The 72,089-nt window shown below is 33.6% G+C and overlaps 1 protein-coding gene across 2 annotated transcripts; it reads right to left on the bottom strand.

Moving 5' to 3' along the window:
- Positions 1-7,245: 7,245 nt before the first annotated feature.
- On the bottom strand, positions 7,246-34,192 carry OGFRL1 (opioid growth factor receptor like 1). Of its 2 annotated transcripts, XM_074310558.1 has the most exons (8): positions 34,112-34,192; positions 33,115-33,401; positions 27,716-27,802; positions 26,614-26,695; positions 23,216-23,294; positions 23,049-23,115; positions 22,733-22,878; positions 7,246-8,851 (listed from the first exon to the last, which is right to left on the bottom strand). In XM_074310558.1, exons 2-8 carry the CDS (start codon positions 33,370-33,372, stop codon positions 8,086-8,088), a joined length of 1,485 nt encoding a protein of 494 aa, XP_074166659.1. In that variant the 5' UTR covers positions 33,373-33,401; positions 34,112-34,192; the 3' UTR covers positions 7,246-8,085. The 2 variants fall into 2 exon arrangements, with proteins under 2 accessions (XP_074166659.1, XP_074166660.1); XM_074310559.1 differs by lacking the exon at positions 34,112-34,192 and having other exon boundaries at positions 26,614-26,692; positions 33,115-33,790.
- Between the last annotated feature and the right edge of the window lie 37,897 nt (positions 34,193-72,089).

Raw genomic sequence — 72,089 nt, forward strand, 5'->3', positions numbered from 1 at the left:
TTTTTGGCATAACACTGCCATACAGTTACAGAATTATAAAATAAGCATTTTATAGTACCATACAAATCCAGAAACTGGTTACAATTCCTACCACATACATATGGTATTGGTGCTAACAAACATGCATGGCATTCTGTAATTTTATACTGCAAAAGAATACAGAGTACAGAACAGGCCCATCGATCATAACACATTTGCCACTGCAAAATGAAAATATGTACATTTAAAAAAATAATTACACCACCATTTTCCCTTGAAATACATAAATATGATATAGTACCATTTCCAAAATAGAAAAGTAAATTGATTGTAGCCTGCCATTTATCTCACTTAGGGAACACCCTTCTTTGAAATCAGTTGAAGAGTGTAAGTAATTTATCCTTATTTACACCTCGAATTTTGATGGTAAACACAATGATTTAGATCTGTCCATTTTCCTATGCATTTGACTCAGAAGTGTGGGGGATAATTCTTTAGTCTCTTAACAAGCACTCTGAACAAGCATTTGCTTAGGATCACAAGCCTTGGGGCTTAAAAGAGTGTTTGAGGTTATCAAGTTTAACTTTTTCTTTTTACCAGTGAGAAAAAATGAGGCCCATAAAGATTAAGAAATTTATTCAGTCACAAAAGTGTTAAGTGCTACTTATAAGAAATGAATCCAAAACTAATCTATGACATCCAACTCTCTTAATTCTTCCTCCTTTTTGTAGACAGTTTTGCCTACAGAAATATGTGTTAATACCTAAGCCAATTGGCTGACATAGGAATAGAGAAATGAAACTTGTCTTAGAGAAGCTGGTTACTTAATAACTATAAGAGGGGGTTGGGGACGGAATGGGACAGGTTTAACAAAATGAGATTATAAATTTCTATTTCCATTATTTCTCAGACCAATATCACAATTAGTAAAATCACAATTTGAAAAACATTACTCAATAATGATACCCTGGAGGAAGATTTTCCAGATTATTCTCTTTTAGTTCTAATAAATGCAGCAATTACTTCCAAGCATTTGACTGGCTATGATGGTTAAGTATGTTTCTGTATTAGGCTTGTTTGTGTTCCAAAGAGAACCACTGAATCTCAGACTGGGAAAGAACATTGAGACCAGCTACTCCAAATACTTTCAGTTTCAAAGATTCCTCTGAAAATATCCAACAATTGGTCATTCAAACGTTACTGGAAGATGTTTCCAGGGGGGAAACCCATTAAGTCTTGGGGAAGTCCATTCAATTTTTGGGTAGTTTCTCAGTGTTAGAAAGATGTTGGGCTTTTTTTTTTTGTTTCTTTTTTAAAATGTGAAGCATATAATTACTCCTCGGTAGCTTTCAATCGTGATTCTTTCTCTAATCATCTGAGACCAAATGAAACAAATCTAACCCCTTTTCTATATTCCTATATTTCAAGTAGTTTAAATAAGAGCAACCATTTCTCCACATCCCAGAACCACCCACACATCAGCAAGTCTTCCCCTCTCCTGCCTCATCATCTTCATTGGAAGGATGCCTAAACTGCAATCTGTGAACCCTCAAGGAGTCCATAGATTTCAGAAAGTTTTAACTTGGAGAGTTAAAAAAAAAACCCTCTATTTTCTCTAACCTCTGATTGTTATTATTATTATTAATTATTTTGCTGAGGCAATTAGGGTTAAGTAACTTGCCCAGGGTCACATAGCTAGGAAGTATTAAGTGTCATGAGGTCACATTTGAGCTCAGGTCCTCTTGATTTCAGGGATGGTGCTCTATCTGCTGGACCAATTAGCTGCCCCCTCTAATTAACATTTAATATTTTCTTCAATACCTTTTCTGAGAAGGAATCCCATGGGCTTTGGCAGACTGACAAAGGAGTCCCCGACACACATACAAAGGTTAAGAAGCCTAATTCAAGAACAATGATTTTAAAGGTAGAGAACCTAGCTATGCATCTCAGTTCTAATGCTTTCTAACTTTATGACTATGGTAAAAATCACTTAACTCCTAAGGACTTCAGTTTCTTGATGAGGATAATCATATTATTTACCTCATAGAACCAATATGTAGAAAATATATTGTAAACTTTAAAAGTTCCATATAAATATGAATTAAAATGTTTCCATATTTAGTGGTTTCTTTGTCCTTCCCTCCCTATTAGATTGTAAATTCTGCAAGTACCCAATAAATCCCAAATGTCTAATTCCACATACTTTGAAAAAGTTGGGTTTTCCTGGAGACAGAAAAATTTAAAAGAAGCACAGCTTTAAGGTCTTGCAAACCATCTTCCTTGTATTAACACTAACCCTTCCATGATTTTAAGAATGAAGAATAAATCTCAAGGTTTAAATATATCCTATAAAGCATATATCCTTTAAAGCACTGTGATTAAATGCTGAGAATCCACAGCAATTGCAACTTTTGTCTTTCCACTTCTATTTTTAAAGCACATTGAATCCTTTTACTGACTTAAAAACTGCAATAGGACTGCCAAAATAATTTCTGACTCAGAAACAAAAAAAATTATAGGGCCATGTATTTCCCAGAGAATAATTATTCACATGCAATTTTAATTTGTAAAACAGGAGTCACATTGATCTCAGGATACTACACAACAAAAAAGATGATGACCAACTACTTATCATTTTATATGATATAAGAACAGACATTCACTTCAACTGAGTCAAAATTATGTTGTCTTGTATAGAGTGAAATATATATATATATACATATGTGTAAATATATATATATATATATATATATATATATATATGAAATCTATACTTTTAATGGGATGGTTTTAATTCAGGAAAACATTTTTCATCATCTTGCATATACTCACTAAAATAAATAATTTAGAGGGAGAAAGAGATAGAGAGACAGAGAAAGAGGCAGAGAAAGGTCAACAAGTCAGAAAAAAAGCAAATATGTTAGTATTTCTTTTATTAGTAGTATAATTATCTTGAAAAGCAGGATTCAATCATGCAATCATAATATGTCAAAGCAGTTATTAAAGTAGCGTTAAGATGCCTTGAACAATTTAAGAGTCAAACTTCTAACATATTAGTCAAAAGAGGTTTCCTTTCTGACCTCCCTGAACCATTTATCAGCCGGTACAAAGGTGTGATATTTATCTAAAATAGGTGTTGAAAGCTAAAAATAAAATATGCTAATTAATAGAAAACAAAAAATAGTTTTTAACAACTATTTCCCCCAAAACAATGTATTTATTTAACTTTATGGAAAATAAATTTATTTTCCCATTCCCTCTTTGAAAGAATGCAGTCTCACCAAGAGGCCATTTTTCCAAAAGGAAAAAAAAGAACATGAACTTGCATAGAAACCAATTTCATTCAAGATATTAAATATTATAATTTTGTATCACAATATGGTTTCTTATAATTTTTAAAGGAATGAAAGTATCAGCTTCTTAATAAAAACTGCTTACACTATGTAAGGCACATCTGGAAACCTCTAGAAATGCTTATTTATAAGCAAATCATTACTAGTTTCAATCATATGTGATTTTTAAAAACATGGAATATTCCTGTACACATTTGCTGAGTAGGTGGAATATTCAGAATTGGGAAAGAGTAAGCAGAGAAAACCTTACTGTCACCCAGAAATTACCCACATGAGTCAGTGCTATAAGCAATATAGAATTATAAGTTGAAAGAAGAACGAGTAAATAAACATAAAATCCCTCATTTGGGGGTTCCCAGATTTTTCATGTTTCACTGAAAGCCATCTTTATTTACAACTGCAACTGAAATATTAGTCACCCTAATTTTAAGAGCTTTTAAGTTGGCATTTTGTATCTATTTCCTTGGCAGAATTTTAAATATTACTGTATTTATAACTTCTTTTATCATGGTATTTAGATCTGCTCTGATGAGAAAAATTAAAATAATTAATTTCAACCTGGACATTGCCTAATAGACTGCATGTGTTGTTCAGTATGGAGAGATGTTATTCCTAGAATCAAAAAGGGGCCTCCCTCTAAGAGACGAAGCCTAAAATCACAGCTACAGGTGCAGTCAACAACCAAGACAAAGCAAGACAGGACAGTTCATATTGTTCTTTCTTTCTAGGGTAGGAGGAAATACTTGAAAATGCTTTAAAATGTGATGACAGGTTTACTAACTTTAGTTACTGGAGATAAGTCAATTGACAAAATTTTAACTTAGCAATATTTGATTTTTAGAGAAACATTAAATTTCTTTTATCAATTTTGTTATTAATATGAAGCTTTTTCTTACTAATCTTATTAAAGCAATGCATACATAATATGCTACATTGGTTTTTATTCCTACCCACCACTCCAAAAAAACCCAACAAAACTGCTCTTCAGAAAAGAGCTTAAAGGAAAATACAGATTTTACTAAATAAAATCTGAATCCATGATGACTAATAAAAAATGCTAAATGGAAACCTTCCTATTGGCAAAAAAAAAAATGTTGCTTAAAACCTCCCTAATGATTTTATTAATCTGTGGTCACAAGATTTGTTTTCTTCCATAGACTGAAAAAAAAAGATACCCTAAAAACATGAATTAAAAACAGAGTTAAAGTGGTTTTTTTTCCCCGAAGTGCATAATACACTTGGATTAAAGAAAACTGATATTTTCACTTAAATCTCTAATAAAATTCCTTGGAACTTTTTTATGGGAACAATCACCATAGCTGTATGGTGAATGGAATAGATTTTTAATAGTATAGATTTTTTTTCATTTCCAGTACAAAAAAATTGAAATGGCAAATTATCACAAATATCCTGGAATAATCCATACAGAATTACATCTATTTGTCCTGAAATAAAGTTAGCATTATATCAATATCTAAATGCATATCCATGTAGCCTCAGGTACAGGGTAAAGACTATATATCACGAAGACTCAATAATGTTCCTGGCACTTTAGACATGCTTCACTGAATTTTTTGGTAATAATAGCTTTTCAATATGCCTTAGTAATAACAATAGTTGTGTATTTATTTTAATATAAGATGACAAAGCCAGACCTACAGGACTGATTCCTGTTTCAAATACATAGAAATGAGTTTTTGCATATTTTATAAAACAAGCTATTAAATTCATAGAGTATTTTTTTATAGAAAAACAAATTCAAGATACTTGGCACTTTGTACAGCTGGAAAAAAAATAATTCTATTCTCTCACTAGCCTTTATTCTCCTCTCAAGAACCCTCTTTTACCTTAACTACATATTTCAAAAAGCCCCTAGTGTGAGGAAGACAGAGTCCATATAGAAGAAGCTCAGTTTTCTCTATAGCACTATGTGTTAGAAAATTTCATGAAACATGTTAGACAATATAATATACAAGAAAAGGAACTCTTAATTAGAATTTTTCTTTTTTTTGCTGAGGCAATTGGGGTTAAGTGACTTGCTCAAGGTCACATAGCTAGGAAGTGTTGTGTCTGAGACCATATTTGAACTCAGGTCTTCCTGCATTCAGGGCTGGTGCTCTATCCACTGCACCACCCAGCTGCCCCAACAAAAATATTTTTAAAGAGTAATGGACAGTGTTGGACTTGGAATCAGGAGAGCTTAAGCCTGAATCCCGTCTCTGATATTTTCTACCCATGTGAATATGGATAAATCATGTTCTCTCAAGGAGCTTCATTTTCCTCATCTGTAAAATGAGAATAAATCATACCTGTAGTTATCTAATTCACTATGTTTGTCATTGAGACTAAATGAGATAATTTACTATAAAGAGCCATTTAAATGTCAGTTATTGTTGTTGCAGTGGACAATGTAGGATCTATTTCCACCTCAATGAGTTATGGTATGCTATAATTACTAAATAAAAAATTATATTCTGTTGTAAATGATTATTTAATAACTTAGCTGTGATTACTAATATTAGATGATTACTTGATATTTTGAGACCACAGCTATAAACACTGAGTATAGAAGCATAAGTCCAAAATGCAAAGGTACTTTCAACAATTAAATAAATCTGTTATTTTTAATAAGCTCTCAAAAATTATTCCTCATCAACATTGTCCTTGTATTATCTATCACTGAACAAACAAATATGGGAGCTTCTTCTATCCCCCAGTTCACATCGTACAGCATTTATGAGGTACCCACAAAAGCATGGTGCTATGCTAAGCACCACACATTATTCTACATATTTCCTGCATAGAATAAAGAAAGGGATATGTAAAAGCTCAATATAACCATAGGCCCATTGCATAAAACAAGAGAAAGCAAAAATAGGCACTTTACAAAATTTAAACAAAATGGTCAAAATCATACTTATCGGCATAACATTAAGAACTATCATTTTTCACCTTTCAGAAAATTATGACATCCTTCCCTGATAATAGTCATTGATATGGGGTTTCATTTTGTGTAAAAACTCATAATTAAACTTTGAAAAAACACAAACATTACAAAAAATATCAAACATATCTCTAATGACCCACTGAATTTAGGAGTTGGGTGGGGTAAGGAAATAGTGGCTGAATGTTTTCTAAGATCACCAAAATGTAACACTGAAAGAAAGTAGAAACATATAATAGAATTCAAAATATATATATTAAAGCATTTTCTGGATTTATAACTTTTAAAATGCCCCTAGTCAAAAAAAAAAAAAAAGAGAGAAATAAGAAAAAAGCTTTTCCCCAAAAGAAATGAATAAAACAAAAATGTTATTCCCATTGATAAGGGAAAGTTCAAGGTGTGTGCTTTAAAAATCTTACTAACGTGGTTATTATTCTCTCTTTTCTACTCACATTTTCTACAAATAACCCAATTAAAATTGTCATACAGATTTTTGAAGCTAAGATACACTAAAACCTCCATGAAAAGCTTACTTCAATGACTTCCTTGGCTTACTCTTAGATCTTCAAAAGCTAAGCTAGTGCAGCTCAATCTCTGGCAGATCTTGAAGATGTGCTTAAAGGCTTCAAATATGACTATGTGTATTGTGTGTCTGTTATATGTGACGTAATCTAAGTTTGGAGAGGTTTATCACCAAAATGTTGACCATTATGATTTTTTTTTTAGTCTATAGCAACTCATGTTACCAATCTACTAAGGTCTACATTGATGGCTTAAATGCTTGCAGAGATGAAATCTTGTTGTTGGTGTCCTGCATTCTAAATATATTCAAACCAAATGCAAATAATTTCAATCTTTTTTTTTGTTGTCTAGTTCTAAAACTTTACCCTTTGGAAAGGGGAATCATATAATCTTTTTTCACTATATTTAGAAGACCACATCACTGTATCAATCTTATAAGGCACCTTATAGAGATATCTGTCTTTATTTTTTTAAATGCCTTACAAAGAAAAATAGGCTTTAAAGAATTTTTTAAAAATCCCTCCCTCTTTATTCCTTACATTTTTACATAATTATTAAAGTTACAGGATCAATGCCTAAAAGCAAACACAACATCCTCAGAAATAATGCTTCTCTGTGTCTTTGGCATCCAAATTTATTATTAAGTGTTTAACTCAGGAAAACATACCTATGATTTGTTTAAGAGAAAATCTACAGAATTTAAAGTTACACTCCAGCCAACATTCTATTTTTAACTCAAGCTGAAGGTTATCATAATCCTTTATTTGGAAAGTTCTTAATGCTCCCTGGCAACTTATCTTATCAATTTACAAAGATTTAAAAAGTGGGATTTTGATATATCAGTGTAACTAAACCAAGAATGGCCTTTTCATTTAAGATTTTCAAAATAAGGGGGTTTTTTTTTGGAGGTACTCCCCAAAGACAAAATTGCTTTTGGAATATGTCTGAGAAGACCAAAGACCTCTACTTTCTTTTATTCTAAAAAACAAAAACAAAAACAAAAACAAAACTAAGGATGAAGCAATGTAACACAACAGAGCTATTTTGGTTTTCCCTATATAGAATGCAATCTATCCTAAAAGGAACTATTTCTATGTTAAACACAGACAGTTGTTTCAAGGTACCAAGTATGTTATTTTAAAGCTATTATAAACTGTATACAAAACTGAATTTGAAAACCCAGAACCTAAAAGCATTATCTGATGCATCTTGTCTTAAGACTTCCAAAATTAAAACAACAAAAATTGTTTACAACAGGAGTCACAAGCAGACGTCTAGATCCCAATTTTAGGATTTGATCTCATCTTTATTCTTTGGGATGGGCTCTATGATAGTTTTTTCCTTATCTAAACTGATTTGCGTATTTTCAGAACAGTTACTAGAACAGTTCTTATTCTCATCAGAAGAGCTTTTTCTTGTAACTCCTGAATTTTCACAATCTGGGCTCTGACATTCACTGTCCTCACCTTTTTCAAGAGAAGCAGAAGTCTCTTTTTTATCTAAGAGATTATTAATAGTTTTTTCTGGCTTACAATTTGGATTTTCAGCACTGCTGTCCTTTTCACTATTTTTCAGCTTAGCAACTTCATTACCAGCCTCCATTCCAGGCCTATCTGCATTTTCTTCATTTTCCTTCAATTCTCCCTTATTTTCTTCAGCTGCTTTGCTACTTAAATGAACAGCTGTGGGGTTATTCTTAGATTCCTTGGATTTTTTGTGCATAGAAGATTGAATATTGTGGCCAGAGACAGGAGATGTAGGGGTCTTTGCTGCTTTGCTTCCTTCAGGCTTTTGTTTTTTAGCAGGGCCCCAGATAAAATGTTCTGGAGGGATATAATGATGTTGAGCAAACCGAAGGAGCTTCCTTCTTTCTCTTCTGTCTCTAATAGTATAAACAAAATATTCCAAAGCACTCTGCTTGATATTTGGAAGAGTGTTCTCTACAAGAGCTTCTTGAAGAATAAATTTTACAAGAGGGGATTTAAAATGTTCATATCCGAGCTCGCCAAGGCTTTTTAGAATCCGGGTAATTCTTAAGTAGTTGTGCTGAGACCTGGAAAAGATTATTAACAGCAATAAGGAAAAGAGCAGACAGAAAAAACAAGAAATTAAAACCATAAGTTTTATGGCAAATGAGAAGAAAAAAATGTCAAATTACCTTAAATAGGAAAAGGATCCTTAAAGGAAAAATAAATTAGGGCCTTTTATTTAGAATAGTATGAGAAACAAAATGGAATAGTGGGTAGTGTTGCCTTTCAAGCCACTGTCTGAGTGGCTAAATGGATAGGACACAACCTCTCAGTGTCCTAGGCACCTTTTTAAAACTAAGAGACAGAGCTGTTGACTTGGGTTGATAAAGTTTCCTCACCCAATGAAGCCAAAGTCCTTACTCTAACAAGGTATAAAATACAGATTTAGAACTAAAAGGAATATCAGAGATAACTGTGTTCAACTTCTTCAATTACAAATGAAGAAACTAATGCCTGAAGAAGCTATATTTGAACTATGATTCAAATCTTAAGTCTTGTGATTCCAGAACCAACATCTTTCCCCCATAACATACTACAAAGCCTTGATATCAAAATACATTTTCTAATTTGTGTGAAAAATCAAACAAGCTTCTGTTATAAAACATATTCTTTGTTTAATGATAATGATTTTCATTATAAAAACATACAGAATAAGAATTATCCCCAGTGATGTTGAAGGAATTAATATTTGTTTATTAAATACTGAGAATCAATAGTATAACTAACCACTTAATTGTAAAAACGCTACTGTTGTTGTAATTGTGATTTGTATAAGCATAACAAGGGCTGACACAGTTGAATGCTGCCAGCTGCAGTTTTGAGGAGTTGATCAGCAAAATCAGCAGAATTAAGCAATTGGAAAAGAATAAAGAGGGAAAATCACTTCATTTTCTGAGCAATTCTAATTGGTTAGCAAAGAAAACAATTAAGAAGGAAAAAAGGATCACCTTATTTGCATCAGTTGCAAATCCAATGACCTTATTATTTTCTTTTATTCTTTGTTATTCTCTTCAGCATTCCCCAAAACTAGCGATCACCACTATTTTTTCCACATCTCAAAGAGTGCTCCCATTTAAAAATCTAATTCTTCTCTTTTCAACACCAAAGTCTTTTTATATAACTAAGCATACTTAGCTTTCAGACGTTTAAATACCTCAGCATACTTTTTTTTTTCCAAACATACTCTGTCTTTCTATGCTCTCCTTCCCCAATTCCACTTAGCCCCTCCATGTTATTCCTAATGGCTTTTCCTCAAAATATTTTCAACTGTTTCAATCAGTACTTCTGCACACAACTATGTTGAAGGAAACCTTGATGCTCCACTTGATATGAATAATGGTTTTCTGGGACTGATTGTATTGAACCATTTAGAAACAATCATTCTATCCATGAATTCTACAAGTCAGCAAGTATTTACTGTCTACAATGTGCCAATTAAGCAATATTTTTTTTTAAAGTAAAAACAACCCCTGCCCTCAAAGAATTCAGATCTAATGGAGGACATAATATGCAAACAGCTAGTTACAAACAAGATATATACAGGATAAACTGAAGGTAATCTTGGGATGTGGGGAGGGGAGGCATTAATATTGAGGACCAGGAAACAGTTCTTGCAGAAAATGTTATTTTTACTGAAGCTTGAAGAAAACCAGGAGGTGGAAATGAGCATTCCATGCATAGAAGACAGCTAATAAAATATGTAGGGTTGGGAGAGGGATTGTCTTTTGCAAAGAGCAGCAATGCTACTGGATTATAGATATATAAAGTGGAACAAAAAGACTTGTTTCTAACATGTTGTTTCTACAACTCTGTTCTATTTTAACACAGCTCAAACCTACAATTGGGAAAAGAGCAGACAGATGAATGAATGGCATAACTCTTGAAGAAATACATCAGAAAACAACAGTGACTATTCTGGGTTTCTATTTCACTGTGTAAATGCTGAGTCTCAGCATTAGTTAAAAAAAATAGTGTGGGGCAGGGGGAGGGAATTCTGAAAATAGTTGTTCTCTTTCATAAGTAATAGTGAAAATAAGTCTAAAACATTAAATAGATTTGGCTCTCAGAACCACAGTTGATGTCCCTGATTCAGACCAAGAGCTATGTCAAAGAAATTTTTAAACAAAAAAATAAGTAGATGTGAATGGAATTTATTTTTTTAATGGACACTCTGCCATTTACTTTATAATTGTACATTTTCCAATCTTTTTCTAATAGTGTGTGCATTAAATTTTTCTGGGCACTACTAAATTAAAAGTGTATCATGCCTTTCTACCTTCCAGCCAGTGACAATTATATGGTCCAATTTGAATGCATCTAGTTTAACTTATTAAAAAGCAAGTAGAATTTGCTTGCAAATAAATTCAATATAGGCAACCATTTCTACCATGATTATAATGTTTATCAGTAAAATATAAGCTGTATGAGGGTAGGAAGAGTTTTTGTGTTTGTTTTTCTATTCCTAATATATATTACAGTGTTTAACATATGAGAAATACTCAACAAATCCTTATTGAAGTAAAGTGAAGTTAATAATGGCAAATCAATTGGACTTTGAGGAATTAACCAGACTAAGAGTATTTGTAAAGCTGAGGTTCATATAATATGGGAGATGGAGTTTTGTGATCTGCCAAAGCAGAATGGAATCTCACTGGATTCGTAATATTAAGAATAAGGGGTTATTACTTGATTCTGTTTATTTCACAAAGTTCTCTTCTTCACCATACTTTATTGCTAATGAAATGAAAAAATGCAAAATAAGAAATCTTTTCTACAACTCAATTCTTGGTACACATTTGTTCTCTCACTCCTCAGGTGTTAAGTAAATATGCAAATATCTGAATAAATGCTATTTGAGAAAGAATGTGATAAAAAAAATGACGAAAATGATTTTCAAGTTGATGGTGGCTTTCTAGGATCATTATAGAATTGTTTTATAGCTGCAAGAATCCTTAGCGATCATCTAATCCAACCCCTTCATTTTATAGATAAGAAAACTAATAGTCAAAGAGTTTGAATCATTAAGTGATCTTAAATTTTTAGGATCCTATAGCTAGAGCTGGAAGATTCTTCAGAAACCATCTTCCTTTTACAATAGAGGAAATGGGTTTTAAGAGATTAATTGACATATCCAGCACATGTGCAAAAATGTTTGTAGCAAAACCATTTTTCTAGTGTCAAAGAACTGGAAACTAAGTGGATGCCCATCAGCTAGAGACTTGCTGAATTAAGTTTTGTTATACGAATGTAATGGAATATTATTGTTCCATAAGAAATGATCAGCATGATTTCAGAAAGGACTGGAAAGATGACTTACATTAATTGATGCTGAGTGAAGTGAGTTAGAATCAAGAAAATATTGTACACAGCAACAAGAATATGTAATCAACAACTGTGATGGACTTGGCTCTTTTCAACAATAAGGTGATTCAGACCAATACCAATAGACTTGTGATAGAGCTATCTGCATTCAGAGAGAAGACTATAAGGACTGAATGTGTATCACAACATAGTATTTTGTTATGGTTGTTGTTTGCTTGCTTGTTTTTCTTTTCCTCTTGATGAGGTCTAGCCAAATGATGAGGTCTAAATAAGGGATACCTAAATATAATTAGGGTTAATTGAGGTCTAGTGGCAGGTTCGGGGTACAGGGAGTCAAATGGAGCTCCCCTACAATCTCTTTGGATTCGGGGCAATGATACAAAGTTAAATGAGTTCTAGCGGAAATGCAGAGTCCCCTGTAAAGGAATTTACAGTCCTGAAAACCTAGATTGATTTAAAAAAAGGTTTATTGTAGGGTTTGCAAGCAAGGTTAAAGTCTGGTTAATAAAAGTTATTAGATGGAGAAAGAATACACCATAAGTGGCGGACAGAGAGTCTGATGCAAAGCATGCTGCTTGCATGTTTCGACCCTCTGCAAAGAAATGATTCCAGCTTGGCTCTTTTATTTAGTAAAAGGGGCCTATGGGTGGAATCCCAAGTTGGTTGCTTGCTGAACCCAGAGAGGGCCAGAACCCACCAGGTGGGGGTTGGGAAACCTGAGCACATCATTAGAATGGGGACTGAGGACAGCCCAAGTTAGCTCAGATCCAGATATCTCTCTTTGGAATACAAAAGAGTGCTTTCAACCAGGTCTTGTAAATCAAAGGTCAGTCATAGGGATTGAAGATCAGAAAGGAATCTTAAAGGGGGCTACCACCCACATCACTCTCATATTTTTTTTCTTTTTGATCTAATTTTTCTTGAGTAGCATGACAAAGGTGGAAATATGTTTAGAACAACTGCACATGTTTAACATATATTGAATTACTTGCTGTTTAGGGAGAGGAGAAAAATGTGGTACATAAGGTTTTTCCAGGGTGAATGTTGAAAACTATCTTAGAGTGTATTTTGAAAAATAAAAAACTATTATTTAAAAAGTGACAAGTCCAAGGGTGTATAAATAGTGAATAACAGATCCAAAATCAGAACTTATTTAAAATCTAGCACTTCTCATTATCCAATCATTACATTTAAATCTCTCATTTCTTATATTATTCACATATCTTTTACCAAAATATTTCAAGTACAGCTATTTCTTTATCTGTAACATTGTACTTCTTTATGAAAGGTCATAGTCAAAATTAATTACCATTTGATGGCCAACTTTCTGGTGATGTCTCTACAATCTTACTTAAAGACTGATCTCTGGATAACAAACATAATTCATTCTTCCATTTTTTCCATTTTACAGATCTTTTCTGTTTTTAAATTAAAGCTTTTTATTTTCAAAATATATGCATGGATAATTTTTGACATTTACCCCTATTAAGCTATATATATATATATATGTATATATATATATATATATATACATATATATATACACATAAATATCATGCTGCACAACAAATCAGATCAAAAAGAGAAAAATGAGAAAGAAAACAAAATGCAAACAACAACAAAATGAGTGAAAATACTATGTTGTGATCCATATTCAGATCCACTGTCATCTCTCTCTCTAGGTGCAGATGACTTTCTTCATCACAAGACCATTGGAACTGGTCTGAATTACCCCATTGTTGATGAGAGCTATATCCACCAGAATTGATCATAGCATAATCTTACTGTTGCCGTTTCACAGGTCTTTTCAAGCATAACTTTTATAAACCTACAGTCTCCTTCATGCCATGATACATGATAATGAGACTTACAAGAAGTCCTTTTTTATAGGGATGATGATACCCAGTTGTGTCATGTAGGCATTACACCTGTTCCATCTTGTCTGGACCTAGGTTTGAATTTGCCTCTTATATTCTGGTGTAAGGCTGAATGAGGAACTTGGACTAGAAGGCATGTAAAGGTCTTTTCAGTTCTAAATTGAAGATTCTAAAAAATGGAAGATTCATAGAGTTTCAGAACTTATGAAACACTGTACTTATTATCTCACTTGATACTGAAAACAACCCTCAGAGTCAGGTACCACAGCTATTATTCCCCAAACATCCCCAAATAGAAAAAAAAAAAAAAACTAAAGTTCAGAGAGATAGGAGATTTGCCTATAATAGAATTTATTATTAAGTTGCAGTTCAGTTATTCAAATTTTTCCTTTTAGGTCAATCCTTATTTCAAATCCATATCATGTTCCCAATCTAGAACCTATATATCATGTTGTTTCTTAAAGAAATATAATAGAAAAGTAGGGAATAAAAGCAAAGGGGAAATCCAAACAAAAGTTTTCTAGGAACATCTGAAGAGAAAAAAAAAAAAACTTCAGTTGGAGTGATGGGACGCTGTCCTAGTATAGTAGCCAAGTGAGTGGAAAGAAGAGTTTGAATATGAGATGTCAGTAAAAATTCATAGGAATTGGCAAGTGATTACATTAAGGGCATGAGGCTGAAGGATGAATCTAAGATGTTTCTAAATATTTGAATCTGGTGACTTAAAATAGTGGTACCATAATATGAAATTGGGGGAAGTTTTGAGAAATGAAAGAAATTGGGGTTTTTTGGGAGGAAGAGGTAGTAAATAGTTAATTAAATTTGAGACAGATCAGATTTTGTTTGATACCAATGAGACATCCAAGTTAAAATATCTAGCAGGCAGCTGGAAATGTGGGACTGCAATTCAATAAAGAAATCAGACTAAGATGTATAAATCAGGAAAACTGTTGCATTGTAATATGTCATAGGAGTTAATGAGAAAAGCCAGGAAAGGGCCTGGAAGGATATTCTCCCTTAGGGGGCAGGAGATGAATGATGAATTAATGGAAGAAACTGGGAAGGACCAATTTTAATACTCAGAAGAGGTTGGAGACAAGTATATTAGAGAAAAAAAGAAAGGAGAGAAAGGGGCTGATCAATAATGTCAAATTTTGAAAGGTGAAGAAAGTAAAAAAGGATAAAAATTGAGACCATTTAACTGAGCCATTAAGCAATTAGCAGTAATCCCTATGGAAGCATTTTTTAGTAGAAGCCACACTACAAAGGACTGAGGAGTGAATGAATGGTAAGGAAGTAGAGGCAAATGCAACATATAATTTTTTCAGAAAGCTTATCAAGAAAGATCAAGACAAATGTAAGACAACAGCTTGAATGGGTGGCAGGGTAAAGTTAAGGGCTATTTTTCCTCCCTTACTGTATTATAAATTTAAAAGTGGGAAAGATATAGGTATAAATACAGATAGCAGGGTAGAATCCAATAGTTTAGGAAATAGTGATAAAAAGAGAGGGAAACATATGATGAATAGAACAAATGCATAATGTGGTTGGGCACTAATATGACCATGGGTTCAAATATACTGACTAGCTTTGGAAAGGTGAAGGATCTCTTTATCCTTTGTGTCTGAAACAAAAAAGAATAGAATATTCAAAACTATAAAGTTTTGTGGAATGGATAGGATGAAGATGTTCAGAACAAGTGGTTTGGGTTCTATCAGGAAGAAAAAGGTCACTTGCAAGGAATGTGGGAATGACATTTGGAATATGGAATGGGGGAGAAGGCTTAAAAGATTTTCTGTGTAGATTACAGCAAAAAGTCAATCATATATGAATAAAAGGATAACCACATAGGAGTAAGGATTCACTCTATTTTGGACCAGCTCAGCATTGTTTCATGATATCCTCTAAGAGCCAACTTATACCCAAAATAACATTATAGAATATTTGTTCATGTAAAATGTATAGTTTACTTCCTCTAGTACTTGTTTATACAATAAAACACAATTTGAGACAACATATTTAAAGATAAACAGTACAAAGTAAATTGAAAGGAAGAAGAGGATATAGAAGCTTTTATGCACCTAAATTGAGCAGAATAAAATATTAAAATGATAAAATTAGTCCTAAATTTTCTGCCAGGTAAGTAAAAAAAAAAAGGGGGGGGGAAAGACTGAATAACAGATTTTTGCTTTTTGGAAACAGAAAGCATGTGAATTATCTGAAGAGAGAAATTTTTCTCTTTGAACTAAAGCAGGAATTTATTATGTGAGCTCTTTTATCCTGGTATAAAGGACATCGAGCAAACAATATTTTAACTATGATTTTTTAAAAATCTTTTGAACTAAATACTTTCCTACTAACTCTCTCCACAAAGGCAGAAAAATAACACAAAATCATGGCTCATTTAATGACATTTCTACAAGAAGTTTTGCTGGTTTGGTCTAGGTATTTTGCTTTCTGGTGGTCTAATATTGTAGGGAGAGATCTGGATGAATGGATAATTAACATGTCTCTCCATTCATTCCTCCCCCCCCCATCTCCTCTCTCCCTTTCCCCTTTTCCTTTCTTCTCTCTCTCTCCCTTTCTGATATTAGTTGTTTTAAATGAACTTTGAACAAAAGCAGAATCTCATTCAACTCACAGATTAACTACAATAGTTTATAAGATTTAAAAATCTACCCAAAGCAAGGAAATCAGGGGCATTTTCTTCGACTGAATTAAATTGAATTGAAGCATGATCCACTTTTGGAAATCATATGTTTATCAATCAAAATAGCTAATCTATCACTCAACAAGCATTTATTAAATATTTACTATGTATCAGGCCCTTATTGGCACTGAGAAGACAAAGAAAATTAATGAAATATTCCCTAACCTGAATTCAGATAAATAAAAAGTTCTAGACACTTTACTATACAAGAAGACTATAAATACAAGCAAATACTATAGCCCCTTCCTTCAAGAAGTTTATATATAATGGAATACTGAAACTGAAAGGAACACAAATGAAGAGAGAAATATATGATAAAATGTCCTAGAAACTACATGGAATGGGAGGAATAGGCCCTTCCAAGGTAAGGTAAAAATCACTTTTCAGAATCGAGAGATCCAATGAAAGTCTAAGACTCTTATGGAGATGATCAGAGAATTAATCCACAATGAGGATTTAGCCAGGAAATAGTCTCCCTCAAGATTATTATTAGTCCTAAGTAGAATTTATATTTATTCTATTGGTCTAAACAACAGAATATGCATACATATGCATTTATATATACACAAATATTTTTCTATGTGATATTTATACACATAGACATATATGTGTATACTAACACACACATACTAGATATATATTTAAATTACACAAATACAAAGGTGAATTATATATATGTATGTGTGTGTGTACATGGGTTCACCTATATACATACAAAACAAAAGTAGCATGGACAGAGCGATAGATATCCAGGAAGACCAAGGTTAAAGTCCTATTTTTGACATACTAAACTAACCTCTCAATACTCTAGGAGACTTTGTAGGACTATATATGACAGAGAAGATGCCAATCTCAAATAGAAGTTTACTCATCTGAGTATTCCTAATATCAGTGAAGTCACAGGTCCAGAACAGAACTCTAGCCTCTACAAAATTAATACAAGGTTATTTTGGGACAGAGAATATATGAGCAGCTAAGGGAACTAGGAAAAACGTCATATAAAAAGTGACATGTGTGGCTGAGTCTTAAAAGAAACTAAAGATTCTAAATGTGAAGGTGGGAAGGAAGGAGTATGTTACAGGCATAGGGAGCATCCAATGAGAAGACACAGAGATGAAAATAGAATGTCAAGGGAGGAACAACACTTAGTTAAGTCTGAAAGTCTACTTACATCATCTTGATCTGTTGAGTCATCAACCTAAACTTTGTTTTCAAAAGCTAAAAGCATCAAACAACCAACTCAATTACCTGCATGGTACTGTTCATTTTTCAATTAACTATAGCAAGTAATTTAACAATAGCAGATTTCTCCCTAATACCTAGCAAGTTTCTAAGTTGCAATCTACTTAGATTAATTGATGTATTTATGGGGAATGCAAAATCCTATTTTTTTTATATCAATCTAGGCAGTCTAATTGGAGTTACAAGTTGATGCCTAACAAATATTAAACATTCCCCCAAAAAAAGCCCTTATAGAGACAAATTAATTGATGTTTTGCACCAGTGATTCTCTCTAAAAGCAAAGATAATCGAGAGCTTAATAAGTACACTCTCCTCTCCCAAAATATTTAAACAAGACCAGGCCTAACCAATACCTAAAGTGTATAATATGCAAACTCATCAAGACAGGAGTTCTTATGGCAGGTAGAATCATTAGGGAGAGGATAATATACAGCAAAGGTTCTATTTTTAAGCAATTCATATCATTCAAAGGCAGATTTTTTTTCCTTCAGTAGCACAGCACTTTCAATGAATTATTTCATAAAGCTTCTGAGGTAGAAGAGCCTTGTTTTTCTGCATATTTTGACATCATTAAAATTCACTCAAAAATATCAGATGGGCTTCACTATTCCCACCCTCCAAACCTCAAAGATACATGTACACACATATATAGTCACACACACATATGTACACATATACACATTTTCTGTCTTGTCGATTTCTTTGGATCAGTAGTTATGCATGGGGGGGAAAAAGGAACAGTTCCTTGAGAAAAATCGAGAAGTGATAACTTTCAGGATAGCAATGACAAACTGTAAAGTTTACTAAATAACTATATGTAAATCACGTCAGTATCTTTCAAAATAATTAATTCATAAACCAGAATGTAGTTACCAAGAAAATCCCAATAAAAGACCATTTTTCTAAAGATTTTTAATGACACCTTAATGCCATTTTAAATTGTTAGAATGTTATTAGTTTAATGTCATATGGAGTACATTCCTGATTTAAATGAAAGGATTAATATTTTAACAAAAAAAAATCAATACTTTAGTATGGCTGTACTGATTTTAAAGTATCTTAAATTTTCCTAATAATTTATACCTTACTCCTTTCATTTTGGACAATCATTTTCATGTAGAGAACTCCTCATGTAGTACCCTCCACTGATCCAAAGCAATAACTGGTCTATGGGCTTATAGCCTTAGAAATCTTAAATGATTTGCCAATGATCACAAAACTAATAAGAATCAGGAGAAGGCCTTGAATTCAGATCTTTCTAACTAAGTATGGCCTTCTAGACGTTATGTCAAGCATTCTCCCATATATATGTTTGTATTTGTTGTTTTGTTTTATCTAAACCTATAAATTTCACCAGATATGGAGAAGCAACTAGTCAGCAACATAATCTCAAAGTATTCCATGGGACACTAAAAGATTAAAGACTTAACTGAGGTCACACTGCAAGGACGTTATGAGAGGCAGGATATGAATCCAAATTTTTTTTTATAAATTGGCTGACCCTTGGAAAAGGAGGAAAAGGAAGAGAGGAAGGGAGGAGGAAAAAAGAACAGAAACAAGAAAAGAACAACAAGAAGAAAAAGAACAAGAAGGAAGATGAGGAAAAATATGGAGAGTCAATAGAAGGTATTCTCAGAGGAAAGGCTATTCAAGTATGCTCTCTAAAATTTATTTAAATAGCAAGTTATGATTATGCCTTTCTTATAATTTATCCACTAATAGCTAACAAATAGATTTGATTTCATAATAGTTCCTAGCAATACTTAGTGACATGTTTTTGCCAAATCTTTGGTATTTTTGACTATGAAAAAAAACAAATTAATAAATTTTAGAAATTAGTTTTTTAAGTGTGTGATTATTTGGGACCAGACCAGTGGTTCATTACTTTGGGAAATTCTCTGTACAAATGCAGATTAGCATTCTGTCTCCTTCGCCTCTTCTGTTACACATGCAGAGATGCCCTCCTTTCACACTCACACTCCCCTCATTGTCTCTCCCTCTATCCCTTTCTCTCTCCCACCCACCCCCTCCCCCTTTAGCACTCTGATACTTGCCCAACCTTATTTATATCTTGGTTCCACCTTACATCTTCAACTTGTTCTCTTTACTCCCCAGTACAAACCCTTCACTATAGTCTAGTCAATTTCCTCACTATTCCTCACTCACATGCTATTCATCTCACCTTTGTTTATGTTCTTTCCCCTTGTCTAAAATACCATTACTCCTCTGCATCTCTGCAACTCCTTTTTGTTCATCCTCCATATCCCAGTGCAAGTCTCCTCTTCTCCAAGAAGCCTTCTCCAACTATTCCAATGAAGACTGAACTCTCCCTTCTCTTATTTCCTACTGTACTACTTATACTCAATAACAAACACCTTCAGAAAATCAGTAAGGATTAGTAAAAGGCATAATGAATAGATAGCTTCAGAATCTGGAAGACCTGGTTTCAAGTCATGCCCCCCCAAAAATATCTTGTAACAATTTCATATATATTCCCATAAGTACATATTGCTCCCCTAAAAAGAATATAAGCATCTGGCACATTCTAAGAATGTAATGTTTATTAACTGATGAGACAGTATATTAAAATATAAAGTGAGGATAATGAAATAGCTACCCTATCCATGGTCCCATAAAAATTTATATTATTTAATATATTTTCTTCTCCCATTTTTCCTTTCTTCTTTATGCATTTACTCTAAAATTGATTTAACATTTTATAATTTAATTTTAATTAAATAATTCAATTGAATTTAATTAATTAAATTAAAATAATTTAATTTAACTAGATTAGTACTTATATCTAAATACAGATATATAGATATGTCTATATATCTATATATACACATACACATGTAGATAGATAGGTATAGATTTGCTTTTCTTTCAAGTTTTGGATTTGGAAAAGACTCCAGTGGTCCTCAAACTTTTTAAATAGGGGGCTAGTTCAGTGTCCCTCAGACTGTTGGAGGACCGGACTATAGTAAAAACAGAAACTCACACTCTGTTTCCGCCCCTCAGCCCATTTGCCATGACTGGGTGGGCAGCACAAATGTCCTCAGCGGGCTGCATCTGGCCCTCGGGCCGTAGTTTGAGAACCCCTGACTGACATCATGCCTCTTCTGACTCATACAAGAAAGGGCTTTGCTTCCTAACACTTACTTTATATACTTCATTCTAGTCAAGATCTGCCTAAAAGTCCAGAGAAGATGAAAGAAAAACATAAAAGTTGAAATATGGGAGGGACAGCAAAGCAGTAGGGATAAAAGAAAAAATGTTATTATAATAATTCCTCTTCCCTGGACTATAGCCAATAAAGAGTCACCCATCGCTTCTTCAAAGTATAGTACTTTGTATAAAGTATCCCCTAAATGAAAAATTCTTCCTCCAGCAGTGAAACTGACAGAGGCTTCTAAAGCCCTGAGGATCCTGGGCTGATGACCATAGCAGTTGATTGAGAAATAGGAAGTTTTTGTTTTTGGTTTTGGTTTAAAGTGCTTTTTGCCTGAGGAGAGGAGGGAGTTATGAAGTCTAAGGAAAAATAATTCCCAAACAATATTTTGGATTTTGGAAACAGGGAAGGAGTATTTAAGAAAGGAAAATTCTTCCAGATCTACTTCAAAGAAGCAATTTTATTTTTCACAGTGCTGAGTCCACAGCCTGACACAGCTAAAGAATAATAAATTAGTTCCATATAACTCTTGAGTTTTCTACAAAATTAATTAAAATTTCATAAGGAAGACAATTTGATCCACAAGTAACTAATTCCATGACAGGCAGAAATATATACTATGTTTTAAAAATGCTAAACAAATCAGATAACCACATTAACAATTCTTTATGCTGCATATTTTTATATATGCTTAGCAAGTTGTAAGCACTTAGCAAGTGCTTTTTCATTTATTCATTCAAATGTACTTGTAAGTTCCTAGTAGACAGGATTGTTTCTTTCTTTGTACTTGTATACCCAGCACATAACACAATGCCAGGCACACATTAGGCATTTAATAAATGCTTGCTGATCTTCTAGTCAAGATCATAAAGTATTTAGATCTAAATCTCCAAGGTTTTTTTTTAACTATATGAAACTTTCAAAAATGAAGTTAATTATATTCAATAATGCTACATAAAGGAGCTAATAAAATATCTTGCATATGCCCATATTTAATAAAATCAAGACCAAACACATAAAATAAAGAGCCTAATAAAAACTTAATTTAATGATGCATAAAGCTCTAAAAGTGTTTTGGTAAAGAAAAAATGTTTAGGTTAGTGTTAATGGGTGTTTTTTTTCCCCTTTATCTCTACTTGTCTAGTTCAGCTAATTATAGTGTTCTAAAAATGCTTTAAAGCTGTTTTGCAGTCCAACAAAGATGTCATCCTCCAATTAACAAGAAAAATCAGTTTGCAAGCAGACCAAGAAAATATTAATAAAATGGCTTTTGGTTATAAGAATTAATGACAAATACTAAAAATCTCAGCCAAAAAAATTTTGTCAACCTGTCCCAAATATATTGATTTTTTACATGTTTTAAAAAGAGTTTTGAAATTAACAGGAAAAACTCTTTTTTGGTTTTTTTACATAAAAGGGAAAATTTTCCCTGTATTTGGTGGAATATGTAAACAAATAACAGACTATTAAAATATTTTAAATGAAAGAACTGGCTGTCACCAATGCAGATTTTCAAGGAGCAAATCATTACAATGGTTGGAAAGGATGGGGCCCAAGATTTATAAAGGACTGCTTTACTTACTCATTCAGATGCTGAAACCGTTCCTGCCAATTAGTAGCCCTAGCCACATTTCCAGTTTTATCAGTCAGCTTCATTCCAAAAAATTCTAACATCATTTTATAAGCCAAGAAGAACCTTCTAGTTGCTTCTTTTGTTTTTTTGAATTCCTATTAAAGAAAAACAAATTTAGCTAAAATTACTCTGGAGTACATATACTGTACAACTATCATATGTTAACCATGTATGTATGTATGTATGTATGTATGTATGTGTGTGTATATTTTTAAGAGAAATATAGAGAGAGAATGAACATCAAAAAAACTTTCATAAATATTACCTCAATTTCATATGTGGTTAGCTCTTTAGCATAAAAGTTCAAACCTTGTTCTCTCAATGGAAAAAGCCTGTTTCAAAAAAAAGAAATAAAAATTGAAGTTTTATTTTATATAATTTGGTGAACACAAATAATTAGTCATGCTTTAAAATAGCCAATAAGTAACCAACCATTGAATATAAGTGTGGTTATGCTCCAGTTTTTCATAATCTCCTTTCCATTTATTTAGGACTTCTTCAATGTAAACACCTGAACATAAATATTTAGGAAACTAGTCAGATTCATTTGGAAATGTTTGAAAAATAAACTGTAAGATTTATGTCAAAAAATAACTGAACAGGTTTCACACTTAAACATAGTATCACTATACAGATAGATATAGTTATATCTTTCTATATAGTTACATAGTTATATGCATATGTAACTGTAATTATATATATAAATATCATAGATAGATAGATAGATAGATAGATGAAGTTAAAGTTACAAAATATGTTGGCAAAATGCTACATTTCATTGAATGATAAAATAAGTAATTTTGTAAATGTTGGATTCCCCCCCCAAATAGATTTTAATATGTAAATCAATTTAATTCAACAAAATTATTAAGTGCCTATTATGTGTATCACATACTGTATTAACACTAGTGATACAAAGATAAAACTAGTTTCTTCCCTTAAGAAGCTGACATTTTTACCAGGAAGAAGCCATATGTAGATAGATAAATAAATATAAAACATATGAAAAGATACTAAAAATAATTCTCCAAGTGATCAATATGCTATTCAACTGAAAACATATTTTCTGATATTAAAAAACCTCATTCATTTAAAAATCTTTTTCATATGACTCATTTATTCTCTCCCACCCCCGCTGATGTCTTCTTTTTCCTTTCTCCAAATATTTTTGAGCATGTTCCCTCCAACCACCTAAGTTTCTCTCCTCTTTAACTGTTGTTACTAGCAGAAACAATTCTGAATTTCTATAGTTCAAGACATGCTAAAAATAAGGAGGAAAGCCTTTATACCTATCTTTGGAGTATTTTTCCTTTGGAATACCACCATTCAAAAGGTAACATTTACAGATACAATGTTTAAAAAAAAGTAAAGAGCATTATCATGTGAATTACTTTATATAATATATGTACTGATATCCAGGGAAATGATTTATATAAAATTTCGGCTGAAAACATATGAGTGCACTAATACTTCCATGAGCCTAACTTAGGTCTTTACTATAAGGATTACTTAACAACCCATGTAAAGATTCTCTGATTATCATCAGCCTAATCAAAAACTAATGGATGAGACAAAAAACAAAGTTACTAAATCCAAAGGAAAGTGCTATAACTATTTTCAAGGGTTTTCATAGAACAATTTCCATAAGAATCATTAAAATTTATGGAATCCTTACCTAACCTAAATTAAACATAGCCTCCCCTTTTTTCTGAAAGAAGCAGATAATAATGTAAAAACCACAACAAATTATCCTGAACCAATTCTACAATGGCAAAAGAATTTCTAAGAATGTACAGTTAAAATAAGAACAAGTAAATGTGTCCAGTATACCAATGTGTCTAACTAATACACTTAGGAAAGATGCTCTAGAGCCTATATGTCAAAACCACTTCTTAAATTAAATTAAAATTAGATTAAAATGCAGTTTGGAGGTGTTTAACAAAATAAATAACAACACAATACAGAGAATGTTAATTTAGAATTTTCTAAATTAATATATGGGCCACAGGAATCTATTTCTATTTGAGTTTGACACTACTGCTCTAGAGCAAAAATTCTTAACTTGACATCTATGAACCACCAAGAAGTCTAAATAGATTTCAGTGAGTCAATAAACCAAAGTTATAACTAAATATATATATATATATATATATATATATATATATATATATATATATATATATATATATATATATATATATATATATATATATATATATATATATATATATATATATATATATATATATATATATATATATATATATATATATAATCTCCAATTGAAAATAAGAGGCACCTAAGTGACAAAGTGTATAGAGCACAAGATTTGGAATCAGTAAACTCATCTTCATTGAATTATTCAGCTTCAGACATTTAGGATCATTGTGATCTCAATTCTGAGAAATCCATAGGTTTTTACCAGACTGCCAAACACTATCCACAAACCAAAAAAAAAAAAAAAAAAAAAAAAAAGGTTGGGAACCATCACTTTATAGGCTTAAAATAAGATTTGAAGAATACATGTCATCTAGAGGGCTCAGGACTCACCTCTATCTACCCCCATCCCAATCATCCTATTTCTGTCCACATACTAGAGAGTCCCAGCTATCACAGCAAGAAATACAAGTTCTCCCTCCTTTATGGGACTTTGAAGAATAATTCAAGCCATGATGCAGGAACTAGCTACATTCTTGAAAACTGATTTAGATTTGTGATAGAGGAGGAAGAGAAGGAGAAAGAGGAATAATCATTAGTATTACTCTTATTCTCATTTTCTCATCTTTGTTGTCTTTATTTTTATCTAGCAGTATATTACATTATAAATATGTAATAATAATATCAAATTATTTACTTGCCAAACATCTTTTATATTTGAACTCCAATGAAAAAGGCAAAGAGACATTATCATAACATGTTTTAGGATTAATAAAATAATTATATATATATATTTCATTTTATACTAACAATTGTCCTGTAAGGTACATTCAATAAGGATTGTTTTCTCAGTTTTATAGATAAGAAAATAGAGGTAAAAGGATCTGAAGGCGATTCTAACCAGGTTGTTTCTGGCTTCAACTAAATCCAACATTTTCCTATTACCATTAGATTTCCATTGCATTACCAATAAACTTGGCATCATGCCCCATTTTATAAATGAAGAAATTGAGGTTCCAATATGTAAAATTATCTGTCCCAAAGTGACATAGCTAGTCACTCAAAGAGTTAGCCTTGGTCTTCTAACATTCAATTCAATATACTTTCTAATATATCACAGCTATATATATATAGTGTGAGATTATTAGTTTTAGGATAGTGAGACAAGATAAATATCATATCTTTCTTCTGTCCTTCCCTGTTTCAAAAAAAATACCCTAGGGAATTATGGCATGATGCCTTCTGGAAACTATTACCATTTAAACAAGCTTCCTCAGAAATGATGAGAGCAATTCTACTCAAAAATATACTCAAGAAAAAGTCAGAATTGTATACAGTGCCCTGAATATGGTAGGCACTAAGTAAATGTTTCTGTAATTATTATATGGTAGAAATGGATGGGTTCAATTTGAGACTCTCTTTAATCATTATTACTCTATAACTCTCAACTATGAGAATAACCAAGATAAGCAATACACCCTAATGATATTTGCAAATGGAACAACTCTCTCAGCAAGGGCATTTGGGATAACTTATGCCACATAATTAAAAAAAACAAAAAATATCAAATAAACATCTTTTTTTAAAGAATGCATGATGCAGATAAACTAATGGATCATCATCTTTGTTGTTACTTAAAATTTGTTTCATATCAAAAATATTTGATTACTTACCATCTGGTTTAAAGGGAATTTTATTCTTATAAAAACGTAGATTACTTAAGTCATTTTGATATCGGAGATCTTTAAAATTCTGCTGAAAGAAACAATAATAACAACACAGTAAATAAATAGGCACCTCTTTAGTTAATTAGTTGTAACATAAGAAAAAGGAGAAATATTATAGTAAGTTATGTTAATAACTTAAGATTTAATAAATAACATAAAATGTAGAATGAACAAATAGTAATTTATGTAACAAGATCTATAGCTATATAAGGACTATAAGCTCAAAATATATTATTGAGGCAGCCAAAAGAGCAAATGCATTTTTAGGTTTTAGTGATAGAAATTTCATATTTATAAAGGGAAATTATTAGCAATGGCAAACTCTACCCTAGTTATTCTTAACCTTTTTTGTGTGTTCTGGATCCCTCTAAAAGTCTGATGATGCCTAAAAATTATGTTTTTAGACTTCTACTGAAGTCTAAAAATATTTTTAAATGAATAAAGCAAAAATGCATAGGATTACAAAGGAAATAAATTATATTGAAATAGTTTTTGAAATATAAAACCACTTTAAAGAACCCAATGCTCTATCCCAATAAAATCACCTCTGGAATATTATATTTAATACTGCATATCATATATTATAATCATATTTGATTACAAGTGGATCCAATTTAGAGAAGAATAATCCCTGGGTGATGAAAGTAAATAAAATCATATCATATGTAGATTAAAGGAACCTAGGAATGTTTATTCAACAGAACAGAAGACTTTGGGGAAACAATCTTTAACCAACTATTAGAAGAACTATCACTTTAACTTATTTATCCCAAGAGGATCAACTAGGATTGATATGATTCATTTATAATTTATAATTTAGAGGGAAGCAAATTCTGGTTTGATGTACAAAAGAAATTCCTAACAACTGGGACATTCCCAATTAAGGTTGTCCCGAATAATAGCATTCTCTATCACTGGAAGTATCCATGAAGTTGAAAACAAAAACATTTATCAAAGGAAAAAATAGATGCCTCAAATTGAGTTGGCCTAAATAACTTCTAAGTCTTTTCCAACTCAGATACTCTAGAATTCTATATAACACTCTTACTGGATATTGATGTCTGTATTTGTACAAATCTCTTGCAGCATAAAAGCTTCTCTTTGGTTTTGCAGCCGACTCAGTGGAATCATCATTCTGAAATTTAAAAAGAAGACCTATTTACTGAAAGAGAATATTGGCTTATGTTATTAAATATCGTCACATTTATTTCATTGAATAATTTCCATAATTAATTTGAAATAACCCTATACACACACACACACATGCATATATAGGTATATTCACAACCCTACACACACACACACACACACACACACACACACACACACACACATGCATATATAGGTATATTCACAAGCTCATTTTGATTCTTAACAGCATCTAAGAATTCTTCGCTAGTCAATGTTTTTCTAATTTGGGGTCATTATGAATTTCACACAAATTTCCTGTTACATAATAAAATTTCATAATTACCCAAGAGAAGCCAGAACCCATGAGGCCAAATGTGACAGATCAATATACAACAGAAATGCAATAAATAAATAAATCACCACATTTTTTACTGCAGGTAATATAACTGGTTATCTGAAAAAAATTATTTTTGGTATTTCATATAACTAAAGTCTCTTAAGAAAATGAATTGGTTCTATAAAGAAAATACTTATTAAATTTGTAATACTTAACTGTTCTTAACAAGATATATTTATGAAAGAAAAAGAGGCTTTTAACAAACCTAAACAATATTTTAAGCTGCATATTTTATAGCACCACAACAAGAAAAATATGAAGGTATGAACAATTCTTAATCAATTATACTGTATCATAAATCAGCAAAGCTAATATGCTTATATATGCTGAGCAATCAAAAGCTTTTCCACTGAAATTAATCTACAAACTGAAATAACATATATGATACTTTTTGATCTTACTCTTAGATACCTTAATTTCTAATATTACTAATTTCATAAATCCATGCAAAACAAGTTAATCTGTCCCAAATCTAAATTCTCAAGCTAAATGTTTTTTTTTAATTGACATTGGAATACTTTGTCCCAATCTTCTTATATCTTTGCTCTCTTGAACATATTCTATGATCCACTAACTTTGACTTCCTTGATTTTTCTCACAGTAGATTTATTCTACGTCATTTCTGAGTACACTATTTCCCCAGTGTTGAAATTCCCTAACTTTTCATCTCCATCTCCTTGTTACCCTGACTTCCTTCATGCTCCAGCTAAAAAGCTCACCTCTTACAAAAAGCCTTTCCTGATTCCCCTTAATGCCAATTTCTTTTCTATCTCTGATTTATCCTCTTTACATATGTATAAAATATATAGATATTACCATATTTTACATAGTTGCTTGTACATTTGCACATCTGTAAACTTCTTGAGAACAGGTACTTTCTTGCCCCTCCTCTGTTTTCCCCTTACCCCCACCCACCTTCTTTTATCCACAGTACTTGGTACATAATAGATATAATATAATATAATATATGCCTTTTCATTTGAAGATATTCTTTTTTGTTAAAATGTGCCTCCAAGTGCTTTGATATCTAAAGATGCTTATACAAAGTATAAGATATTATTATATTCATATATTATCATGTTTAGTATTAGGAGACGGAGAGTTGGTATTCAAGACACACAGATGGGCATCCCACCTGCAGCATTAGCATTTGGTTAAGGCTTTCATGACCAATTTTTTCCAGCTTTCATTTATAATAGCAGCAGAGAGAGAAAATCTTATGATTTTCACAATTCAAAACAAGTACATACAATTTGATACTAGACCCTTTAGTTTTTAACATTAGATACTCTATCAGAAACACAAGGAAGTTTAAATTCTGGCTTCTATCATACATATAAAGACAGTTGTACCTAGCAAATCCCCAAATTTGTTTGGCCTCAGCACCAATAAATCAAAAATTGACATTATAATTAACAAAATAATATTTACAGCTTGGCCTCAGTAAAAGTGTAAAAATCTTTATCTCAGAAATTCCCAATATGCTCAAATGCAATATCTTCCATAAATAATAGGCATATGCATATGCCAAAGAGAAACATTACTTTGGGTTTCAAATGTCCAAACTATAGATAAAAGTCAACAAAAACCAAATACCTATATATAAATCAAGGAATAGTCTACTATAGTAGATTTAACATCAATAAGATTTGAATTTTAGTCCAGCCTCAGACTAAGGGCATGCAAAGGCAGGCAAATTACTAAATCTCTCTAAGTTTAAGCAAGTATCTTAGACTTTTAAGTCTCAGAGAGTTGCTAATTTCTATCAATGAGAACCATTTGCTCACCAAGAATTCCATATACCAATGCAATTATAAGTTCACATAAAATAATCTTATAGGAAGAAGTCACTTCTATAATAAAACAGTACAAAACATATCTTGCTTTGTTACATCATGTAATCCTGTTCTCAGTGCAGCAGAAAGAACACTGCTTCTCAAATCAAAAGAAATGGGTTCAAATCCTACTTCTGACAAACATTACCTCTACATCCTCAGATGTTTCACAACTAGGGATCTCAGTTTCCTTATTTGTAAAATGAGGAGGGTGGTCTAGGGAAGGGGGAAAGAATTAGCATTTTGCTGTTCCTACTATGTGACAGGCACTGTCAAGTGCTTTATAAATGTTATCTTGTTTAAATTTGATTAAATGGTCTCTGAGGTACCTCTTTCCTATGAATGTACGCTATTATGATCCTCTCTCTATATAACCATGGATACCAAATAATAACTCATGTATGTGGTACTCACACTATCCCTATGAAGAAGCTTCTGTAAGTATCCTCATTTCATCCATAAAAAAGGATACTTAGGCTTAAAGAACTAAAGTGATTTACTCAGCCCCTTGACTAATAAAGGCCAGAGTCAGAAATCAAAACCCAATTTTTCTTACTCAAAAGACCAAAGAAAATCTCAAAGATTCATATTAAATCCTATCATTCCACAAAAACAAACTTTAAACAATAAAGGAGGAGGAAAAAGCAAGAATTAAATGTATAGCATGCAATGGAAGAAATCCCAAAGTTTTGATTTAAACTATTTGCAAAGCAGATTAAGAAACAAGACCCATGAGTAAGGAGAAGGAATGAAAGTTTTAAAGTTTACAGGTTTAAAGAATAGGAATCTTTGTTAGTAAAAGATTTGCAAGTGATGTATAAATTGTCACTTATTTGTCAACCTGGACCTGTGATTTTAGTATTATGGAGAACTCTCAACTTGTCATATCTTTCCACCAATAAATATAGACCCTTCATCTGTAATTTATAGGTCCTGGAGAATTTGCCTAAGAAATAACAAGGCTAATCCATGTAAGAGGCAAGAGTCATTCCCAGATTTTCCTGATTACAAGACTGGCTTATTATCCACTATACCAAACTGCTTCTTGATATGTCATGAACTGAGAAAAATTTACCTTCTATGGCTGTTTATCTATGGTCCATTTAGGAAATACTAATATAGATAGTACTGATTATAATGAGGCACTATTTATTTTTTGTTCTGATTCTGGTTATCCTGAAAGATAAATGAAAGAGGGAAAACTGCAGAATAAGAGGCGAATCGATTATATATGAAGTAAAGAGATTGAGGGTGTGGAGAGGTAGTTACAATGCCCAAATACTCAATACCCTCCGTAATATCAAGAAAGCAGAGCCAAGCACATAGAACAGCAGATTGTTGTTTATTCTTAGTTCTCGAAACTAGAAATTGAAAGAGGGAAACATGGGATCTGTTCCTATCCTTAGGTCAGGATAACAGGATCCTTGAGGGAAATAAGCCTAAATTTATCCATTGTCCCATTTGACTACAAAACACTATAACCATTAGAAGGGTCAGAGAAAATTAAGTTCTTGTGGTAGTGCCAAAAGGATTCATACACCAGAGAATTCTTTAGCAAACTGGAAACTCTTTGCAATGTAAATGGTACTAGTAAAGGAGATCTAAGGAAGAAGAGTGATCAACCCTTGTTTCTCACCCACACACTTTCATTGAATTCAAATGGATAGAAACAGAAAAGGTTTATTTTTGGTTTAATTTAGAGGCAGTAAAGTATACTGGAAAGAGCAGCAGTTTTGGAATGAGAAGAGTGAGTTCTAGTGAAGCAAGTATAACTGTCACCTTAGGCAAGTTACTTGGGCCCAAATTACTCAATCAGTAAAATGATCAATAGAAATATACAATCCTTTATATGCATATCCCTTCTTAGTGAAACAGCTTTTGGGGTGATTTTCCAAGTGAGTAGTATATGCCATTTCTTTTCTCTTTTAACTAGAAGTCCTTGAGTAATTTATCAGAGATTGTTGAAGATTTTCTTTACTTGGAAAAAAAAAGCCACTGGCCAAATTACATACGGAATTTTCATTTTAAATATAAAAGTAGTCATGTAAACTGTCTGTTTTAACAGGCTTAATACAATTCCTGAAAACCTGTTTTGAATTTCTTAGATAAGATGCACTGAGTAAATGAAGAACTATTCTAATATTTTGACTTTAAGTGGGGAAATATTAGAGTTTGACAGGAGGAGAAAATAAAAAGACTTTAGAATGGTCTGCACAGTGGAAAGAGCACTCAATTTGAGTGAGGGTCAGAAATTTCAGTTCTGCCATCTTCTAGCCCTTGTGACCTTGGGCATTTTCTCTAAACCTTTGTAAAATGGAGAAATTAGCACTACTAAGTACTCCACCATACACGAATGTGGTAAGGGAAGCCTTTTAGTTAAGCCTTAAAGTTACATATAAAAGTCTGCATCTATAAGTTTTAAGAGAATTTCCACAAGTGTGAAGAGGTTTCATAGCCTTCTATTTTTAGCTAACTGACTAGTCCTTTTCTATTCTTCTGCTTTCTCTCTTCCTCCAGGTGCAGGGAAAGCACCTAACCAAATTAGGTAATCTTTGGAAGAACTTCTTAAACAATACAATTCATGGACACAGATGTGCAATGGGCCTGGGCCTCCAGTCACAACCATAGCCACAACTGCACGCCTACTTCTCAACCCGCCTGCAATTGCAGGGCTCCCCTCAACTTCCTGGTGACTCAGAAAGGAGTGTACCAGGGGAGAAAAGAACGCCTGGACTCGACTCTGTCTTTCGGAAGGCAAGGAGGGAAGAATGGGGCTGAAAGAAGAAACCCTCACTGCACCCCACTCAGCCCATGAAATAATAAAATAAAATGCATCCAGATTGAGGTAGTCTCCAACCCAATATGAGAACGCTTCTTCCTTTACCCTCCTAATGAATCCTCCCTCCCTCCTTCATCTGGCTGGGGCAGCAAAGCCAAATGGTCCACTCGGGGACAGAGATGCTCTCAAATTCCCCAAGAGGATGCAGGGGGAGCAAGGGAGATGGCACTGCTGGGGAGAGACTGAAGGAGTCCCGAACGGCCCTACTCCCTTCCCCAGACCACTGGGAAGGCTTTGGGGCGTACCTGCTCCTTGCTACCGCCGGCGTCCGCGTCTCGGTCAGGTACAGCGGCGTTGTCTTCTGACCACGGGCTGGCCCTATTAGGTGGCCCCGAGGGTTGCTCGGACTCGTGCCCGGGGCCTTCGCGGTAGCCGGGGCCGCTGCTCTCTCGGCCGTCCTCCTCCTCGTCCGGCTCGGGCTCGGAGTCCGTCTGCCAGGTGGAGTCGCAATCCTCCACGGTGGTGGGCTCCTTGAAGCTGGTCCCGCTTAGCAAATTGCCCATTGAAGAAACGGCGACGGACACGGAGGTTGCTGAGGGAGAAGGTGGAGGTGGAGATGGAAGAGATGGTGAAGGAGGAGGGCCGAGGGAGAGGGCAGGGGCTGCGAGGTGGGAGGCAGCGGCGGCCACCCCAGCTCACTCACACGGCCCTCGCCTCTGCCCCCCACGGAAGCAAAGAGCCAAAGGGAAGCTGGGGGGAAGGGAAACCCGAGGTGGAGACTAGCACTCAAGCATGGCAGCACTGGGAGTCTGAGGGCGACCTGGGACAGGGTGTAGGGGCCTCCAAGAGAGCACAGGGCAGCTTCCACTATCACCGCACTGATGTTTTAGTCCAATCCGGCCGCCGCTGCTGCTGCTGCCACTGCTGCTGCCTCAGCCACCACCGCCGCTGCTGCTTCAGTGCAGAGAGAAGCAGACACACACACTCACAGGGAGGAGCAGGCGGCCTCGGGATTTCCACCGCAAACGTTTAAACCCGCCCATCTGATACCTTCTCCTCCCCATGGGCAAGAGGCTGACCAGGGCGACAAAGGAAGGGTCAAAGAAGGCTTCTTCCAGAGCCCAGGAGGCGTCACCTCTTAGAACCCTGGAGTTGGCATTTTTAAACCCTCACGTTTCAGCCTGGACTGCTAGGCCCTACTTTACCCTTATGACAACCCAGCTTCTGGGGTGTGAATAGGATCTTTCATGAAGGTGACGCTCCTCTTCCTTGGTCCTGTGGGATAGTTCTAGCAATCCTTACCCGCTTGTGTCCCATGCTGGCTCTATCGTCAAGAATGAGGCTTATCTTCCTTCCCATGAGCTGACACACTGACATGGTCAGAGTTCTCTTGGGAGAACTCTGAGGAGTTGCCCTATCATCAAACATTTATTGTCTACACTTTCCCTCCTCCTCCAGCTGCCTGCCTAGGGAGGAAGATAAATTAGCTGCAGCAGGAGGAAGACAAAAACTAATGGGGTCCCATTGTCATACAACTGCCAAAGCCAAATTACAACTGATACATGTTAGAATAGTTACAGAATTTCTTCCTCCCAAAAACTCTTTCCTTCCTCCTGTGTCTCAAATCCAGATAAAGCTTTCGTATTCTGTAATATACTGATCTCTACCTGAGGAGTTTGAAATTGGTGTGTATTCTTGAGTAAAGTGTATGCATATGAATATGTAAGAGCTCTATTAAAATGTACTTATTCCTATACAATTCCATCTGGTCTTTACCTCTGTTGTTCAATAAGCACTTATTAAATACTAAAATCCAAGCACTTTGTTAGATACAAAGACAGAGAAATAAACAAAAAAGGGTACCTGCCCTGAAGGAGTTCACATTTCATTAGCTATATTGCATTATAGATCAGCAATCTCCAGTCTTTTCTAATACTGCACCCCCTCAGCAAGATATTTTTGAGCATATACTCTCAAATATGTGTGTTTGGTTATTTACAAAGTATAGGTATATACTGCTAACACAAGAAAATAGAAGAAAAGAGAGAAACAAAGAAGGGGAGAAATCAAGGAAGAAAAGAGAAAGAACAAATACAATTATAGGCTGAGCAAACTGTAATGGATAACAAATACAAAATGTCAGAGAAAAACGAGTAAAAAGTGTGTTATAAAAAACAATTAATTGAATAAAAGAAAAAGCATTTACTAAGCATTGATCACATACCAGACACTGTGTTGAATATTGGGGCTATAAATACTAGAAAAAAAAAAGTCATTGTCCTCAAGGAACTTACATTCTAATAAGAGAAGACAACATAATTGTGGGATAGGTATCACCAATTTTGGACAAAAAAGTTTGAAAGACTAGCAATTGTAGTCATAGGATCGTTGATTAGCATGTTAGGAATGGTAGTGTTGATTTGATGATCAGTTCTCCCGAGTAGAGTTGGAAGGGTAGAGTGCAAGTAGAGTGGAAAGGGTAGCTTGATGTCAAAATGATCAGAAAGTGGTTGACCAGAATCCAGGCAAGAGAGATCTCAGGTTGATCTCCCTGGCTCGTCTGTTCCCTCTCTAACCCATCCTTCACTCTGTAGCAAAAATAATTTTCTTAAAGTACAGGTCTAACCATGCTATAACTCCTACACAACAAATTCCAAAAGATTGCCAGATCAAATATAAAAAACTCTGTTTGGTATTTAAATATCTTCATAACCTAACCCCTTCCTACCTCTATAATCTTCTTACACCTTGTACCCCTCCCCCAACTCTATAATCTAGCTACACTGGCCTATTTCACTACATTTCCCTGTCTTTTCATTTCTTGTCCCCCATACCAAAAATACTCTTTAATTGAAGATATCCAAAAGGGGAATGGGATGCCTTGGGAAATATTTCCCAACACAGAAGGTGGTGGTGTCTGGATGATAAATTCTTTGAAAGCAGAAAGTTTCATATTTTTTCATTTTACTATTCTCACCATCTAGCATGATTCCATGAACATAGTGAATGTAATATACATTAATAATGTTTGTTAAACTAAATTGAAAACTTGTATATGTAGAATTAAATTGATATATAGGGATGTTCAGGAGTGAAGCCCACTCCTTAAAAATGCAGGAGTCCAAGCTGGGTTGAAAGCAGAAAAGTTTTATTAGGAAGAAAATCAGATACTAGTGCTGAGGCCTCTAGTACCTAGTGCAAAAGAGCCCATAGCCCAAAGATTCATGCTTGTAAAACCACAAAAGAGAAGGTAAAGGAGGGATTGGGAAAAAGAATGGACAAACTTTCCCAGAGACAGGTGGACATTGAACAGGATGCTTTGCAGAAACAGATTACTAAAAGACTGGTTTTAGCCAGTTTGGGGGAGGGAGGGAGTGCCACTACAACAAGGTCAGTTGGAGAACGCTAATAAAGGATTCTGGGAGTAAGCAAGACTTTGGCTCACTGCAGCCTTCTGATTGACTCCTTTTGGCCAGCAGGCTTACTCTATGATCAGTGTATCTGCCCAGTAAGGTAATTTATAGAAAATAGTAATTTTAGGGGTACTCTTACAGATATGAATGGGTTAAATTTGTAAAAATACTCAATTCAAAGATAAAAAGTACACCATTTCTACCAGAAAACAAACTCCAGGTATATAGGATGTGCATTCCAAAGATAAGTCAGAACTGAAATTAAGTGATATCTTCAAGACCGACAGGTACCAACACTATTACAGTGTTAATGGGCTTACAATTGAGTTCCACAGATTCCTCAAACACCTATTATGAAAAAAACCATATTTGAATACATAGGAACATAATTACAGGAAGTTGCCCAAGACCATGACTGCAGAAACTGGCATTTAAAAAAGGAAACTGTTTGTTATTAGCTAGAAGGAGAATGGGGAAATTTCACAGAAATACTCCTAACTCTGTCCTGATCATATCAAAAATCTCCCATTTACAGATAAGAAACTGGGGTTCCAGGAGATGTAGTCAGATAGGGCAGAGATGATATTTGGACCCAGGAACTCATATTTCACAGTGCTTTTTCCACTGTACCTTACTGCATCTGGTATTCCCATCAATCACACAGTTACTGAGTGAGTCATTGTCTCAGTACTATTTGTTATAATTACTAAGTGTCTGTCTGGAAAGGTCATATGGATAGGTCATGGATGAATTTCTTATTATCTTATGACTATTTCTTATTTCTGTACTGTTGTTTCTAGAATCAGAAGGCTGCAGAAATCATTTATTTTTGGCATTTAATTGTTAAATGAAGGAAAAAAGGAATTACCTCACTAGCCAAGCAACACCAACCCTATTCATTCTGCCATATTTCCCTTTTACTAGGAGCAGGTAGATGTGTCAGGGATACATATCCTGCCAAGTCTTTGCTGAAGTAGTCCATAAATGCTCCTACACACCCAACCCCTCATCTCACAAAATTGAGAATTTATGCATTGGATATATGAGACCTCTCAGGCAACAATAAAAATTCTTCAAGTTACTGAACCTACTGATTACTATACTGAAGCAAAACTTAGTAAGTGGTACTCTTTCTCTGGAGGAGAGAGCACAGCATTTGAAAATGCTTAATTTATTTCTAGGGAGTAGTTTTTGCATCCAAGGCTTGCTCTAGATCAAATATTATTAAATATTTTCCTGACTGAGAGTGTGGAGTACCTGTTACAGTAAACAAATTTATAGATAATGCAAAGCTGGCAAAGATCATAAGCTTTATGAAACTGGATCCTTGATGAGGACAAATTAAAATCAATATGATGAGAATTTAGCAAGAAATCATCACATTTGTAACTAACTAAAATATAGGCAGACAAAAAAGAAATGGGGCCACAAATGGAATGATAAAAATAAATATTTAACTATTAATCCTTATTCACAAAAGAATATTTCACAACCATTTTTTTTTGCTATATCTCAGCATTATATAGTCTGGAGTCAGCCTTCTGCGTTCAATTTAAAGTTCTATACTAAAAATACAAACTAAAATTGAAGGGGAAAATGTTTTTAATGTTCAAAAAATGTAACATATGGAAAACTAATGCTGGGGAAAAGGATAATCTCAAGAAAAGAAAAAACTGTCTGAAAATAAAAAATCATTTATGTTTCTCAATAAAAAATAAGAGCTTAGTCCTTTAATAAAATTTTCATTTCTTAACTATTTGCTCTTTATTAAACTTAGACCTGAATTTAACTTATTTTGCATATTTGTTACTCATTTAAAAAAACTGTTTATTGAGGATATTATATAAGAGTTTGTACTAACTGAAACAGAGATAATTATATATAGGGCTCATATAAAACTTAAAATGTTAAAAAAAATAAAAATTAAGGATGGATACTTCAGTTGTGGCTTATATATAAATGCCCCCCAAATATTATTTTTTTTTGCTTTGGCGATTGGGCTTAAGTGACTTGCCAAGGGTCACACAACTAGGAAGTGTTAAGTGCCAGAGACCAGATTTGAGCTCAGGTCCTCCCAACTTCAGGACTGATGCCCTATCCACTGTACCACCTAGATGCCCCCCAAAAATATTATTTTTGCTGCTATTTATTTATTTTATTACTATATATTAGTATTATTATGGGTCTAGTATGACATTTCATTTTAATTATATTTCAGTACAGTATTTTTACTTCCCAACTCAATATCATATACCAACTTTATTAACTTACTTCCACTTCTGAACCATTATAAAAATTGGATCTACCCCTATTTAAATATACTTTAATAAAGATAGAGATGTCATCCTTTATTATTAACCTCTGTTTAAAGAGTCTTCATGTCTATTCAAAATCCTGCAGAATGAATTCTTACCTAAACCAATTAGAATTCATTCTTGGCAAATACCCTGAAATTGTAAAGGGTTTTCCCAGAATTGTGATAGTCAAATATTCTCAACTCTTCTCCCACTTTTGTTGCTTTGGGATGCTATAATTCTATAAAGTCTTAGAATGAATGAGTAGCAACCTAGAATTTTGAAAATGCATCTGAGTATATGGCTAATCAATTAATATTCATCAATTACTAATGAAAAGTAGAAAATTATATCCATGTTGACAATTTTTATCTCAATCTAATCTACTTGCCCTCCTGAACATCCCTTCCTCCTGACTTATATAGAAAACATTGGGTTAAGGCTAGAAGGAACTTGAAGCTCATTTAATCTACTTGCCCCCATTTTACAGGTGAGGAAAGTGAGAAGTTAGAGCTGTTAAATGATTTGATCAAGCTCACACAGATAATAAGGACCAGAGAGGATATTTGAACCTGTTTTCTGACTTATATCACTATTTTTCCCATCCTAAATATAACTTCCCTTTCATCCATTAATTCCTAACCCTCAATTTCTTCATTTCTGTTTCAAGACTCCTGCAATTCACTAAAGAAAGTTGTTTTTATTCCAGCCAACTTCACCCACTACAAATTCATGATCCCTAAACTCATTTGCAATCTGGCAATTCATCTGGCCTTCTCAAAACCCCTTCTATTTTAATTGACTCTGTCTCTCGTGGCACATCAATTGTTCTAAACCTTTCTTTCCCTCACCTGCAATTACACTCCAGCCCCAAGTAACTGTAGAATATGACCCAGTCACCTTTTTCACTGAGTTTATTGAAATCATTGAATATGACCCTCTTAGCTTTCCTTCTATAATCCTCATGATTTCTCGAATCATCACTCCTTTTTGACATAGAAAATTAATCTCTGTCTTTCACTAAAGCTAATCCCTTTACCTATGTCTTAATGACAATGGAAGGGTAGAATATCATACATCATATGAGCCACAATTGAACGTAATTCTGTGTAACATTTGATAGTCAACACTATTGGTTCTAGTTTCCTAATTTGTAAAATCAGAATGTCACACTTGATGTTCTCTAAGCCTTCTTTTTATCTTTCTTTCTCCTAATTTTTAAAATTTATTTTATAATTATAACTCTTTTTTTTTTGACAATACATAGGCATGGGTAATTTTTTTACAACATTATCCCTTGCACTTACTTCTGTTCTGAATTTTCCCCTCCTTCCCTCCACCCCCTCCCCTAGATGGCAGGCAATTCCATATATGTTAAATGTATTATAGTATATCCTAGATACAATATATGTGTGCAGAACTGAATTTCTTGTTGCACAGGAAAAATTGGATTCAGAAGGTAAAAATAACCGGGGAAGAAAAACAAAAATGCTAGCAATTTACACTCATTTCCCAGTGTTCCTTCTCTGGGTGTAGCTGATTCTGTCCATCATTGATCAATTGCAACTGAATTAGATCTCTTTGTTGAAGATATCCACTTTCATCAGAATATATCCTCATACAGTATTGTTGAAGTATATAACGATCTCCTGGTTTCTCCTAATTTTTTTTTACTGATATATTTCTTGAAAAAAGTTTCTCCCTCTAGCAAGCAATAGTAATTGTGAAAAGAATTTTGAAGCAAGTTTCCCTAATGAAGGCCTCATTTCTCAATTGTATAGGAAACGGAATCAAATTTATTTAAAAAGAAAAAGCTATTCCCCAATTGATAAAGGATCAGAAGATATGAACTATGCCCAAAAGGTCATAATAAATCATGCATATCCTTTGACCTAATAATATTACTACTAGGCATGAATCCCAAAAGATTTTTTTTTTTTTTAATGAAAAGGACTTATATGTACAAAAACAGTTATAGCAGCTTTTTTCCTCAGGTCAAAGAAATGGAAATTGAGGAACTGCCCATCAAGTGGGGAATGGCTAAATAAATTTTGGTAAGTGATTATGTCTACTGTTCAGACTAACTCTCTGGAGGATCTCAGTACCAGCCTGAGTCCTTGGTTTTAGAAGAGAAGTATTGAGGCAGGGACCCCCGTGAATGTTCAAATATGGAGTCTATTTATTTCAATTTCTCTCAGCCTTAAATACCTTGGTACAATTACATCACTACACTTCATTTGAGCACTAAACTATAAGCATCTTGCTATTATTATGTAAATGCCTCTTTACTGCAAGTATCTCTACTTCAAATAGATCACAAGTTGTTACACTCCTGGCTTCTTAGAGAGGCTGAAACACCTCCTAGGGGAGATAAGAGCTGAATCAGACATTGTCAGCAGGTTCCTTCTGGGCTGAAAGGTCTTATACCTCACCAAAAGTTCCCCCTGTCTGTGGTCCTCTACAATTATAATATAATATCTTCTATAAGAAATGATAAGCAGGGTGCTCTCAGAAAAACTTGGAAAGTCCTTCATAAGCTCAAAGTGAAATGTATTATATATGAAGTGATAGCAATGTTGTAGGATGATCATTTGTGAATGTCTTTGTAATTCTCAGCAATCCAATGATATAAGGATTTGTGATAAGAAATTCTATCCAGATCCAAAGAAAGAACTGATTGTATCTGAGTACATATTGAAGAATACTTTTTTTTTTTTTTACTTATTTTTCTTGAGGCTTTTTTTGGTGAGGAAGATCTATGTTTTCTTTCACAACATGACTTTTATGGAAATATTTTCCATAATTTCACAAGTGCTTTTTCAATTTGGAGTGGAAAGAAGGAAGAGAATCTGGAATTCAAAGTTTTAAAAAGAAATTTAAAAAATGTTTTATATATAACTGGGAGGCAGGAAAAGAGGGAAGAGAGGAAAAAAGAAGGGAAAAGGGAATGGAAAGAGGAAGGGGATGAGGGAGGGAGGGAGGGAAGGAGGGACGAAGGCAGGCACCCTAGGCTGCCCAAGAGGATCCAGAAACTGTTTAAAAACAGAACTGATTAAAAATTTCCATGCCAATCAATATCAGAATAAGATGTAGAAGTAGCAATTGTATTTATAGTCAGGATGAGATAGTGAGATACAATCTCAAAAAATAAAAATGAAATGAAAAATTAATAAAATTTAATTTTAAAAACTATGACTGATAATGACTCAAATGTAGTCCCAATAAAATACAGGGTCTTTGAGAGCAGGTACTTTTTTTGCTTTTGTCTTTGCTTTTCTTTCCTATGCCTAGCATACTGCTAGGTATACTATGGGTGTTTAATACTTTTTATTACTTAATGGATCAATTGATAATAATTTTGCTATTTGTTTAGAGAGAGGCAAATGCTCTATCTTATTATGTCAAATAGCTATGTTTATGGTTTCTGACATAGAGAAGGAAAAGAGATGGAGAAAGAATTACAGAATCACTGAATCATGGAGCTGAAAGGGACAACTAATTTAATTTAAATTAATTAATCTAAATAGTTTCATCCTATATAGGAATCCTTTTTCCAACATGTCCAATTACCTGTGTGACTCTGGGCAAATAATGGGGCAAATCATATCCCCTCTCAGGTTCCTCAACCATAAAATGAGGATGTTGGATTAGTTGATCTTGGAAGTACCTTCCAAATCTCTGTTATGGTTCTATGGTTATCCATGAATTCTCTCTCCAACAATCTAGCCTGTACTAAAAGACTGGAGGGAGGAAGAGGAAGAAAAAAAAAGAAAAAAGAAGGGGAGGAAGAAATGCTTAGCACAGTGCTTAGTACATGAATAGGCACTTAATAAATTTTTATAATTGACTGAGTTGAGTGAATGTTGATGGTCTTGTGGAATAATGAAAAGAACACTTTGGAGTCAGAAATGCTATTTTTTAACCATTGATTCTAACATTGAGATAGTGGAGTTCACTGGAAAGAGTCCTGTCTCTGGAGTCAGAGATCCCACGTGGATTTAAATCCCAGTTCTAAGGTTTACTTACTACCAGTGTAACATAAGCAAATCATATTCTCTCTAGAACTCTATTTTCTTACATATAAAATGAAGGAGATGGACTAGATGGTAAGTTAGCAGGAAGAAGTTACTTAACTTTTGTGCCTCAGTCTCTTCATCTGTAAAATGGATCTCCCTAAATTTCCATCTAGCTCTAAAGCAATAATCCTGTAACCTACTAGGAGCATGATCCCAGGCAAGTAACTGGTCTTCTCCAAAACTGGTTTCTTTATCTATAAAATGATAAGAAATGCTTCTATTTGTATAGTGCTTAAGGCTTATTAAAGCTTATTAAGGACTTTCTTTATAACAATTCTTTGAGAAAAATAGTGGTTTATGCCTATTTTTAGATGAGAAAACTGAGGCTCTCAGATTCAGTAATTCTCATTCTGAGTCTCAATACATGTCTTATTATTTTAAATATCAAGTTCCTTCCACTAATCCATGCTGCCTCTTAACAATATATCACCTGGGTTCAATTGTGAGGATCAAATAAGATAATGTATTTGACATTGGGCAGCTGGCTGACTCACCTTCCTGAGTTCAAAACTGGCCTCAGTTGAATGTTGGTAGGCAAGTCATTTAATCCTGTTTGCCTCAGTTACTCATCTGCAAAATAAGTTTGAGAAGGAAATGGAAAGCCACTCCAGAATCTTTGCCCCCAAAAATACACCAAAATGGGGTCACAGAGAGTCAGATATAACTGAACAACAGCAATTTGACACCCCTGAAGACATGATATAAAAACATGTCTTTTTCATTGGTGTTAAGTTCATCCTTTTCATTTTTGATACTAGTGATTTGGTTTTTTTCTTTCTTTTTTCTAATTAAATTAACCAAAAGTTTATCTGTTTTGGGGGGGGGGGATCTCATAGAAACAACACTTAACTTTATTTATTAATTCAATAGTTTTCTTACTTTCAATTTTATTAATCTCCCCTTTTATTTTCAGAATTTTAAATTTGGTATTTAATTGGGGGAGGAGTTAATGTGTTCTTTTTCCAGCTTTTTTAGTTGCTTGCCCAATTCATTGATCTTTCTCTATTTTATGCAAGTAAGTATCTAAAGATATAAAACTTTCCCTAAGAATTGCTTTGGCTGAATTCTGTAAATTTTGGCATGTTTTCTCATTATTGCCATTCTTTTAGATGAGATTATCAATTGTATCTATGATTTGTTGTTTCACCCATTCATTTTTTAGGATTGGATTATATAATTTCCAATAAGTTTTTGGTCTACTTTTCCCTGGCCCTTTATTACATCTAATTTTTATTGCATCATGATCTGAAAAAAGATGCATTTCTTATTTCTGCCTTTCTGAATTTGCTTTTGAGGTTTCTATTCCCTAAAACATGGTCAATTTTTGTGTTGTTTCCATGTATTGCTACAAAGATTCTATTCAATTCAAGTAATCCTTTCTGTCTCCATTCAAATTTCTCCACAAATGTATCATATCTAACTTTTCTAAAATTCTATTTACCTCCTTAACCTCTTTCTTATTTATTTTGTGGTTTGATATATCTACTTCTGATAGTGCAAGATTGATATCCCTACTAGTATAGTTTTGCTGTCTAATTGGGGTTGTGACTTGCCCAGGGTCACACAACTAGAAAGTATTAAGTGACTGAGACAAGATTTGAACTCAATTCTCCTGACTTCAGGACTGATACTCTATCCACTGCACCACTTAGCTGCCCCCCACCAAATCTATCTTTAAGGGGTTTTCTTCAGATAATTTGTCTTTCCTTTTCCAAACTATCCTGCAAAGTTCTCATTTCCTTTGCCTATTTTTCTTCAAACTCTCTTTTAAGATCCTTTTTTGAATTCTTCCAAGTGAGCCTTGTAAGATGGAGACCAATTCATATCACCCTTCATCTAGACACATTTTGCCTTTAGTGTTCTCAGGGTTTGAAATCTATTTTTCCCTGTCTCCATAAAAGCTATATATGGTCTAAGCTCTTTTTGCTTTTTTTGTGTTTTTTAAAAGATTGAGGCCTGCTCTTAGGGCAAAGGACAGATTGTCTCAATCTTCCTCTACAGACAACAGTGGCTTCACACTATCCTGAGGCCAGTGCTACTGGCTTCCTTTCCATCCTGGGTGGGCATGACCAAATCCAAAATATTCTGGAGTTTAAGGACTCACAGGTATTTTGCTGATCCACTAGCTCTGAACCAGGACATGGTAGCCAATGGTACTGAATTTTGGCTAAGAGTTTCCTGGTACATTCCTCTGGTTAAAGGAAGCCACTCTTCCTGGGTCCCTCCATTGCACCTGTGTTTGGGCCTCTCTCCCCAATGCCCAATTGAAATAGACCTTTTCTGAAGTTCTTCTAAAATATCTTCTGCTAGAAATTTGTTACACTCCAGATATTTGTGAGTTCTGTCACCCCAAAACCAGTTCAGAGACTTGATCCGGTGTTGATAGAAGGAAGCCAAAAAAAGAGGTCAGACAAAGACTTGTCTACGCTCCCCCATCTTAGCTCCACCTCCAGAGAAGAGAACTTCCTAAGAAAGCATATAAGTCAATTGGGAAAAGGAGGCAGAATAAGACAGAAAACTACCTGGCTCTTTCAAATTCCCCCACAAATAACAAAAAATAATGTCTCAAAGTAAATTTTAGAGTGGCAGAAATAATTAAATTCAATTAATATTTAAAATAATTAAAAGTAAAAGTAAAGTAATTGTCTAGCCTAAAACAATTTAGGAGAAAGTTAAAAAAGACCTGCCCCATAGTATTTTGCCTTTTTGAAGGGCAATTACCTTCCAGCAGATAGCTTAGAATCACCAAACAGCAAACAAAAGCTATGTAGATGGCACTGGTACTTCCAGAGCTTTTGCCCCAGAGTGATGTAAGGGTTGTGATTGATTAGGGAAGGCTATGGCTCTCTCCTGGTCCTGAAAGGTGGAGGAAGAAGGTTTGCTGATTATATTGGGGCTGCAGCTAAGAAGTGAGTACAAATTTATGAGTGTGATAACCTGACCTGGAGGACAGATTAAAGAAAGATAACACAAAAATTTGTCAGATTATCTGAAATACAAAAATACAAATACAAAATATAATACAAAAGAGTCTAGACACTATATATTTAAATCAATTATTAAGAAAAATTGCCATGAAGTTCTAGAACTAGAGGGCAAAATAGGAATTTAAAAAAAAAATTTACCAATCACCACCTAAATGAAAACTCACCAAAAAAATAAAAGAAAAGAAACTTGAAAAAAAAAAAAAACTAAAGGAAAACTCACAAGAACATTATAGATACATTTCAAAGTTCCCAGGTCAAGGAGAAAATATTATAAGCAGCTAAGAAGAAGCAATTCAAATATTGTGGAATTACAGTCAGGATAACACAAGATTTAGAAGCTTCTACAGTAAAAAACCAATGCATATGGAATATGATATTCCAAAGAGCAAAGAAACTGAGTTGGTAACCAAGAATAACCCACCCAGCAAAGCTAAAAGTCTAGAACTGAATAGAAAACCTGACTTATAAGAACCAGTATACAACATATACATTTATTATGGTGTAAATGTCTTCTTAATTTACAGAGAAATAGAGGCAGTGATCAGAAATAAATTAGACTTCTGAAGAAAGATAGAATAAAAAGCGAGAAAGAAGCATACACAATGGGGAAAATAAAACAGAGGAGGAAAATAAAACTAGCCATTGTAACTTTGAATGTGAATGGGATGAACTCATCCATAAAACAGAAACAGATAGTAAGATGGATCAAAAACCAGAACTCTACAATATGTGGTTTACAAGAAACTACATTTAAAAATGAGAAACACATAGAGTAAATATAAAGGGTTAACATAGACTATATTATGTTTTGGATGATGTTTAAAAATAGCAGAGATAGTAATTATGATCTCAGACAAAGCTGGAGCTAAAAAGAGTTTAATTCAAAATGATAAGCATGGAAACTACATTACATTAAAATGTACTACACACACATATACATTAAATGCTGTAGTGTTCAAATTTTTAGAGGAAAAGGTAAATGAATTAAAGATAAATGAAATAGCAAGACTACAATAGTAAGGTATTTTAACATCCTTTAAGAAGTCTAACCAAAAATAAACAAGAAAGAAGTCAAGGAATTAATATAATCTTAGATAACCTAGATATGATATCTGGCGATAATTGAATGGAAATAGAAAGGAATATACTTTTTTTTCTCAGTGGCACCTTTACAAAAATTGACCATACATTAGATCATTAAAAACTTTATATCTAAATGCCAAAAAAGCAGAAATATTAATATAGCCTTTCAAATCATAATTCAGATCAGAAAAATTACATTTAGTAAAGAACCATGGAAATATAGATTAAAAATTAATTGGAGACTAAGTAACCTAATCTTAAAAAATGATTAAGTTAAAGAATGAGTCATTGAAATAAAAAATTTTATTAAAAAGAATGATAATAATGAGATGACATGTCAAACTCATGGGATGCAGCAAAGGCAATAATCACAGGAAAATTTATATCTCTGAATGCTTGCAATAATGTAATAGAGAAAGGGCATATTAATGAATTGGGTATGTAATTTAAAAGAAAAACTAGAAAAAGAACAAATGAAAAATTTTCATTTAACACCAAATTGAAAATCTTGAAAATTAAAAATGAAATTAATAAAATTGAATATAAAAACTATTAAATTAATAAAAGAAAAGAACTAAATCACTAGTATCAAAAATAAAATGAAAAGGGTGACTATACCACTAGTAAGAATGAAATTAAGAGAATTATTAGAAGTTTTTTGCCCAATTATATGCCAATAAATTTAACAATTTAAGTAATATGGAAGAATGTTTATAAAAACATTAATTGCCCAAGATAACAGAAAAGGAAATATAATATCTAAATAAACCTGTTCTTAGAAAAAGAAATTGAACACATCCTAAATGAGTTTCCTAAGGAAAAAGCCTTAGAACAAGATGGTTTAAAAGTGAATTCTACCAAAAATTGAAAAATCGACTAATTCCAATTCTGAATAAATTATTTATAATAGGCAAAGAGGATCCTCCCAGTCTTCTTTAATGACAAAGATATGGTACTGATATTAAACCTGGAGGAGCAAAACAAAGAAAACTATACCAATTTCACTACTGAATATTAAGGCAAAAATCCTAAATAAGATACTAGCTAGGAGACTACAACAATATATTACAAAGAGCATATGTTATGATCAAGAGAGATTTATAAAAGGAATAGCATTAATATAATTGATTTTACTAATGTAAAAAGTAACAAAAATCACATGATTATGTTAATAGATGTAGAAAAAGTTTTTGATGAACTGCAATACTTAATCCTATTAAAAAAAAAACACTTGAAAGCATAGGTATGTTTTTTTTTTTTTTTAATAATAAGAAACATTTACCTAAACTCATCAGCTAAGATGGGGATAAGCCAGAAGACTTCCCAATAACATCAGTAATGAAATGAGAATAAATACCTATAATCACCAATATTATTTATTATTATACCAGAAATGTTAGTAATCTATAAGAAAATAAAATGAAATTGAAAGAATCAGAATGGGCAATGAAAAAAAAATTAGCTCTTTTTGCAGATAATATGATGATGTATTTGGAAAATACTAGGAATTCAACTAAAAGCTATTTAAACAATAATTTTAGCAATGTAACAAGATATAAAATAAATTCTTACAAATCATCAGAATTTCTATACATCATCAACAAAGCTCTGCAAGAAGAAATGATAATTCATTTTAAATAACCATGGACAATATAATAAATAAAAAGCCAGATATAAATAACTAAAGAAATCATAATTATTTGTGGGTGGGCTGTCAATGAAATAAAAATAGCAATTCTACCTAAACCAATCACCATTTTTAAAAAAATGAACAAAAAGTTAGTTTACTGAGCTAGGAAAAATAACAACAAAATTCATTTAAAGAATAAAAGGTCAAGAATACCAAATGAATTAATGAAAAAATGTAAAGGAAAAAGGGATAGCAATGCCATATCTTAAACTGTATTATAAAGTAGTAATTATCAAAACTATCTGATACTAGCTAATCAATAGAATAGTGGATCAGTAAAATATTGTAGATAATATAATATAGAGAGGTAAATAACTATAGTAATCTTGTGTTTGATAAATGTAAAGTCTTAAACTTTGGGGATAAGAATTCATCATTTGGTAAAATAAAATTGTTGGGAAAACTGAAAAATAATCCAGGAGAAACTTAATATGGAACAATATATCATACTATTTACCAAGATAAGTTCAAGATGGATACATCACTTAGGCATATCATAAGTAAATTAGAAGAACATGGAATATATTATTATCAGATTTATGAGTGAGGGGAAAATCTATGAATAAATAAGAGCCTTTTGTGATATGTAAAATATTTTGATTACATTAAATTTAAGATTTGGTACAAATAAAACTAGTGTACCCAAGGTTAGAAAGAAAGCAGAAAATTCTGGGATGTAGGGGGAAGTTTTTAATACATAATTTTTCAGATAAAGACCTCACATCTCAAATATAAAGAAAACTTCAAATTTGTAAGAATATCAATCATTTCTCAAATGAATAATGATTAAAGAATATGAACAGGCAATTTCAGGAGAAAAAAATCAAAACTGTTTATAATTATATGAGGAAAATGTTCTAAATCATTATTGATTAGAGGAATGCAAGTTAATACAACTTTGAAATATCATTTCACACCTCCTACATTGGCTAAAATGATAGAATTGGAAAATGACAAATGTTGGAGGGAATGTGGAAAAATTGGGATACTAATACACTATTGATGAAGCTGTGAACTGATGCAAACAGATCCAGATTGCTTTGGAGAACAATCTGGAATTATGTTTAAGAATTATAAAACTATAAATCTTTTTTACCCAGCAATACCACTATTAGGTCTAAAGAAAAGAACCAATATGTTCTAAATATTTATGCTTTCTATGTGGTGGCAAAGAAGTGAAATTGAAATGATGTCCATCAATTGCAGAATGACTGAATTACCTATGGTAAATTATTAAGATGGAATACTACTGGGTTGTAATAAATGATGAGCAGGTTGATTTTTTGGAAAACATGGAAAAATTGAATGAAATAAACAGAACCAAGAAAACATTATATACCCTAATAACAAGGTTGTTGTGAGAATCAAATGAGATAATAATTGTAAAGCACTTAGTGCAGTTAACTGGAACATAGTAAGCACTATATAAATATTGGGGGGTGTTGTTGTTGTTGTTGTTGTTGTTGTTGTTGTTGTTGTTGTTGTTGTTGTTGTTGTTGTTGTTGATGTTGTTGTTGTTGTGTCAGCTGGGTGACAAGGAGAATAGAATGCTCGACCTGGAAATATAAAGACCTGAGTTCAAATCTCACCTCATACACTTACTAGCTAAGTGACCCTGGGCAAATCACTTAACCCTGTTTGCTTCTATTTTTTTTTTTCACCTGTACAATTAGCTAGAGAAGAAAATGGCAAACCAGTCTGGTTATCTTTGCCAAGAAAACCTCAAAAGGGAGTCATGATGAGTTGAGAAGGACTAAAAATTACTAAATGCAAATAATTAATAATATTATTACTTAACTTCTTGCCTCAATTTTCTCATCTGTGAAATTGGGCATGTACCTGGCAGGATTGTTGTGAGATCAAATAAGATAATGATTGTAACATGCTTAGCACAAACTCTGACATATAGTAAATGCTATGTAAATGTTTATTATTATTATTATTATTATCATTTCTTTTGGATTCAGCCCAAAGATAGTTTTTAGGCACTTATACCATTTGTTAGATCTGTAATTTCCTCTACTGTGTGAAATCATAACTCATTCAGTTTTTGAATTTAATTTACCAAGCATTTATTCAATACATATTATCTTCCAGACACTGTTCTAGCAATATAAAGATATCTCTGCCCTCATGGAGTTTATATTCCATGATCAGGAATAGGAAACGCAATGTTCATAGATAAGTAAATGCAAAATGTATGCAAAATGGCTGAATATTCTCATAAATCATCTGCAGGAGTCTACTGAACTTGCTAGGGGGATTCTCTCTAAATCTGTTTTCATTGCACACATATCTATGGAACACTCTAACTGTCCATCAATTACCCATCACTACATCACTGGCCCATATTCTTTTGCATTCTTTCAGCTATCTGAAGGGATTACCATGACAACCAGTTTTCCAGGAAAGCATGATTAAAAAAAAAAAAAAAAAAAAAAAAAAAAAAAACACCCAGCAAGTGGTACATTTTGTAATGAGCATGCAATTTATTTTAAAGTTTTAATGATCATTGAGTCTATCAAATTGAAAACTGCAAAGATAGCTATTTTTTAAAATATTTGGAGTAAATGAGAAGAAAGTTTTAAGTACCATAGGACCTTTACTCTAGGGATAGATTCATCCTTGCATTACTGAAATCTAAGTCTCTCCAGTCCTACAACAGAATGAAGGGCAAAGAATTTCTGGGTAACCACAATAACAACTGATTTATTAGTCTACTTGGCAAAAAATAAGGAAAAGGGGAATTTTTTTTTAGAAAATAGATAATTAATCTATCTTTTGTTTACATTTGAATTTTCATGTTAGAAGAACATGAATAAGTTGGAGCATGGAAGAACACTATGTAAAAAAATCAAAGTACCTGGGTTGAAGTCTTTAATCTGAAATCTATTATCTATCTAAGTGATCCTGAACAAGTCACTTAATGTCCACTCTTTGAATAGAGCATTGGACTTAGAGGAAAACCTGAGTTCAGATCCTGAAGCAGACATACACTAAAATCCTAGACAAGTCATTTAAACTCTATCTTCTGCATTTCCCTCATTTTCATTTAAAATGGGTGTGATAATTACAACTATCCCCCTTTCTCCTTGTTGTGAGGATAAAATGAATTGTTTGTAAACCTGAATGATAATAAAACAAAACAAGCAATAAAAACTCTAAACTTAAGTCTCCTTACTTCATGTGTACTTGGAGTTTTTTAAATAGTAATTTTTTCCAATTACATGTGAAGACAATTTTTAGCATTAATTTTTTAAATTTTTAGTTCCATATTTTCTTCTTCCCTTCCTCACTACCCCATCTCTAAGATGGTAGACAATTTGATAATACTTTTTACAATTACTTAATACTATTAAATAGAAATTCAGTAAAGATAAGCTTCTAGTAACTATAAAGAACAATAAGGAGACATTATGTTGATAAGGAAGACATCTTCATGTTGGTCAAAAGATTTCACTTGATATAATGTAAGAGTAATGTGAAAGTACTGGTTTGTATGCCAAAGAGATCATACAAAAAGGAAAAGGTCTCATATGCAAAAATGTTTATGGCAGCTCTTTTTGTATGGCCAAGGAATTGGAAATTGAGTGGATGCCCATCAGTTGGAGAATAGCTAAAGAATTTATGGTATATAAATGTGATATAATATTATTTTTCTATAAGAAATGATGAGCAGGTTGAAGTCAGAAAAGCCTGGAGAGATTCACATGTGGTGTTATAAGATGATTCCAATAGACTTGGGATAGAAAATGCCATATGCATCCAGAGAGAGAACTATGGATACAGAATATGAATCTAAGCATAGTGTTTTCACCTTTTTTGTTTGTTTTTTCTTTCTTGTGTTTTTCCCCTTTTGGTCTGATTTTTTTCTTGTATAATATGATTAATATGAAAAAATATGTCAAAAAGGTTTGAATATGCTCAACCTATATCAGATTTCTTTCTGTCTTTGGAAGTAAGGAAAGGAAGGAGAAAAATCTGGAATTCAAAATCTTACAAAAATATATGCTGAAAACTATTTATGTGTAGGTATATGGAAAAATAAAGTAGGATTGAGGGGAAAAGCAGTACAGCGAAAAACTCTTGGAAAAATATAAAGATTTCAGGGAGACATTAACAAAATAAATTATGTAAAATATAAGAAAAAAGTATGATATAAAAAAAGCACTAGCTTTGGATTTAAGAGTTGAGATTCAAATCCCTTCTTTTATCCTTACTCCCTATAAGAATTTGAACAGGTCCCTGGGCTTCAGGTTTCTCATCTATTAAATTAAAAGGGTGCTTTAGTTGGCCAGGAGGTCCCTTTCACATTTATGATGCTAATACTACTTTTCTTACTTTAAGATGAAGAAAAGAGAATTCTGGAGTAAGAATAAGAGAATATTTTAAATCTATAGAAAGATGAATCTGCCATGATCCTGACTCTGGGAAACACAATAACAGGATGACTCACTTGTTTTGTATATCCAGGATTTGGGGGGGCTCTTTTTAAACAGTGTTTTGGAAACAGCATTGGAATTGTTCAACACTTAGTAAGCACTTTCATAAATATGTGTTAGTTGAATTGAAACAAATCTAAGAAAAATAAATTAAAATCCTGGCTCTGATGTTTACTAGTTTTACAACCATGAATAACTTATTTAACCTTTCTGCCTCAATTTCAGTTAATGTTACTTATAATACCTACCTCCTAAGGATGTTCTAAGGAAATTACAATGTTAAGCTTTTAAGTATTATATAAATGTCAGTTATTTGGGGTTTAATTGTTGTTAATTCATTTTGTTTGGTCTGGACCAGTGATTCATTGATGTAAGTAAGGTACTCCCACTGAGGAAACTCCTCACAAAACAAATCAGCAAGTGTTTTTAAACTTAAGTCTTGGTTGCTTGGGGCACCTAGAGATTAACTAATTTAAACTAGATCACAGCGCCATTATTTCATTGGCAAGACCTGAATTTCTATCTTTCTGACTTCACTATTGCTACACTGTCTCCTGAGCTATTATTGCTGATATTATCTGCCCTGTTATTAATAATTTTCTGCAATAGTCTTAGAAAAAGTTATACATAGCAAAGAGTTCACCAGGTGGCTATAAAAGTGGTATCTCTACAAATATTCAGAAGACAGCAGTTAATCAGCATTTAGTAAACACCTATGTGTCAGGCACTGGGCTAAGTATTAGGGATATAAAGAAAGGCAAAAAACAGCTCTTACCCTCAAGGAGCTTACAGCCTGGGGAAGAGGAGGCAGATAACATGCAAATAGTTACATAAAAAAGGATTTATACTTATCTTTTCAGGTACACACTTGGAGGAACAATGACTATCCATGACAATTCCTTTGGATGCCAAGGACCACAGTAGAATAAATGTGTAATGTTTTTAGGTCACAAATAAATTAGGAAAACACTTAATTTTTTTTATATGGATATTTTTAAGCCATTAATGAATACTTCAAGAATCTCATTCTAATAATAAGACTGTACTTCTTCCAAATAAATATTCATTAACTATCAGAATAAATGTCAACTAAACATACTATGGTGTGTATCATAGTATTTTATAAAATTAGCAGTATTAAAAATAGGAGTTTATTTCAGGAAGCAGTTTGGGATCATTGAAAGACATTTTAGTTTTCCAAATGTAATCCAGTCCTCTTTTTCTTCTTCCTATTCAATTCTGAGTACAGTTCATCATCCATTTACAATGTATGTCCAGAATTTGTTTACTGATGACCAATTTAATGGGCTATGCATCTAAGTGCATCTCCTTTGGTGATGTGACATAGCTACAAATTGTGGGAAACCATAATCTGTAAAGATTTAAAGTTGTGGATGCCCCAAATGGCAGAGGAAAGGCACATGGTGAAAATGAATAAGTTGCTGTATATCAACACTGGATTATGTATAAGGCAGGCATAAAATAGTGTTGTCAAACTCAAATGCAAGCCATATATTGACTTAGAAAACTGCAAATTAACATTATCTATATTGGATTGTATTTTTATTTATTTTATAAACATTTTCTAATTACATTTTAAAACAATTTAACTTGCAGGGATCACTTGCAGATCTGCTGGTTATGAGTCTGACCCTTTTGAAAAAGTTAATATCTAAAGATGTAGCATAAGTCCTAAAGCAAGATAGTAGATGGATAGACTAAATACAGCAAGAATTTATATCAAATGTAAACTTACAATATCTTCAGAATATTGGATACACTTTATGTGAGGACTGAGTTAGCACCCTGGATACCTTAGAATCATCTGGAGTCAGGATAAGCAAAAGTCCTTAGTCTTTATTCTTGGTCTTTAGAGGTAGAAGTGAATTGGATGGGCACAGGATCTCCATGACCTCTCCTCTTTGTCTACCGACCAAAAAGTGACTCTGTCTAGTCTTACTCCACCCCCTAATCCTTCCCACAATTCTCTGTATGCACCAAACGATTGGGCCATCACAGAATATTGGGAAGGGCCATTTTCCAAGCATATTCTAATAGAGTATTGTCCCATCAGTAATTAGCCGTAAGTGCTCGGTTGTCTGATTTCAGTGCATCAACTCAGAGTTTCAGCTCTTTACAACTTTATATGTAAAGTTTATGAGAAAACATGGAGAGTAGTCACACAAGTTAAGGAGGAATGAATTAAAGGGTTTTGATCTGTAGCTTTGGAAGGAATGAGCACATCAGTTTAGGTAGTTCAGAGATACAATAGCTGAAGTCCTGGACCTGAAATAAATAAGACCTGGGTTTAAATTCTGGCCCCAGACACTTAGTAGTCTAAGTCACTTAATTACCATCTACCTCAGCTTCCTTCTCCATAAAAACAGTGCTGATAATAGTAATCCTTACCTCCCAGGGTATTGTGAGGATAAAATGAGATGATGTTTATAAAGCACTTTATAAACCTTAAAGCATTGTGTAAATATTAGCTATTATCAGTATAATTGTCATCAGTAATTAATGAAATAAGAAATTTTAAGAAACCTAAGGTAACTATGGAGATTTCAAATATGTTGAAAATTAATCACAAAATTTTATACATCCTACAGAATGGGAGATATAGCAGATAGACTTCTAAAATTAGAAATAGCTAAGCTGAAAATCTTCCCTGAAACTTAATAGTTATGTGGCCATGAGCAAGTCAGTTAACATTTCTGATGTTATTATTTCTTCACCTATAAAATGAAGGTGATAATATCTGTCACAGATATTTTATAGGGCTATTAAGGGGCTCAAATGAGTTTATGTGTATAAAGTGTTTTTACAAACTTTAAAGGGTTTTATAAAGATTAATAAAAAGAGTTTATTCTACACAGTCAACTATGCTTTTGTAGGAAAAAAGAGTAGCAGCAAAAAACATACATAAGAAAATACATGAAAAAGTTAGGAACCACTGATATTAGTTGAATTCTCTCACTTTATACATGATGAGAATAAGTAGATTAATCTGTGAAAAAGAACTTATTGCTTACTTTGTGACAAACACTGTGATGGGATCTTAGAATGAATCTTATATATAATCTCATCTGATTTCTTCATATCATGAATGAGGAAACTGAGGCACAGAGAGATTAATTGACTCACCCAAAGTTACACATGTAATAAGTCATGAAGCCAGTAAATGAGATAACAACACATAAATTCCAAGAAGATACAAGTCCAGAACATTGTCTTGATAATGACTCTACCATTAACTGGTTGTATGACTTTGGGATTCTATGGGATATTGTAGAAAGACAATTTTTCATCTAGGGCCAACTTGCTGGTGATGAGCTTCCTGTCAGTGGGATCATGCTCAATGCCTTTAGGGTTTCATAGTCTTATCACAGCTTAAATTCCATTGTCACAGCCTTCAAGAATTCAGGGTCAATTCCAAACCAATAAGACACCAGAGAAGGATCTTTGTCACTACAAATCATGAAATATGGCTTCTGAAAATTCAAAATGATTTGAAAGTTAATGAAAGATGCACAGTGGAAGTAAGCAGGCTATAATATATTTCCAAAGATGTCTTATAAACCAAAAGTAACACAAAGGACATTATAAAAAGCACATGTGGTTGATATAAGAGGTTATCAAACCTAAAAGCCACAAATAACACATAGTCAGTCAATACAAGTATAATTTTTGAAAACATTAAAAGAATTACTGATGCAATGAGTAGGTCCTCTGAAGAGGATTTATGGAAACATGTGTCAACCAATTAGTCAGCAAGCACTTATTAAATATATCAAGCATTGTGCTAAGTTTGGAGAAAACAAACAAACAAAAAAGTGAAACCAATCCCTGACCTCAAGAAGCTTATATTCTAATAGGAAGTTAGGTAGCACAACAGAATAAAACTCTACACCTTCAATCTGAAAGAGCTGAATTTAAGTATGAGTTCAGATACTGATTAACCATATGACCTTGGGCAAGTCATAATGTCTCACTGCCTCAGTTTCCTCATCTGTAAAATGGTGATAATAATAGCACCTACTTCCCAGGGTTATGATGAGAATTAAGTGTGATAATATTTACAAAGTATTTTGTAAAACTTAAAATCCTATCTATCTACACAATGATGAGATCACAAATTGATATCTGTATCTAAGTGACATTGGACATATTTACTTTTCTGGCTTTCAGTTTTTTCATTATTGCCAAAATAAAGAACTTGGACTAGATCATCTGAAAGGTCTTTCCAATTCTAAAATTCTATGAGCAATTTACTGTATTAATTCACGAAGAAATATTATCTAGTTCATATATATATATATGTATATATATATAGAACAATAAATATGATATATATATATATATATCCATATTTATTGTTCTATACATATATATATATAAGATATCTATAACATTGTACAAATTTTGCACTATAGCAAAACTGTCAATAATCTCTCAATAATCTCTCATGAGTAAGAGATTTGCAAGTCATTTGTACATATTAAAATGGGATGCAGGTTATTACATGAGGAATAAGGATGAATGATCATAAATTCAGTATTGAAAAATATAACATTATTAATAACAATGAAGAAGATATAAATAACACATTAATGAAACTTTCAGATATTACTAATTTGGGAAGTTCTGATAACATCAATGGGGACACTAAGTAATAAAAACAACAAATGGATCCAAATAAGCTTGAAATGTGACTCAATATCTAAAATGCCAGACACATTTCAGAAACACATATTCAAAACATCTATATCTTCCATTATCTATTTGCCCTCAGACAGGCCTTTGAATTCCCATGAGCCTATTTTCTTATTTCCAATATAATTGTATTATACTTAAGTCTAATGTCCTTTCAAGATCTAACATTCATTGATTTGGGGGGGTTAATGAAATCACAAGTATGTTAAAAGGAATGAGTGGTGCCATTTCCATGGCAATAGAAAGAGTTTTTGAGGAGCCTCTGGTCCTGAAAACTCATGAACATTAAGTGTAATATGATGAAAACACTGACAAAGGTAGTCTGAACAATCTCAATAAATGAGAGATTGTTAACTTGAGCCAGTAGTTTTTAATCCTTCTCATCTTAACTTTGGGGAAATTACCCCTGAAATGTCTCATTCATCTTTGATTACCATGCAATCAAAAGACTACAGAAAAACTGGAGAGCTGAGAAAAGCAATACAGTATTGAGCGAATTGATTTATGAGAAAATATTATAGGAGCTAAATATATGCTGCTTTTCTAAGTGATGACTAAGGAATGATGACAATCTATAAATATTTGAAAGGTGTAAACATCCAGCAGGGGGAGGAATTATTTAGCATGCTATAAAGAGTTATAATTACAACTAAGGGAATGAAACTAAATAACTTAGATGAAAGACTTTCCAGCTGCATTCCCTTGAGGTCCTGGGGATTGGTAATTGAAATGACAGGTATTTTCTTATTTGAGACAGCACAATCCTTTTTGGCTATGTTGATATATTTTGTATTTTGTTACTTACTTTGATGGATGTGTAAGCTCATTGGGAGTCAGTACTTTGTCCTACAGCATCAAAAGCAATATACTCTTGGTTCTTGTCCATATCCTCCTATGAACTGCCATAGAAAATATTATGGGGGGATGGAAACTCCTTCTAGATTTCTTTATAGTTATAAGTATCAAATTCTAGTCATTGGTTACCCCTTACTTTTGGCAAATAACTGATTTACTTTTTATTCTATTCATAAATTTCTCTGATTTTAAATTTTATGCCATTTCTGCACAATTCTTGATTGACAATATGTTGCAGTTCACCCAGACCCACCTCCTGCTTCTTGATTGCTCTTTGAATAATCCTCAACTTCCTTTCAACTAATAATTTGGTATCAAATTCCAGAATGTTTCAGAGTCTCTTAAATAAGATCCATAATAACTCGAGTATAAAGTAATTATCATACAAGAAATAAATGAATGAAAATGCCTATTATATAAATACATATGCTTGGATGGACAACCCATAGAGCTTATACATTAGTAAATGTTCAGCAGACACTGCATATGGACAATGAGCTGAACTCAGAACTGAATAGGAAGAGGTTTAGATAGAATATCTTGGAAAAACTATATAGTGCTTCTGCTAATACCAAACTTCTCCCTGAAACAAAGACTTGTTATTTTTTTTAAACAAAAATGATTCTGTATGACTGGAAATCCCAGAATATAATTTGAAAAATTATATAAATGCAATATTAGGTACATAACTATTAAATACAAAGAAAAAGAATTAAATGGTTCATTATGTATTGAATATTAGCTTGCCTGGGATAATCAAGCCAATTTGTAATATATAATGAGAGGCAGAAAGCTTAAAGAAAATTGAGGGATAATACCAAAACCTTATTTTACGAAATATTTTTAACTTCTTTTCCACAAGACCTATTTCGAGCAAGAAATGCATTGAACTTCTGATAAAGGATTTTTTTTTAAGTATCTAAGCAATTTGGAGGGACAGTCTTACTTAAATGAGACAAGGACAGTTACTAGTATATATCACAGCCCTGTTTGACTGTCCCATGATCATATGAGCTGTTTTTTAAACTAAACTTTATAATTATATTAAACTTTTTAATTTTTTTCATTCACTGAACAAAAAAGTACACTAAACTATTGTTAAAGAAATCAGTATCTTATAGGTATTTAACAATGTTTGTCTACTTTTTTTTTAACTCCTCTCCCTCTTATGAAATCTAAATCTTCAGCCCAAACATCTATCTTGAACTTCCAATTTCTCCTTGAATTCCAGTGTATATCATATCCTAAACATTCCTACCTGAAGGCTTCACTGTCACTTCAAATTTAACATATATTAAAACTGAATTAATTAAGCCAATCTAGAAGAGAAATGAGGGCACATCTTGTAATCATTGTAACATGCATTATCATGACAGACAGAACATTTTTATATGCCCCTGGAGGCAATTGGAAGCCCCTGGAGTCATTGTAATATATGAATGAAGAATGGATTGGAGTGAGGAGAGATTTAAGGCAGGCAGACCCAGCAACAAGTGATTGCAATAATCTGGGTATAAAAGTCTGCCCTAGAGTGCTGGTAGTGTCAGAGGGAAGAAGGGAGCAAATTCAAGATATGGTGACATCAAGAGACTTTAACAACAGATTGGATATGGAGGTTGAGGAATATGAGGAATCCAGGATGACTCCTAGATTCTGAGCATGAGAGAATGGTAGAATGGTGTTGCTCTCTACAATAATTGAGAAGGTATAAAGGCATTAGGGCTTGGGGGGGAGACAATGAGTTCAATTTTTAACTTATTAAGATGTCTACTAGACATCCAGTTAGAGATATTTAAAAAGGAGTTGAAGAGTAGAGATCAGTAGAAATTGGATCAAGATAAGGACATTTGAGAATCATTAGCATAGAGATAGTACATTTGTGGATAAAATCAAGAGGGAGACTATATGTAAGATTGAAGTAGGGGAGATGAATGGATCATGGAAGCAGAATAGACTGAAGAACTAAGTAATTACATTATTTGAAATGAGAGAATCAGTATGTATATTGAAGTCCCCTAGGAAGGGTAGGATGAGGAGAATGGAAAAGTTATAGATAATAGCTATAAGAATTTTAATTGGGTGGTAGATATGAATAGCATGCATCTCAAAGTGGCAATAGGGAGCATGGACTATTCTATCTCCCTCACCTTGACCAATGAGCCAAGAAGAATGAGTGAAGGTATAGTTAGAACTAGGAAATGGGTCTAGGGAGATTGTATCATCAAGGGGAGGAGAGATTTTATTAGAGCTAGTAAATAGAAAAGATTTAAGATGAAGTTTGTTAACATAAGTTTGTTGCCTGTGGAACAAGTTTTCCAGAGGGCACAGTTGAAGAGCTGAGTGAAACTTTGGAGCAGGAGGGTTGAGGAGGTTAGGAATGAAAAATCAAATGGCAGGGCATATAGATTAGAATTTGAATAATCTAAAGGAGTTCAGAGTCACTGAGATGTGAAAGAATATGACTACATGTAAGAATGCTCATTGAATAGGACTACATATTCTGTTGTTTTCTTTGCAGTGGAGATTTCTGTGCAGTGGAGTGCACATCCCATTTAGGAGATTGGACTGGCAGCTGGAGATAGAAATTTCATTGTACTAGCACAAATGGAAATGGTTGCTTTGGGGCAAATAGAAGATGCCTTGCTTGGCCCCCAAGGACCTTTCCTCTAGTGACAAATTGAGCCCAGCAGGAAATGGAAGGCTGAAGGTATTATGACACAAAAAGACCTATATAAATTTTTGCAATTGTTCAAGGTAAATTTAAGATCTTTACCTCCTTTCCCACATGCTGCTCCCACCAGAAAACACAGAAACTTCACATCTAGTCTATTATCACTAACACCCAATGAAAATACATAGTTCTCTAAACTCAAATGAAAGTTGCATTTGCAAGCTTATGAAAAAACCGAATCAGTAACAGTGTTCATGGGACTATACTTGTAATTTCTTGTGACAGGGAACTTCTAGATGAGGAAATACTCTCTATTACCATAGATCAGCACCTTTTTTTTTTTTTTTTTTTTTTTTTTTTTTTACAATTTACTATCTTAAATATTTCCCTAGAGTTTTGAAAGGTTAAATGACTTAGAGTCACAAAACTAGTAGTATATGTCAAAGACAGGATTTAACCCAGATCTTCCTGGTGCAGAGGCTAGTTTTCTATCTACTACACCACTACTGCTTCTGAAAAGTTTCCTTTGCGAGTACTTAAATTCAAAATGCTTCAAAATATAGAACAGATTTATTTACACAGTAAAGGATAAAAGACAGGACTTACCTCTGAGCCCAGGAAGGATCTTACAATCTCTGTCATTTAAAATACTTCCTTAGCCTGGAACCCCATTACCCTGCCCCAATGAGCAGAAGAAAGATGAGCTTCACTCTCCACATTGATGTTATGTATCTCATTGTTCTTTTTTTCACTGTTCCCCTTACCTGTCATCAGTAATATTTTTTTCATGTTTCATTTATTTTATTTTTAATTTATGAAATAAAACAAGAATTTCCATTGTAGTAGAATTTTACCCCCAAAAAAGATGGTTATGATGAGGTATATACCTAATGATGAGGTCTATACCTCAATAAAATTAGGTTTAATTGAGGTCTAGTGGCAGGTTTGGGGTACAGGGAGTCACATGGAGCTCCCCTGCAACCCCCTTTGGATTCGGTGCAAGGATACAAAGTTAAATGAGGTCTAGAGGCGGCGAGAGTCCCCTGTAAATGAATTTATAGGCCCAAAAACCTAGATTGATAAAGGAGGTTTATTGTAGGGTTTGGAAGTAAGGTTAAAGTCTGCTTAGGAAAACGTCTTAGATAGTGGAAGAAATACACAAAAGTGGCTGCCAAGGGATGATTCCAACTTGGCTCTTTTATTTGCTTAAAGGGGCTAAGGGTGGAGCCCAGGTTGATTCCTAGATAGCCAGAACCCACCAGGTGGGGGTTGGGCTATCTGAGTGGATCATTAGAATGAGGCCAAACTGGCTCAGATCTGGATCTTTCCCCTTGGAATATAAAAGGGTGGTTTTGACCAGATCTTGTAAATCAAAGGTCAGTCCCAAAGGGGGCTGGAGATCAGAAAGGAATCTTAAAGGGGGCTACACCCTCATCAATTACACATGAAAGTGTGAATCTCTTGTGTACAATGTTAGATATTAGTTATCACATAAATTTCTTTTTCCTTCTCTCTCCTCTACTCCACCCTCCCTTTATCCCCAACATGTCCCCTACCTAGAGATGGCTACTTTTAGATAGTCATTGCTCTTTTGCCAACAACTCTGCTACCATAAATTCTTAACTGATCAGCCAACTTCCATTCCCACAGGATCCTAGAAAACTGCTCCCTGGGGTCCATGTTCTTCCTTCCTAGCAGACTTTGATTTTTCTTAGCTGTTTTCTCCTTTGCTTTTTCTCTCACTGTTTGGATTTTCTCCAGATGACAATGCCAGTGCTCAAGCAACTGGTTGCTAAAGTTCCTCAGTGGACAGTAATTCAGCTAAGTGTCTCTGTCCTGTCTCAACTTTCTGTTCAAAATGCTTTCCACTTCTGATTAATCACAGTGAGTTCAAAACCATTTCTTACCCCTTCTCCTTCAGCACCTGGAAAGTGTGCCTATAATCTCATACATGGTCATGGATTATATCAGGACCCTAGCAGACATCATTTGTTACAGTAAAGTCAATCAGGAGTGCAATGATTTAGAACAGTTAGGAAGATCTGAGTTCAAATCCCACCTCAGAAATTTATTATCTATGTAACCCTGAGTAATCCTTTTAATCTGTCTGCCTGTCTGCCTTATAAAATGGGATTAATTATAAAATTTGTTGTAAGGATAAAATGAGATATTTATAAAGCATTTTGCAAACCTTTACTATGTAATTTCTAACTATTATTATTATTCAAATAGGCATGGTTAAGTAGAAAAACTCCTGGATTGACAGTCAGAGGATGTGGATTGAATTACTGGCTGTATGATCTTGGGTAAATCACTTAATTTTAATTCAATTTACTCAGCTATAAAATGAGAGGCGTGGACAAGATAACATCTGAAATTCCTTCCACAACAAAGTCTATAATCCTAAGTAATTCATCTATGAACCTCTATAGTTCTTCTCAGGGTTTTCAGTAGCTCCCAGAAGGTGGCAGCATGAGATACTTTCCAGAGAAAAATCTCTGCCGCCGACCCAGGCTCAGTATTGCAAAGGGTAGGATAACAGAGCATCCTTGCCTTGGCAGGAACCGTCACATGGCTCACTCAGCCAGGCTTGGAGAACTCCACTGTAAATGTAATCAATCAGGTTCCTGCCCATCTGTCTCTTTGCACAAAAATTAGTCAAGAACATAACTTGTCTTCTTGTCTCTGAAGAGGTTATGGAACTACAGAATAATACATTTAGCTCCCGAAAAGCCCTAAGAAGTCATTTAGTCTTATCTCCTCATTTTGCAAATGATGGGCTGACATTTAGAGAACTTTAATAACTTGCCAAAAAGTCACACAATTATTACTAATAGCTGAATCAAGGTTTGAACCCAGAAACTTGAGTTTCAAAACCTCATTTTTTTCTATGATATCACATAACTGTCCCTGAAATTAGGTTGGGAAACAGTGGCTTTAAAGTTACCTGTTCACTCAGTCATTTCTAGGTTGGATTTTTCTCCAACCTCTCAGGAAGGAGCACTTCCTAAAATTTAGAAATGGGAGAAAGAAACCAAATTATCTCTTAAGTTATATAAATCCCTATAGGAAAAATTCATCATAATTTTTCCAGTTATCAGAGTCCACTTGTAGCAAGAATTATAGACAAAAAGCCAGACACAGTCTCTATTTTACAACCACTTTTTTCCTTAGCTAAATGAATATTATTTGCCAATTTCCAAGATATAAATGCTCTCATTGAAAATTTAACTATCAGATGGGCTCCATTGTGTTAGCTGGTTCCAGAATACCTCTGCTTTTGAGTAGATCTGTTGTCCAGGAGATTAGAATGAGAATAAATTAGTGTTATGGTATTGATGATGATCAAACATTTATTTGTAATGTGTACTGGCCTTCTAAGTCTGTGCAGTATACTCAGATGAAACACTCACCAAGGGGACTTCAAAACATGAACTGGACTTCTATGATCTCTTCTGGGCTACTTTTTGTCTACTTCTTAAGAGCTTTTGTGGTCTTCTGGGTATAGAAGAGAGAGAGAGTCCTCTCTCACAGGCAAGTGATATGAAGCCTTCAGCACAGGTCCCTGTTGTTACTGAATCAGGTAGTAGTTTTAGCAGAAGGGTCTGATTGTCAACTGCCTGTATGCTCAGGATGCTGTTTGAGTGGTCTAGTTTAGTGGCTATAAGAGAGTTGTTAAGAATCCCCTTTAAATTGACTGCAGGTTAGGGAACTAATGAAAAAAAAAGTCAGAGGAAGGTGGTCTAAGTGTACCTGATTTAAAGCTATATTATAAAGCAACAGTCACCAAAACCATTTGGTATTGGCTAAGAAATAGACTAGTTGATCAGTGGCATAGGTTAGGTTCACAGGGCAAGATAGTGAATAAAAATAGCAATCTAATCTTTGACAAACCCAAAGATCCCAAATTTTGGGATAAGAATTCATTATTTGACAAAAACTGCTGGGAAAACTGGAAATTAGTATGGCAGAAACTAGGCATGGACCCACATTTAACACCACATACTAAGATTAGATCAAAATGGGTCCAAGATTTAGGCATAAAGAACGAAATCATAAATAAATTGGAGGAACATGGGATGGTTTACCTCTCAGACTTGTGGAGGAGGAAGGAGTTTGTGTCCAAGGGAGAACTAGAGACCATTACTGATCACAAAATAGAACATTTTGATTACACCAAATTAAAAAGTTTCTGCACAAACAAAACTAATGCAAACAAGATTAGAAGGGAAGTAACAAATTGGGAAAACATTTTTACAGTTAAAGGTTCTGATAAAGGCCTCATCTCCAAAATATACAGAGAATTGACTTTAATTTATAAGAAATCAAGCCATTCTCCAATTGATAAATGGTCAAAGGATATGAACAGACAATTTTCAGATGATGAAATTAAAACTATTTCCACTCATATGAAAGAGTGTTCCAAATCACTATTGATCAGAGAAATGCAAATTAAGACAACTCTGAGGTATCATTGATGCATTGTTGGTGGAGTTGTGAAAGAATCCAACCATTCTGGAGAGCAATCTGGAATTATGCCCAAAAAGTTATCAAAATGTGCATACCCTTTGACCCAGCCATACTACTACTGGGCTTATATCCCAAGGAAATACTAAAGAAGGGAAAGGGACCTGTATGTGTCAAAATGTTTGTGGCAGCCCTTTTCATAGTGGCTAGAAGCTGGAAGATGAATGGATGCCCATTAATTGGAGAATGGTTGGGTAAACTATGGTATATGAATGTTATGGAATATTATTGTTCTATAAGAAATGACCAACAGGAGAAATACAGAGAGGCTTAGAGAGACTTACATCAACTGATGCTGAGTGAAACGAGCAGAACCAGAAGATCATTATACACTTCAACAATGATACTGTATGAGGATGTATGCTGATGGAAGTGGATATCTTCAACATAGAGAAGAGCTAATCCAATTCCAATTGATTAATGATGGACAGAATCAGCTACATCCAGAAAAGGAACACTGGGAAATGAGTGTAAACTGTTATTTTTACCTTCTGAATCCAATTCTTCCTGTGCAACAAAAAATTCGGTTCTACACACATATATTGTATCTAGAATATACTGTAATATATTTAACATGTATAAGACTGCCTGCCATCTCGCGGAAGGGGTTGGGGGAGGAAGGGAAAAAATCTGAATAGAAGTAAGTGCAAGGGATAATGTTGTAAAAAATTACCCATGCATATGTACTGTCAAAAAATGTTATAATTATAAAATAAAATTAAAAAAAAAAAAAGAAGTTAATAAAAAAATAAATAAATAAATAAATTGACTGCAGGTTTTAGGAGTGAAAGAATACACTCATTCCCAAATTATTAGTTGCAAAATGAGAGTTTATTGTTAGACAGAAATCAGTTTACCAAGAGACTGACTTCTATAGTGGCAGATCTATGGAAAATGGAGTTTTGCATTGAGAATGCAGTTCTCAGTGAACAGAAAGTCCTGGCAGCAAAGGGAGCTACAAAGGTCCTTCTGCAAAAGACCTTCATTGAAGGAAGTTATTATATGGACTTAGTGAGGGTTGGGACAGCCCAAATTGGCTCATCTACAACCTGGGCTTCAGCTTGAGTTGGAATTTGAATAGAATAGAAGATTGCTAAGGACTAGAACCAACCCCACCTAGATCTCCTTTCCCTCGGTGGGGTCCCTCACTGAGGCAGAGTTGAAGGAGATTTTCTCCTTCAAGGATTTTTAGAGTTTCGGGATCCCTTCTTCATTCCCCCTCAATCAGTCACTTCCAAATGCATTTGGGATAAAGGGGCAAAGATCTCTTCTTCTTGTAACTCCTTTGAACTGGCAAGGGTTACAGAGATTTTCGAGGAAATTATCAAAGAGAACTGCCCAGACATTCTGGAAACAGAGGGTAAAATAGACATTGAAAAAATTCATCAATCACCTACTGAAAGGGACCCTAAAATCAAAACGCCAAGAAATATAGTGGCCAAGTTCAAGAACCATCAGATAAAGGAAAAGATATTGGAAGCTGCTAGAAAAAAGCAATTCAGACATGGAGGATCCACAATAAGGATAACCCAGGATTTAGCAGCACATTAAAAGAACGCAGGGCCTGGAACATGATATTCCGAAAGGCTAAGGAACTTGGTATGCAGCCAAGAATAACTTACCCAGCAAGAATGAGCATCGTTTTCCAGGGAAGAAGATGGACATTTAACGAAATAAATGAATTCCATCTATTTTTGATGAAAAAACCAGACCTACATAAAAGGTTTGATCTTCAAATACAGAACTCAAGAGATTTCTAAAAAGGTAAAAAGAAATCTTGAGAACTATACTTCTGCCAAAAAAAATGTAAAGAACATATGTACAATTTGTCTTAGAAACTAGAGGTGGAAAGGAAATTATATCATAAAAAAGTATAAAGTGATCATGAAGAGGCAAAGGTAACCTATTATATCTGAGAGAAAGAAAGGAGGGAGATGAACATAGTGTGTATCAATAGACATATTCGATTTATGGTGAAACTTCTTCCACTTCATTGAAAAGTGAAAGGGAAGGAGTAAGCTAAGGGGAAGGGAATACAGAAATTTCCAGGAAAAGGGGTAAAATAAGGGGAGGATATTTAGGGGGGGGAGGGATCCTAAAAAGGGAGGGCTATGAAAAGCAAGTGGTGTTCACCAGTTTAATACTGGGTAGGGAGGTAAAAGGGAAGGAAAGGGGAAAAGCATAAGCAGGGGTTAATAGGAGGGCAAGCAATATAGAATTAGTCCTTCTAACCATAAATGTGAATGGGGCAAACTGCCCCATAAAAAAGAAGCAGTTAGCAGACTGGATTAAAAGTCAGAATCCTACTATATGTTGTTTACAGGAAACACACTTGAAACAGGGTGAGACATTCAAACTAAAAGTAAAAGGGTGGAGCAGAATCTATTATGCTTCAGGCAAAACCAAAAAAGCAGGAGTGTAGCCATCCTCATCTCAGATCAAGCAAAAACAAAAATTGATCTAATTAAAAGAGATAAGGAAGGGCATTATATCCTGCTAAAGGGCAGCATCAATAATGAAGCAGTATCAATATTAAACATATATGCACCAAGTGGTGCAGCATCTAAATTCTTAAAAGAGAAATTAAGAGAGCTGCAAGAGGAAATAGATATCAAAACTATAATAATGGGAGATCTCAACCTTGCACTCTCAGAATTAGATAAATCAAACCACAAAATAAATAAGAAAGAAATCAAAGAGGTAAATAGAATACTAGAAAAGTTTGATATGATAGATCTTTGGCGAAAGCTAAATGGAGACAGAAAGGAATATACTTTCTTCTCAGCAGTTCATGGAACCTATACAAAAATTGATCATATACTAGGGCATAAAAACCTCAAAATGAAATGCAGTAAGGCAGAAATAGTAAATGCATCCTTTTCAGACCACAATGCAATCAAAATTACATTTAATAAAAAGCCAGGGGAAAATAGACCCCAAAATAATTGGAAACTAAATAATCTTATACTAAAGAATGATTGGGTAAAACAGCAAATCATAGACATAATTAATAACTTCACCCAAGAAAATGACAATAATGAGACATCATACCAAAATGTGTGGGATACAGCCAAAGCAGTAATAAGGGGAAGTTTTATATCTCTACAGGCCTACTTGCATAAAATAGAGAAAGAGAGGGCCAACGAATTGGGCTTACAACTCAAATTGCTAGAAAAGGAACAAATTAAAAACCCCCAGACAAACTTGAAATTCAAAAAATAAAAGGTGAGATTAATAAAATTGAAAGTAAAAAAAAACTATTGAATTAATTAATAAAACTAAGAGTTGGTTTTATGAAAAAACCAACAAAATAAACAAACCCTTAGTAAACATGATTGAAAAAAGGAAAGAGAAAAAGCAAATTGTTAGTCTTGAAAATGAAAAGGGTGAACTCACCACTAATGAAGAGGAAATTAGAACAATAGTTAGGAGCTACTTTGCTCAACTTTATGCCGATAAATTTGATAACTTAAATGAAATGGAAGAATACCTTCAAAAATATAGCTTGCCCAGATTAACAGAGGAAGAAGTAAGTAGTCTAAATAGTCCCATCTCAGAAAAAGAAATAGACTAAGCTATTAACCAACTTCCTAAGAAAAAGTCCCCAGGACCAGATGGATTTACAGGTGAATTCTACCAAACATTTAAAGAACAACTAACTCCAATGCTATGTAAACTATTTGAAAAAATAGGGATTGAAGGAGTCCTACCAAATTCCTTCTATGACACAGACATGGTACTGATACCTAAACCAGGTAGATCGAAAACTGAGAAAGAAAACTATAGACCAATTTCCTTAATGAATATTGATGCTAAAATCTTAAATAAGATATTAGCAAATAGACTTCAGAAAAATCATCCCCAGATAATAATACACTATAACCAAGTGGGATTTATACCAGGAATGCAGGGCTGGTTTAATATTAGGAAAACTATTAGTATAATTGACCATATTAATAATCAAATTAATAAAAACCATATGATCATCTCAATAGATGCATAAAATGCATTTGATAAAATCCAACATCCATTCCTACTAAAAACGCTTGAGAGTATAGGAATAAATGGACTATTTCTTAAAATAATAAGGAGCATATATTTAAAACCTTCAGTAAACATCCTATGTAATGGTGATAAACTTTCCCTGTAAGATCAGGAGTGAAACAAGGTTGCCCACTATCACCATTACTATTCAGTATAGTACTAGAAACTCTAGCCTCGGCAATAAGAGCCAAGAAAGAGATTCAAGGAATTAGAGTAGGAAATGAAGAAATCAAATTGTCACTTTTCGCAGATGACATGATGGTATACTTAGAGAACCCCAAAGACTCTGCTAAAAAGCTATTAGAAATAATTCAGAATTTTAGCAAAGTTGCAGGATACAAAATAAATCCACATAAATCCTCAGCATTTTTATACATTACCAACACAATCCAACAGCAAGAGATACAAAGAGAAATTCCATTCAAAATAACAGTCGATATTATAAAATATTTGGGAATATATCTACCAAAGGAGAGTCAGGAATTATATGAGCAAAATTACAAAACACTTGCCACAAAAATAAAGTCAGATTTAAATAATTGGAAAGACATTGAATGCTCTTGGATAGGCCCAGCGAATATAATAAAGATGACAATACTCCCCAAACTAATCTATTTATTTAGTGCTATACCAATCAGACTCCCAAGAAACTATTTTAATAACCTAGAAAAAATAACAACAAAATTCATATGGAAGAATAAAAGGTCGAGAATTTCAAGGGAACTAATGAAAAAAAGTCAGAGGAAGGTGGTCTAAGTGTACCTGAATTAAAGCTATATTATAAAGCAACAGTCATCAAAACCATTTGGTATTGGCTAAGAAATAGACTAGTTGATCAGTGGCAAAAGTTAGGTTCACAGGGCAAGATAGTGAATAAAAATAGCAATCTAATCTTTGACAAACCCAAAGATCCCAAATTTTGGGATAAGAATTCATTATTTGACAAAAACTGCTGGGAAAACTGGAAATCAGTATGGCAGAAACTAGGCATGGACCCACATTTAACACCACATACTAAGATTAGATCAAAATGGGTCCAAGATTTAGGCATAAAGAACGAAATCATAAATAAATTGGAGGAACATGGGATGGTTTACCTCTCAGACTTGTGGAGGAGGAAGGAGTTTGTGTCCAAGGGAGAACTAGAGACCATTATTGATCACAAAATAGAACATTTTGATTACACCAAATTAAAAAGTTTCTGCACAAACAAAACTAATGCAAACAAGATTAGAAGGGAAGTAACAAATTGGGAAAACATTTTTACAGTTAAAGGTTCTGATAAAGGCCTCATCTCCAAAATATACAGAGAATTGACTTTAATTTATAAGAAATCAAGCCATTCTCCAATTGATAAATGGTCAAAGGATATGAACAGACAATTTTCAGATAATGAAATTAAAACTATTTCCACTCATATGAAAGAGTGTTCCAAATCACTATTGATCAGAGAAATGCAAATTAAGACAACTCTGAGGTATCATTACACACCTGTCAGATTGGCTAAGATGACAGGAACAAATAACGATGAATGTTGGAGGGGCTGTGGGAAAACTGGGACACTGATGCATTGTTGGTGGAGTTGTGAAAGAATCCAACCATTCTGGAGAGCAATCTGGAATTATGCCCAAAAAGTTATCAAAATGTGCATACCCTTTGACCCAGCCATACTACTACTGGGCTTATATCCCAAGGAAATACTAAAGAAGGGAAAGGGACCTGTATGTGCCAAAATGTTTGTGGCAGCCCTTTTCATAGTGGCTAGAAGCTGGAAGATAAATGGATGCCCATTAATTGGAGAATGGTTGGGTAAATTATGGTATATGAATGTTATGGAATATTATTGTTCTATAAGAAATGACCAACAGGAGAAATACAGAGAGGCTTGGAGAGACTTACATCAACTGATGCTGAGTGAAACGAGCAGAACCAGAAGATCATTATACACTTCAACAATGATACTGTATGAGGATGTATGCTGATGGAAGTGGATATCTTCAACATAGAGAAGAGCTAATCCAATTCCAATTGATTAATGATGGACAGAATCAGCTACATCCAGAAAAGGAACACTGGGAAATGAGTGTAAACTGTTATTTTTACCTTCTGAATCCAATTCTTCCTGTGCAACAAAAAATTCGGTTCTACACACATATATTGTATCTAGAATATACTGTAATATATTTAACATGTATAAGACTGCCTGCCATCTCGCGGAAGGGGTTGGGGGAGGAAGGGAAAAAATCTGAATAGAAGTAAGTGCAAGGGATAATGTTGTAAAAAATTACCCATGCATATGTACTGTCAAAAAAAAGTTATAATTATAAAATAAAATTAAAATTACATTATATTAAAAAAAAAGAAGGGAGGAAAAAAAAAAGAAATCAAACCATTCTCCAATTGATAAATGGTCAAAGGATATGAACAGACAATTCTCAGATGATGAAATTGAAATTATATCCACTCATATGAAAGAGTGTTCCAA

Source organism: Sminthopsis crassicaudata, chromosome 4 (assembly GCF_048593235.1).
Source record: "Sminthopsis crassicaudata isolate SCR6 chromosome 4, ASM4859323v1, whole genome shotgun sequence".
In the NCBI taxonomy this organism is placed as follows: domain Eukaryota; kingdom Metazoa; phylum Chordata; class Mammalia; order Dasyuromorphia; family Dasyuridae; genus Sminthopsis; species Sminthopsis crassicaudata.

Bases quoted from the DNA above. Each gene is read 5' to 3' on its own strand.
- OGFRL1 (XM_074310558.1), bottom strand. From the start codon at position 33,372: ATGGGCAATTTGCTAAGCGGGACCAGCTTCAAGGAGCCCACCACCGTG. The intron at 23,295-26,613 runs GTAAGTAATCAA...ATTTATGTTCAG, and splicing joins AATTCCCTTTAAACCAGATG to GTGTTTACATTGAAGAAGTC. The intron at 8,852-22,732 runs GTAAGTAAAGCA...AATCTTTTCCAG, and splicing joins CGGTTTCAGCATCTGAATGA to GTCTCAGCACAACTACTTAA.